Source organism: Camellia sinensis, chromosome 8, assembly GCF_055761805.1.
Source record: "Camellia sinensis isolate YWXY chromosome 8, ASM5576180v1, whole genome shotgun sequence".
Taxonomy (NCBI): domain Eukaryota; kingdom Viridiplantae; phylum Streptophyta; class Magnoliopsida; order Ericales; family Theaceae; genus Camellia; species Camellia sinensis.
Window position 1 is genome coordinate 69,901,257 of NC_138968.1, and position 72,089 is coordinate 69,973,345.

General features: G+C 38.5%; 1 pseudogene; it reads right to left on the reverse strand.

Annotated features, from left to right (window-relative positions):
* Nucleotides 1-15,935: 15,935 nt before the first annotated feature.
* Nucleotides 15,936-52,560, reverse strand: LOC114269782 (uncharacterized; annotated as a pseudogene).
* Between the last annotated feature and the right edge of the window lie 19,529 nt (nt 52,561-72,089).

Sequence of the window (72,089 nt, forward strand, 5' to 3'; positions counted from 1 at the left end):
TGTATTATCACTCACATCTTGAATTTTCAAAAGTTTATATGTATTGGAGATTTCATATCTGTTTAGAAATATCTGTTCTAGGCTATCGGTGAAGGATATCAACGATAGTTGTAGAAATTACATGAGGATTAGATGAATTGAAACTAATTTTTCATCCATATGTATTGAACATTGTTGCTCACTTAATACATTGCAAATGTATATGATTTTGAAAAAAAAATGGTGAAAGTGGAAAAGATGTGCGTATCACAAAAATAAGTTGGCCTATGTGTCCAGGGTGAAAGTCTCAAAAAACATGCATATACATGGGTGCCAATTTTGGCGGATGAAATATCCGTACATTGGCAATAGTAGCGCTTATATAGGATACAATTTGATGGGTGCCGTTTAACGGTTTCCCGCGGACGAAATATCCATGAAAGGTTGTGCCGGCTAAGATTTCCCCCTTGTTTCTATTGTAAGGCACATGATTTGAGAACCGTGATATAAACTAAGTATGGCATGATCTTTAGGAAGGAAATGTAAACCGTTTTGAGATAAGCATTGCATATGCATTTCACCCTTACATCTTTGTTAAGATTCATATATATTGTGTTGGATTGTTTCTATTGGGTTGTGACTCACCCTATATGGGAAAACCATTTTCAGGTGTTGGTGAGATGTCTCCAGCAAGGTAGTAGCTTGGGAGGATTGGAGCAAGTGCTTCATTTCGTTTATTTGTTGTTATTATTTTGTACAAGTCTAGGGCTTTATCATGTATTGGATTAATTCTATTTTGATGTAACCCAGTATGGTCTTGGAAAGTTGTAGCCTTTAGGGCATTTCAATTATCTGTTTAACTTCTATTTCGTATCTTTGTTATTGACACATGCTATAGATTCAGGGTTTGGACTTATAAATGTATATCCGCATGTGTCATCCGTTTGTACAACTGAGTCTTATGTAATGGAATGATATTATACTCTAATTTAGATTGTTATTCATTTATCGTCGTGGATTGTTTGTTATAATTATTTCGAGGCGTTAAAACTTGGTATTAGAGCGCACCGAGTTTGAATACGTTGGGTATGTGGGAAGTAGTTATTACCATAATGGATTTGTCTCGCTTGACAGAGATGTTTGTATGTATGGTATACTAATGTGATAACATGCTTATGTGGTTATATGGGCATGTGATTTAATTTCTAAGATATTAATTGGGTCTACGGGTTTCTAGAAGTCCTATTAGAAGAGGACTTGATCACTTCTGTTTCTAATTGGAACTTAGGCAACGCCGCGAGATGGTCATTATCTAGGAAGGAAATTCGTATGTGTTTATGTGACTACGTGCTTGTGTAGAGTGAATTACAGTTGTCCACCATGTTAGAATGCGAGTGAGTTAGCTTCGGCACATTTGTAAATGTGCTAATCTCTTTTGCTACCTTTATTAGGATGTTAGGACATGGTCGTGGTGGTAGGCATAGTAGGCCTAGACAGCAAGAGGTGCTGATACCAGATGATATTCCAACATAAGAAGAGGGAGTTGGTCAGGCCAATGTGGCCAAACTAGTTAGTTAGCAAGCCATGGGTGCCTTAGCTTGAGAAATGAATAGAGCATTGCAAGAAGCCATGGACATTTTCAGGGCTGAGAATCAAGTCCAAGCCCAAGTAGCTGAAGCAGGGCCATCATTCTTGAAGAGAGAGTTCTTCTCGTCCAACCTGGACGAGTTTTTGGGCGATCCTAAAGAGCCTTTGAAAGTTGATGAATGGATCGAACAAATAGTGAAGACGTTTAAGCTGCTTGGTATCGAAGACGGTGGTTTGAGAGTGACCTTAGCGTCCTTCCAGTTGAAAGGAGATGTTGGTCAATGGTGGAAGTATGTGCCTGGGCACATTGGGATAACTTGGGAGGCTTTCATCGACGCCTTTCAAGATAAGTTTTTGCCTTCCACCATTAGAGAGAAGTTAATGGACCAATTTTCTCAGCTCAAGTAGTTGAGCACACCGGTAGCCAAGTTTGAGGTCGCATTTACTAATCCGTCAAGGTTTGTATCGCAACTCGTGGTGAGTGAGGAATGCCATTGTTTATAGTTCGAGAAGAGGTTGAGGACCAGGCTCATGTTTAAAGTGGCTAGGTCAATGATTAGAGATTATGGACGCCTTGTGGAGGCAGCGGCTTATCTTGAGACCGTGATGCAGATGGAGCAGGAGTGGATAAGGGGCTCCAAGAGGAGTCAAGATGTTCGGGAGGATAGTAAGAAGTAAAGGGATTTTACCCCACAGCAGTTTTAAGGAGCACAGTCGAGGTCCATTTTTTCAGTAACGAGTTCAGGTTCTGGAAAATGTGGTCATGGAGATTTCACCTACTTTAAGTGTGGCTAAATGGACCATAAGTCTCCAGCTTGCTAGCAAAGAGGAGGAGGGCAACGGTCTATTTCATTTGTGGTTCGTTCTCAGAGCCAGAGTCAGGGGAGAGGGCAGCTACTCACTTGTTATCAATGTGGACAGGCAAAGCACATGAAGAGATTTTGCCCTCAGTTGGGTGGCACACCTAGTGCATCTGGTTCGAGGCAGGCATAAAGCCACCAACATACACAATCAGCTCAAGCCTCAAGGGCCAATCAAAGAGCCTCTTCGGCTCAGTCAATGCGTCAAACCTATGCTCCGAGGGGTGAGGAGGTAGAGTAGAGACCTACAGGGCGCGTGTATGCTATTACCGCGTACAACCTAGTACCAGCGCCTTCGATAGTGAGAGGTACTTTCTTGTTATGCAATTCTATTGCTAGTTTGTTGATCGATATGGGTGCATCACATTCTTTTATCTTGTTTTCATTTGCATCGGCTTTGGGGTTAGAATTGGCTCAATTAAAATCTCCGCTTAGTTTAGAGTCACTTATTGGTGTTGAGATTGTTTTGGAACAGGGAGTCGGGATTTCGGATAGAGGTTGCCGATCACCGGCTTTCTTTTGCATTTGTGTTGATTGACATGTCGAGTTTTGATGCTATATTGGGTATAGCCTGGTTGTCATCATATCAGGTTGTCATAGATTGTTACTGTTAGAGGGTAATGTATGTACCTTGAGCGGTGATTTTTTTATTTCTTGGGGGACCGGGTTGATAGAGTTTTATCACCGGTGTATGATCCGCATGGGTGGAGTGAACTTAGTTGCCTTCTTGCCAACTTCTTGGGTAGTGAGAGGTATGAAGTCCTAGTTAAATTGCCAATGATAGTTTATGAATACCCGGACGTTTTCCTTGAGGATCTCCCTAGTTTGCCACCTCACCATGAGATTGAGTTCTTTATTGACCTAGTGCCTGGAATGGCACTGATTTCTATGGCACCATATAGATTTGCACCCACCGAGTTGAGTGAGTGGAAGATTCAACTCCAAGGACTGCTCAATAAGGGTTTTATCTTCCCTAGTACTTTGCCTTGGGGAGCCCCGACTCTTTTTGCCAAAAAGAAGGATGGCACTTTGCGATTGTGTATTGATTACCAGAAGTTGAACTGGGTAACTGTTAAGAACAAGTACCTAATGCCTCGTATAGATGATTTGGTTGATCAATTAAAGGGGTCTTGTTGTTTTTTTAAGATAGACTTGAGATCGGGTTATCACCAGCTGAGGGTAAGGGAGAAAGATATCCAGAAGACTGTATTCCGTACTCGGTATGGCTATTATGAGTTTGTTGTAATGGCTTTTGGGCTAACCAATGCACCAGCTATGTTTATGGACTTGATGAATCGAATCTTCCGTGAATTCCTAGACCGCTTTGCGGTCATCTTTGTGGATGACATCTTGAGTTACTTACCCTCCAAGGAGGAACATGAGGAACACCTGTGAGTCGTACTTGAGTTGCTTACAGCCCGCAAACTGTATGCTAAGTTTGAGAAATGTGAATTCTGATTAAAAGAAGTTAAGTTCTTAGGTCATGTGGTATCCAGGAAAGGGGTGACTGTAGATTCATCCAAGATAAAAGTCATACAAGTTTGGGAGCAACCCAAGAATGCCTTCAAGATCCGTAGTGTCTTGTGGTTGGCCAGGAATTACCGTCAGTTTGTGAAAGATTTCTCTAGATTAGCTTCACCATTAACTAGACTGACAATGAGAGAAATTAAGTTTGTATGGAGTGAGACTTGTGAAAGGCCCTTTCAAGAGCATAAGGTTAGACTTACCACTGCTCCAGTATTGATTATTCTGGAGAGGGGTTTGGGCTATTCGGTGTATTATGATGCTTCACGAAAAGGTTTAGGTTGTGTTTTGATGCAATAGTGGAGGGCAATAGCTTATAGCTCATGGAAATTGAAAACACATGAGAGGAACTACTCTAATCACAACCTAGAGTTAGCGGCAGTGATCTTTGCCTTGAAGATCTTGAGGCATTATCTGTATGGTGAGAAGTTTGAAGTGTTTTCTGATCACAAGAGTTTGAAATATCTTTTTACACAGAAATACTTGAATTTGAGGTAGAGGAGGTGGATGGAGTTTATAAAAGAGTATGACTTTGAGTTGCGTTATCATCTGGGGAAGGCCAATGTTGTGGCCGATGCTTTAACTAGAAAATCCATTGGCAATGTGGCTAGTATTGCTATTTGGGAATGGGAGATGTTGGGTGCTATTGGTGAATTTGACTTGCATCTTAGCGAGTCCATTTTTTCTGTAGCCTTATTTTCAATGGTTGCACAACCTACACTTGTGAACTAAGTGATAGAAGCTCAAAAGAGTGATCTTGAGGTAGAAACCCTCAAGGAAAAGATTTCTAGTGGAAAGGTAGAGAAAGGCTTGAACGTATATTCTGACTCGAGTGTTAGATACCTTGATCGTCTTTTCATGCTAAAGTCTTGTCGAGAGGAAGTACTCCAAGAGTTTCACCATTCATGCCTTGCGGTGCATCCAAAAGGCACATAGATGTATCACGACCTTAGTCGCCAGTTTTGGCGGAGGAGAATGAAGAAGGATGTGGCCGTGTTTATATCGAGGTGCCTTATTTACCAACAAGTGAAAGCCGAACATCAAAGACCAACGGGTTTGTTACAACCCTTACCTATAGCCGAATGGAAGTGGGAGCACGTCACGATGGATTTCGTTGTGGGTCTCTAAAGGACTCAACAAGGTAGTGATACAATTTGGATGGTAGTTGACAAGTTAACCAAGTCAGCGCACTCTATACCTATGCGTGTGAGTGACTCAGCAGATTATCTTACCGATCTCTATATTAGAGACATAGTGAGGTTGCACGAGGTTCCTATAACGATTGTTTCGAATAGAGATCCATGTTTCACGGCTCGGTTGTGGCAGAGCCTACAGAATGCCTTGGGTACGAGATTAAGTTTTAGCACTGCGTATCATCCTCAGACTGACAGGCAATCAGAGCACACCATTTAAATTCTAGAGGATATGCTTGGAGGTTATGTTCTTGACTTGAAGGGGTCGTGGGAGATGCACTTTTCCTTAGTGGAGTTTGCCTATAATAATAGCTTCCAGTAGAGTATTGGCATGGCACTGTTTGAGGCCTTATATGGCAGACCGTGTAGATCCCCTGTGTGTTCGGCCGAGGTGGGTGATGCACCAATGTTGGGTCCAGAGTTAGTCCGGGAAACGACAGAGAAAGTTGCACTTATCCGTAAGAGGTTGGTTACGACTTAGAGTTGTCAAAAAAGTTATGCCGATCGTAGGAGGAGACCATTATCCTTTGAGATAGGAGACAATGTCTTCTTGAAAATATCACCTAAACAGGGTTAGATAAGGTTTGAAAAGAGTGGGAAGTTGTCCCGTAGATTTATTGGGCCTTTTGAGATCATTGAACAGATTGGAGAGGTAACTTATAATCTTTTGGCCTTGCCGCCACAGCTTTCTAAGATTCATGATGTGTTTCATATTTGTATGCTTTAGAAGTATGAGCCAAATCCGTCGCATATGTTGGATTGGATCGACTTAGAGGTAGATGAGGATGCCTCGTATGAGGAGAGACCAGTAAGAATATTAGATACTCGAGACCAACTCTTACGAGGCAAGATAATTTCCTTAGTTAAGGTATTGTGGCGACATCACAGAGTTAAGGAAGCAACTTGGGAACGTGAGTTGGAAGTCCGTGAGAAGTACCCAGACCTATTTGTTAATGTTTGAGCATGTATTGAAACTTTTGTTATGTTGATTTAATATAAACATTGTATATGTTTTGAAAATGTGAGTTGTATATTCAGTATTGAGAACTTGTTTATCATGTTGATGAGAATAATTGAGTGGATGGGTCATGGTATTGGAATTGATTGATTATCAGTGTTGTAAGTGGTTTAAACATGGTTTTAAAGTCTGATCTTTTAAAGTGGGAGGTTATAGCGACTCTGGTTTAAGACTCGACCTATTTGATATTTTGGATTCAGGTTTCATGGTCTTCTATTGTTGTTCTTGTCTTATTCCTCTTTTCTCTCCTTGAGTTTGGCTATTGGGTTGTATTGATTGTGTTTGGAACAGGTTGGTAGCTTGGTTTTCAAACTTTTATTGCCCAGAATTTTGCTCATTCGCTCGAGTGTCACTTGTTGCGCTTGAGCGGGTTTTGTGAACTCTCAGTACTTTTGCAGGTCTGCAAAAGTACTAGGAAGTGGTATTCTATGCTCGAGAAGAACTTCTTGCACTCTAGCGGTCTTGGCTTGAGCGGTCTTTATTGCGCTCGAGCATTGGCCTTCTGTCTGTAAAACTATTGGCAAGCTCGAGCCTCATTTCCTTCACTCAAGCGGTTATGCCTTTTTCATCATGTCTTGATGCTCGAGCATCACTTCTTGTGCTCAAGCAGTAATGATTTTGAGCGTCACTTCCAACATCACTTCTTGTACTCAAGCAGACTGCGCATATATTAGTTCGTAAAAATCACTTTTTTACATCACTTTTTCATATATCTCTCTAAACTTTCTAAAAACCCTAAGTTGAGACCATCTCTCTCTGAAACTCACATTCTCTCTTCTAAAACACTTGGATTCATTGATTTCTCTATCCTACTTCTTTTGAGAAAAATATAGAGCTCACTTAGAACTTCGTTTTCATATGAGCAAAGTTAGATTTCGGCTTATTTCAGGTTTTACTTGGTCTTCTAGCTTCGAGGTAGGGATTTTCTACACTCTTTTTATGATTTTTAACCTAGCTATTTGTTTTTGTAAAATAATCTTGTGATTTTGGGAGATTTTGAGTAAACCTAGGGTTTTGGTTTAAAATCAAAAAAGGGGTTTTCCAATGGAGGTATTGAAAATGGTTGTGGGAGTAGAAATGAGGTTGAGTTGTGGTAAAAGTATTGATTTTGATACTTAGAATGAATTTTGAATGAAAGAAGGGCTTTGCCATAAATGTCTCAAATATTTATTTTGTATAAATAAATAGAATTAATGTTAGAAATGAGAAATTGGATGCATATTGGTATGGATGGTGGAGTTTGATATGTATTATAGGTCACATCTTGAATTTCGGAAAGTTAATCTGTATTGGAGATTTTAGTTGAGAAATATTTGTTTTGGGCTTTCGGTGGAGGATAGCTACGACTGTTGTAGAAATTGCATGAAGATTAAGTGAATTGAAACTAATTTCTCATCCATGTGCATTGAACATTGTTACTCATTTAATATATTGCAAATGTATATGATTTTGAGAAAAAATAGGTGAAAGTGGAAAAGATGTGTGTATCACAAAATTAGGTTGGCCTGTGTGTTCAAGGTGAAAGTCTTGAAAAACGTTCGTATACATGAGTGCCGATTCCTGTGGATGTAATATCTGTAAAATGACAATAGTAGCGCTTGTATAGGCTACGTTTCGATGGGTGCCGCGAACGAAATATCCGTGAAAGGTTGTACTGGTTGAGATTTCCCTATTGTTTTATATTGTAAAGGACATGATTGGAGAACTATTTTATGAAAGGGGTACTTAGCTGTAGGTCCTAATAAGTGGACTTATTGTTTAATAAGTCCTATGGGAAAAATTTGTCATAAAAAAATTACTAATTGTAAGTTTTAGCGACAATTTATAAAAATCATGACAAAAAGTCACTAATTGTCAATTTTTAGCGACGTATGTAAAAAATTGTCACAAAAAAAATTATTTTTAGAAACAATTTTACCATGACTTATTTTCAACAGGACTTGATGAGAATTAAATCCAATTATTAGGACCTATTGGTAGTTTGGCATGATCTTTGGGAAAGAAATGTAAAACGCTTTGAGATGGGCATTGGATCTGCATTTCACCCTTATATCTTTGTTAAGATTCATATCTATTGTGTTGGATTATTTTTATTGGGTTTTGGCTCACCTTATATGGGAAAACTATTTTCAGGCATTGGTGAGATGCATTCACCAAGGCAGTAGGTTGGGAGGATTAGAGCAAGAGCTTAATTTTGTTTACTTGTTGTTATTATTTTGTAGAAGCCTAGGGCTTTATCTGTGTTGGATTTAAATCCATTTTGATGTAACTAAGTATAGTCTTAGAAAGTTATAGCCTTCAGGGCATTTTAATTATTTGTTTAACTCCTATTTCATATCTTTATTATTGACACATACTATAGATTTAGGATTAGGACTTATGAATGTATATTTGCATGTGTTATTCGTTTGTATAACTGAGTCTTATGTAAGGGAGGGATATTATACTCTGATTTAGATTGTTATTTATTTATCGTCGTGGATGGTTTGTTATAATTATTTCGGTGCGTCATATAAACTATCTTTGCATTCTCTATCTAAAAAAAAAAAAAAAAAAAATTAACTTTACTTTTGGCTTGCCCTATTTTGTGTCACTTAGCAAAACACACTTTTCTTTTTTTCTTCTTGCAAGTGCTTCATATTTGTCATGTTGTGGTTAGACTATTCAATATCATTAATTTTGTGTTCTCTACTATAATGTCAAATAATTTACTTTACCACGTGTTCATCAAATAATTGAAGGGTATGTTACTAATTATATATTTAAAAAAAATTATTTAAATATCACTACAAGAAATTAATTATTTAGAGACTAAATTTTAGAGACCAATTCAATTTGGTCCCTAAAAACAATCTTTTATAGACAAAAACATAACTTGTGATATTCTTGCGGAAATGCATCATTGTTTGTGGTAAAATTCTTTGGGAATATTTAGAGACAAATTAATCTAGTAAAAACTAAAGATTTAGAGACCAAATGTTTTGATTTTTAAAAAATAGACGGTTAAAAAGCCACCATCTTTATTGTTGAAACTATTCCAATCCACGAGACCAAAAACTCATTTGCCCAAATTTTGTAGTTCTCACTCTTTCTGTCTCTTGTTTGATGCTCGATGTGAGAAAATGGATCATGAAAATCGATTTATCATTACTCGTTAACGGTAGATCTATTGACCATATGAGATGTTATGCTTCAATCATGTAGATCTATCATTTTTCACACACACACACACACACACATAGAGATCATGAAGTCTTTGGGTTTGATTCTTCATCTTCTTCATTTTTTTTTTATTTTTTTTTATTTTTATTTTTATTTTTTTTTAATTTGAGATCTGAAGCTTCATTCACAATGGATTTATCATTTCCTTCATTTTTTTTTTATTATTATTTTTTTGATTTGGTGCATCTCTCCCTCTCTCTGTCTCATATGTATGTGTGTCTATAGATCTATGAAGAAAACGGTGATTAGTTCTCGGTTTTGTTCGAATTATCAATTTTCTTTGGAAGGCAGGGTTGGTTTTCTGTTTTTGGTTGTTTTGTTTCTAGATCTGAACAAGACTTCATTACTTTTCTGAGGTTTTTTTTTTGTATTCTTACTCTTGTTTTTTTACATCGATTACCAATTCGAATTTAGACTCAACAAAGTTCTACTTCTCTCGAAGATCACTGCTTGATCTTTTAACAAATTTTAAGTCGCTCACGTTTCAAATTGATCTTATCATTTCATTGTTTTGTCTGATTCAGATGGCTTCGACGATGCTCTCCCTTGCCTCTGCATCTGCCTTAACTTTAGCAAGATAATCGCGAGGTACCATTAACATCAATCCACTGGTTAATTTTACAAATTTTCCAATTTTGTGTGATTTTCTTTTCATTTTTCCTATGTTGGATGCTAAAAAGGAAGTATAAAAAAAACAATCTATTAATTTACTTTTGTATTAGCTATACTTCAGTTGAGTCCTTCTGTTCTATTAGATCACAATTGTAAAGCTTATCTAAAATTTTTAAGCATCACTTTTTTTTCTTTTCTCGGTATCTGAACTAGAACATTAAGGCTATGTTTGGGAACAAGCTAAATTAGCCAAAAAGGTAATCTACTCTCTCTAATTTTTTGCGCACATCTTTACATAAAAAATCAGAAGAAAACAGAACGTCAATTTCCAAACGAATCCTAGGATGTATAGTAAATCATGACATTCTATTTGAACAAACAAAATTAAAGCTGGAAGGCTCTGATCATGCTACTCTGTTGAAGGAGAAAAGCAATCTTTTCACCAAGACTAAGGTAATTATGGACTCTTTCAGTTGATGTCAGTGTAATTTAGTGTAAATTTAGTAACTTTAGCCTTTCATTACATCTTAGCATAGCGAAAATTGCGTAATAAATCCAATTAAATTCATGTGTGTGTGTTTCAAAAGCAAGGACCGTTGATCTCCATTGTGTTTGCCAATTTAGCACCACTTTACCTCAATCACCAACTAAACAGATTATTGTTTCATAGTAATTTCTTTGTTTCTTTTTTGTCACAAATTGAAAAAAGTCTTTGAAGTTGCATGGCTCCTAATTTTTTATTATCCTTGTAATAATTTTGAGAGATAAGTTCTTCTTTGTCAAATATGTATTTTGATTATGATCAAGTTTCATTTCTTATGGATTGCAGATTGAGGTGGAGGTACTTGTGAAGTGTAGAGGAGACCCCCGCTGAAGAAAATAAAGTTTCATAAAATGCTTATTGTTGGACTCTTGCCCGTAAAATTACACCATCAACCTCTGCTCCACAAGCGCTTGCACGGCTGGTACAATCAAACCTCTGCTCCTTCACATCTTACATATACATATATTCATATATCTATATGACTTTCTATGCTTGCTTTTTAACCATTACTATTGATATTCAATTTAATCATTGAATAATCTACACGTTGTGTTCTGCTTGAATGTTTAGTGTTTGCTTATAATTTCTAGCTTTATATAGCACCCAATCTATATATATATATATATGTTTGTCTGATTTAATGCCTAGTAGTAGTGGTTCCTTGTGCGATATTTCTTTGTCCAATATTTTATCAACTTCAAGTTTGAATTCTTCTCATTTCATTGCCATCAAGGTCTTCACAGTGGTCTTATTTGATGTACTGCCTTCTCCCTATCATTCAACTGAATGAATTTTCAATTCTTTTATTGACAACCATGATCAGATTGTGGTATCCTTTTATTCTTTCATATTCTTTACGTTCAATTAGGACTTTTTTTTTTTTTGGGGCAGTTGACTAGTAAGATCCAGTAAAGGATGAATGCAGATGAGTGTAATAAGGTAGAGAATGAAGTTAACGCCCCCTTCTTTTTTTTCTTTTTCTTTTTTTATTTTTATCACATGCATTGTTTGTCATCTTGGTACTTTGATTTAGAAACACAATTTGTATTAATCGTAGTTGTTTCGTAAATAGTCATCAATCGAAGCTGTATGAATAAAAATTAGGAACAAACTCCTCAACGTCATCTTCACAAAGGTATTATTTAATTGTAGTTATTTATAATATTAATGCTTTACATAGTCTTTGGAGGTAATTTTTTGTGATAGATTAAATTATGTTTATGCGGCTATTATGTTTGACAAAAGGTAATTAAAAAAAATATATATATATATATTTCTTTTGTGATTGATGGATACTTGTACTAAAGTATTTTTTTTTTTTTAATGGTTTCACAGGGTAGTTATGGTGCTGAACAATCTCCTGAACAATTCTTCTCAGCGCCATCTTTGGTTTTTGTGGCTTTTTCTAACTTTTGCTTTGATCACATTAGATGTTATTTATCTTATTTGCCATCTTTGAGTTTTATTTATTTATTTCTTTTTGTAAAAGTTTGCTTTCTATACTCATTATGGTTTGGGAATCGTTTCATGAGTGGATGTCAATTTTTTTTTTTCCAAATTCACTTTTAGTGACGAAAATATATAGTAGAGAAAGTAATATGACTTTTAGCGAGCAAATACAATTGTTGTTGAAAATGTTATTATTTTGTTTTTTGTGACCAAATTGAGACATTTTGTAACAAAGTATCAGCGACCAAATGTTTAATTAGTTCTGCAAAATCAAACATTTTGTGACCATACATATTTCGTTCCAAATTGCTATTTTTAGTGACACTTTTGAAAATTTGTCGCTAAAAGTCAATTTTGACTTTTCTGGACGCACTTTTAATGACTTTTTTGGTGACGAATTTATTTTCGTCACAAAAAGCATTTAGAGACCAAAATAATGGTTTTAGAGACTAAAATAATTGGTTGTGAATAGTCTTATATTTTGTAGTGTGTGTAATTAGGCATATAATCACATTTATATTTCTCACTTATTTTATAATTTTTAATCATGGATCCTAATCATAGTTTTAAATACAGTCAATAAGCACTGTAAAAGTTCAACAAATTTACACATTTCAATATATATTTTTTACACGCTATTTTAAAATTATTAACAGTCCTAAGAGTTGTTTTAAGCTTTTTCTTTTTTTATAATTATTATCCCACAATAATCAAGAGGCAGTGAATGGGTAGCTTGTTGGCAAGTAACATGGCATCTAGCTCCTGATCGAATTCATTGTTTCGAAATCTACCGAGTGAGTTAGGTGAATTGATGGATGGATGCAGATCAGATTAGTGAATTAAACAAATCTTAATTTTACAATAAAAATGATAATTTTTACAAAACAAAAACTATTTTACAAAAAGAGAAAAAAAAAAAGAAAAAAAAGAAGAAGAGGGTTATGATTTTTCTAAAAATGAAAAACGTCATTTTCAAGTGTCAATACTTTATTTATTGAATAAATAAATGGTATAATATATAAACAATGGGTACATATATCAAAATATATGAAGAATTAATAATTTTATGTGGTCAGGTTTTGTGTCATGAATTGAAGTACGTATATACATCACCTGATTGAAATTCTACTTTTTCAAATTACTTGACTTGCAACTATTAACTCATTGCATTGAAATCGCCCATTTAAGGTCTAGTTGACTTGGGTTAGGTTGAACCAGTTGATTGGATGTTTGTCCAACCCTAGTAGTAAAGCATTTAAATTACTTTAAAAGGAAATTGTTAAGGACATCCTATATGATTGTTGTGCTAAAAAGTGTATCAAAAAAATGTATTGAAGTATATAAAAATAGGATAATGCTACGTCGCTCGAAAATGGCCCCCCCGAATCTCCCTAAAGGCAAAAACGACGTCGGTTTTGCCTTTTTTTTTTTTTTTTTTTTTCAGAAGCAAAAATCAGAAGAAAGAGGAAGAAGAAGAAGAGGAGGAGGAGGGGAAGGAGGAAGGAGGAGGAAGAGGAGGACTGAAGGGGGCCCTAACCACAGGGGGAGGAGGAGGCGGAGGCAGGGCCGGAGGCAGAGACGGCGGTCGGAGCTAGAGCTGCTGCTGCTGCTGCGACGAGCTGGCGGCGAGGCGACAACGGTGGGCGGTGAGGCTCGCAGCCCTCTTCTTCCCCTCTCTCTCTCTCTCTCTCTCTCTCGCTCGCTCGCCTCTGTGATTTCGGGGGATTCGGGGGGAAAAAATTAGGGGGACAAATCATTATCCATAAAAATATATGAATATTTTGGAATATGTTAAAAAGATATTTGATTAAAAATATTTTGACATTATGTGGTTGTCATTAACATGACCCTTCCTAGAAATAATATGACATAATTCTGTTAGCCTCTCATCAGATTAGAGCATGTCGCGTGTGTCACCTTCATTCTAGGTTATGAGACATTTCATTCTATTAGCTGGAAACAATTGCAAGTTGGAGAAACCACCCTGCATCCACCATGTGCTTGTTATTGTAAGCATAGACACTACTAAAAATTGGAGCTTTTGATACCTCGTAAACATCGAAAAAGGTTGACATGCCATCGTAAAAGACTTTTTACGACAGAGTAGCAACGAGAAATGGGGGGGTGGCGGAAGGGGACATGACAAAAGGTATTTGCGATGGTGTCGCTTTCTTGTAGCAACTGTAAATCAATGGTTTTTGTGACGGTTTAACCTGACACAAAAAAACATAAAAAGCATCTCTATTAGCGACGGTTTAGGATGTCGTCACCAAAAACTTTTTTAGAGACGATAGTTGACATCGCAAAAAGTATTATTAGTGACAGTCTTAAACATCTCAAAAAAATAGAATTAAATCAATAATATACTCGCGACAGTTTAAACTGTCGCTAAAGATGGCACTAATATATATATGCGACAAGTTAACCTGTCGCTAATAAGATGTAAGGAAACAATGATTCCATTAGCGACAGTTTATTACTGTCACAATTTTTTTTTCATAAAATAAATATATATTTTATTAATTCATTCCCTGTACAAATTATTAATACACATTTTTTTTATAAAATAAATAAATATATATTTTATTAATTCATTCCTTGTATAAATTATTAATACACATCCACATTCACATTCACAAAATCATACATATGAATAATTATATATATGTACCGAGTAACGATATAGTGTCAACCAAACATTCTTGACAAAAATATATAAAACATCGTCCAATAATACTAATATTTTTTGATAATTCATAAACTCAAATTTGCATCTAAAACAAAACCAAAGTATCGATAATACAAATAAAAAAACATATATATTAATAGCTTGATTTAGTATCAACAGTAAGTTGCAATATCAATATGCGAAGAATATAATCACGTACTGAAAATGGTAGCATCTGCAAAAAGAAACCAAATATATATATATATATATATATCTATAATATAATTAATTTCAAGCCTGCAAAATATGTAAAACATTTGATATTTATTTCATAAAATAAATAAATAAAAAAGATTGTAACATATACATAAATCAAATGCCACACAATATATCTACCAAGAGTTTCTCCAATTGTTCTTCGAAAAAGAATTTCTAAAGGATAAGTTTTCACAAATGAAAATTACGCTCTAGATTCAAAATCGAGAATTGATTTTGAGTCCTGTTTTTTCTTACAAGTCATTTGTGCCTAGTTAGTTCTATGTGTTAAGTTTTGTTGACATCCGACACTGTTTGACCAATTTAGTATGTCAACCGGTTCGAGAAAAAAAGTTTCTAAAAGATAAGTTTTTCACAAATAGAAATTAGGCTCTAGATTCAAAACCGGAAATCGGTTTTGAGACTTGTCTTTTCCTACAAGTCATTTGTTTCTAGTTAGTTGTGTGTGTCAAGTTTCGTTGACATTCGATGCTGTTTAACCATTCTAGTGTGTTAACCGGTTCAGAAAACAAAAATTAAAAGTACTTCAGTTATTTTTGCCTCAAAAGCTGTATCAACACTCTAGAAAACTTTCAAAAAAAATAAAAAAAAATAAAATAAACTATTAAGTAGCTCCGTAAGCTAAACCAAACAACCCCTAAATCAACGAACCTTATAACCTTTTGGAGCAGAAGTAAGGACATAGACAGTGAGGTAACCGTTAGTTAGCCCCAAGAAGGATGAGAGCAATATCATCCAGCCCTGGCTGCCATTTTTGGATGTGAAATAGAATGTTGGAATAAGTTTTAAGAAAATACAAATGGCAATTGGTCAGCCAACTTAGGTTAATAGATTTTCAATCTATTCTTGAAAAACATTGTCATCTAAAACAATTACCATAGTATTCCTAATTCAAGTGTAAAAATTGTGACTCAGTGCACCCATAAGGAATCCAAGTAAAATTAGAAAGGTAGTGAAACATAGAAAATGAAAAATGGCACGTGCGGATTTGAAGTCTTGGGGTAATAACCTTAAGGTTATGGCTTCAAATCTTGGGGCCACTATTTTGTACATTATGCCAAAGGTTAGGTGTGTACTCAATCTTTCCCCTCCCAAACATACATTAATGTGTACTAATTGGGCGTTGTTTTTATATATAGTTCTTTCATTGATATGTAGAAGAAAAAATAAGAAATATTTCTTAAAATGATTGATGTTACCAAAACACCAGAAGCCATATCCCATGGTTTTAGATGATATTCCCAATATGCTTCTACAATTCCCAAAGCAACATGGCACATATCCACTGCAGCAGCACCAAGCCTTCTCACGCCCTACACATATAAATGTCAAAATAGAGAGAGAGATTACAAAGACTTGAAACACAAAATCTTCCACCTCTATCTATGATGTAAGAAGTAAAACAAGTTATCAGTAAAGGAAGTGAAAGAAAATGGTTATTACCCGACTGACATTAGTAAATTCTTTGAATAACTCTATATTGGTACTCTATGCATCGTCATGTTCATACCCAAATCCAGTAACTAGAAGTGATTGCTCCACCTAAGAAAACCAGTGAAAAAAGGTGAGTGTAGACACCCTAATTTTGACCGACCTTAAGACTCAGACGTCACCAACTGAGTGCTCGGTGATGTTGCATATTGTGCTCGTTCTGAGGTTGCGGAGTCTCGGCTGCGAGCCTCGCCCCCGGACTTCGGGGCTCTTTTGTGCTTTGCCCCGGTTTGCGAATCAGGTCCTATTTTCTCTGTTTTCTCTTCCCGAAGGGAGGGAGAGGTCTCGTAAACCATCTCTCAGTGGCTGTAGGCTACGTTTCGTGGTCGTAGGCCATTTTTCCCGTTTGGAGCCCAGTTTTCGATTTTCAGAGCCGTCGGCCATGTGCCTTGGTTCGGGACCGCTTAATTACTTCCGTTTGCTCCGGCTTTTGGTACACACTTTATTTCCTCCCTTTAGAGGGACACTGTAGCCCGGGAGACCACCTTCATGGTCATACGCCACTTGCGGTGCCTAACAGCCTGTTTTCGGGGCCTCAGACTGCGCGTTTTGGCCCCCGAACCCTCGTTTTGCATCCGTCTTGGTCCATTTTAGGTAGGGATGCTATTTTCATTGTTAGGGAGGTGGCAGTATGATGGGAGACCACCTTTTCTCCTTGGAAACCAATTTTCTCTTTTTCTCTCTCCTAAAGCCGGTTTTTCGCACGGAAAGCTGGTTTTTCTCACTTTTGAGCCACAATTTATCGCTTTTCATACCACCATTAGGTTGCGCTCATCTGGGAGGCCACCAATATGGGTAGGCCGACCAGTAATTCTTCTTAACCCTTTTGAACCTTACTAAAAAGCTGGTTTTTCTGTCTCCTAGGTCACATTTTCTGATTTTCCACCATACGGCTATGTTGCACTCATCTGGGAGGCCACCAATCTGGGGTGGCCGACTAGCATTTCACCTTGAACCTTTTGACCCCTGGTCGGCCGACCAGGGGGAGTGGCCGGCCGGCCACCTTAGCTGGTCGGCCAGCTTTTTGCTTTTTGCTCTTCTCAAGTGCAACACAGCTGTGCCAGCTGTGAAGCATTTGACCCACTGTCCTAGACTTTGACCATCTTTTTGATCCTTTTTAGTTGGTTTTGACCCCCTTGCTTAGCTTCTTGGAGAAGCTTGACCCTTTTGGTTAAGCTTCTTTGAGAAGCTTTGAACCCCTCTTAAGGCTTCTCCAAGAAGCCTTGGCTCTTCTCCTCTATAAAACCAACACTCCCCCTTCATTTGCAAGGGTTAGAAAATTTAGCCAAGGCATATACACTCCACCCTCCATAGCCTTCTTCTTCAAAGCTCCAAACCCTAATATTCTTGCACCATTTGCACTACACCTCATAGCCTACCACCTCCACCATCCATCCAAGCATCTTGGAGCTGATTTTCAAAAGTTGAAGAACTCCTTCCTTGGTCTAGAAGCTGCTGGAGTCATTGTCTACAAGGGTGAGTCTCTATTTTCCCTATTTTTGCATTATTTTGCTCCATTGATTAGCCTTATTTGCAAGCATTTATGGACTTTGTCATAAATTGAAAAGTATCTTATTTTGAGCTTCTCTTGGAGTTTAATTAAGAACACTTTTCTGTTTGAGGCCATCTACCTCCTTGTATGCTCTATCCCTCTTCGTAGGCTTATTTTGCATCATATCTTAGCCCTACTTGTGAGCATTTTCGAGATTTTCCATAAACTAGAAAAAGTCTTGTTTTGATCTTCTAAACATGTTTTTTTTAGGACTCTTTTCTGTTTGGGGTCATCTTCCCCCTTTCATGCTTCATTTCCTCATGTTTTGAGCCTTGCATTTGAGCATTTGCATTGGCCTTGGTTTGGCCTTTTAGCCACTAAAATCCAGTGGATTTTCAGTGGCTTAGATGTGTTTTTGAGCTTCAAAATCAGAGAGGGGTGACCCTCTCACCCCTTGTTCTCTTTACTAGCATTGTTGGCCTTCCAAAGGGGCTCCATCTTGCATGTTTTGAAGTCACATTTCAGGCCCTATTTTGTGAGTTTTAAGGTCTGCCTTGACTCTGTCCAGAGCCCCTTTGGCCATATTTTATGTCTATGATGCATGTGTAGAACAATCCCATTCAAGGCCTTTCAAAGGGACCTTTCATTGCATGCTTCCTAGACCAATTTCAGGCTCTTTTTGGTGGGTTTTAGGGCTGTCATAACTCATTTCTAGAGGTGGTTTTTCCCTTTTGTTTGTCTATCATGTATGTGTAGAACAACCCCTTGCATGGCTTTCCAAAGGGGGTCATCATTCTTGCATGTGTTGACTGAGTTGCAGTGGTTATTTGGGCATATTTTAGCATGAAATACTTTTGTTTTTAGCTGGTTGGATGAGCCCTCATATGCTTCATATAGTTGTAGAACAACTCAGGGTTCACTAGCTTTCTTTGCATGCTCTATAGGCCATTGATTCTAGCATATTTTGGCTATGCCTTAAACTGATAATGTGCTTATTTTGGACTGCCCTAGCTCTGTTTTTGGGTCTTGTGGTCGAATGATGTTAGTTTTGCATGCTTGTAGTTCAAGGTCCATGCTTAGCTTTGAGTTTTGAGATCCATTCCATGCATATACTGAGGTATTTTCATGCCTTGGGATCATTTTTCATCAAATTTCAGAGCTTATACGAATGCCATGTTGCCATGTTTTCATCTCTTTAAATGCGTTTGAGAGTCGGGCTTGTATGCCTCATTTACCGACCATTGAATGAGCTCCATTTCGTTGCATTCTGAGCCATCATTTTAGGCCATCTCACCACTGTTTCAGACCTGCCTAGGGTCTGTTTGGGGTTGGTTTTTCCTTTGGTGCATTGCTTTGGGTACCTCTAGTGTAACGCACTTCACTAGTTTCGGTACCCGGGCGCCCTAGCTTGCATTGTGTGCCATATTTGCATGTTTCGGGACCATATTTCATGCTATTTTAGAGCTGTAATTTATGCTATTCCATGTCATGTTTCATCCTTGCCATGCTTTGGTAGACTGGCATTCCATGCCTTAGGTTCGGTCCTTGGTATTCGTGCATGCGTGCACACATTTCGGTTGTCTCATTTTCATCTAATGGCCACTGATGTGAGTGTGGCTGAGGTCCACTCATGTTGGTGTAAGTCCATCATGCATTGTGTATGCCATTTCGGTCCATAGCATTGTGTATGCTGAGTTGCATGTTAGAGCATTGTGTATGCTAGGTTGTATGTTAGTCGCATTGTGTATGCCATCTCATTTGCATCGTGTTTGAGACAGGAGTTAGCCCAAGCACGGGAAACGAGGAACGTTTCGTACTCTGAGTGACGGAACGTGTCTCAATTCCCGGTCGCCGACACTCCGGATTACCTATGATGGAATTTAGGTCTTGTTATGTTTATACGTGCATTCATTTCACATCGAGTCGTGAAATTTGCCCCCTCGGCCATCATGCACCGAGATGGGTGATTGGTGGCACGAGGATCGAGGACTACACTCCCTGAAGAGTAGTCATGCATACATATGTGAAAATACTTTGCCCTGCCCCTTTCTTGCTCTCTGTTGCAGCAAATCAGAAATCAACAGCCTTCTGGAGCTTCGCACAACATTCCGGAATTAAGTGTAAACAGAGGCGAATCGGGGCATCGCAATGGATTTCCGCGCCAAGCAACTCAAGCATGCATCTTTCATCATTCGGAACAGAGCCGAGGCGGTCCATAGTTTGCATGCTAATTTACTTGCTTTCCTAGTTAAACTGTTAATTAATTAGGGTTTTGTACTTATTCGGACTGTAATTATTATTCGGACTGTATTATTTATTCGGACCCTCCGAGTGAGGGCACAATTGTAATAAGTGTGCGTGCGTGTGATGTATGTCTTCCAACCCCATGTCTTTCTCCCTTTTATTTACCCGTTTATGATGGTTAGATTACGGCATGTTTCAATTAGCATACTTATGCTTGCATGTTCGCATCATTCATCTGTATTAGATGCACCGGGCTCGGTGCATCATACTAACTGCATTGTATTTCAATTCTGAGTTGAATAATTGTTAGTTGTAGCATTTCACATGCCATCCTTAGAATAGCCGAGCCTACTATAGTTGCATTTTGCATGTGTTGCATTAAGTATTTCTGTATATTTAGGATCTTGCATTGATTTCTAACTAGTTTTTGTTTTGGCTTGGAGTACTCGGTAAGTGTTTATGCTTTAGAATCCCCGCATGTGTGTGAGTGACTGCCATGATAGCATGCTTATCATGAGGCTAATTGCTTATGTGATATACCTGCCTGAATGCCTGTGGGTGAAGGTTGGGTTATTTGGATTGGAACAATTCATCAATTGTGAGTTTTAAGCCCACTTGAGAGTGGCAAATCATCATGTTTTCTAAGCCCACCTGAGAGTGGCAAATCCATATTTTAACCTACTTGCGAGTAGCAAACCGTTTTCAAAACAAACATGAGATGTTTCGTTCCAATTCAGGCAATCCAGTCTATACTTGTATGCTGTGCGCATCACATAGTAAATCTAGGCTAATAACCGGAATAAGAACGCATAATGTTTTCAAAACTAGATATCATGGTTAGTAGAGGCCGATCTTTGATTTGGCGAGCTGGGGTGCTCACGAAGTGACCTTTCCAATCGTACCCAAGTTCCCGAGCCGAGGCAACTTTGGTGATGACGGACACGTGGCCTTAGGCAAACTAGTCAAGATTTTCTAAATTTCCCAAAATAAAATATTTAGGTGGCGACTCTGTATCTGGTAAAGTAGTCCATGTTTGGCACTTCTTTCAAAGAATCTGTTTTCAAAAACGATTTACCGGATTTGGACTCTTTTATGATTTCGTTGGTCTTGCATTGCACTCTGTGAGATTAGATACAGGACCGTGACATTGAGTCCTGAACTGTAGTGAGCCCAATGAACAAAACGGGGGGGAGGGGGGGGAGGGGATTTCCCTCCCGGGACGTTCAGGGACGTCTACAGTTTCTGGTAACTCTGCTGGGGACTTAGAGAACTTGACTCGAACTCATGATATCTGGTTTTGACTACGCGTATGTGTTTCTTGCATTGCATTTGCATTGGTGCGCCTAGGACACCGTGTTTGCTGTATGTTATTCCTGAACGGTTTGTCGGAGGCTCGCTTTGCGAAGCGCGCCATAAGGTTGACCGGTTACAGGCTCTGCCACGACGGGAACACAAACCCCAGTTTTACCGAGGCACCCTTTCGACCATTCGACCTAGTGCATATTCGGAATCCATAGTGACCATTCTAAACTCGGACAGGTTGCTTACCCGATCATAGGTTGTTTGAAACCGCTGTGTGCATAGTGAAACCCTTGTTCCTGACAAAATAGGACAGGGAAACCCTACCCCAACATAGGGGTGTTTTGGCTCTCACTCGTTTGTTATGTGCTTTTAGAGTGCGTCTCTGTACGAATGCATGTATCAGTTTACAAGTTTGGGCATCAGGCATGCGGACGCCAGTTCAGTATCATGGGTATCAGGCCTGCGGGCACCAGTTCAGTATTTTGGGAATCAGTTATCTGCGGGTATCAGATTTAGCTTCAGGGACAGTGATTTGGGAATAATGATCAGTCTTTGAGAACAGTGTATCAATTGCATGATAATTATACCCGACTGTGTGTTGTGTTTATTTACGCTGTTATGCTGTCCGTTTGTCTGCTCGTTTATTTTCTTATTATTGCTTTATTTATCTTTTTGCTAGGGGTAGTTTAGCACAATTGCTTCAGACCAAGCAGATATTCCCCAAGCACTCTGGACAAGAGGTCGCCGACTCCATCGATTTGAGGATCTGGTCGATGGAAAACCAGTGTATCATTCCCTACCCCCGATTATTAGACGGAGGTCAAGAAGACGCAGTGTATCCGAGCAGAGGTTGCCAGAGCAGTGGATTACCCCATCAGTGGACAGTCGGACTGAGATCTCAATTGTTGCTATAGAGATAGACCTGCCAGTAGTTTAGACAAATCAGGGCAGTATGGCAGGACCGACAGGAGTTGAAAAAATGATGCGCCAGATGCAGAAGACCATGAGAGCCATGCAGCAGGACGCTGTTCGCCGGGATGAGTTTGCCAAACAACAAGCCGAGATCATGGCCCAGCAGGCAGAATTAATTGCCAGGTTACAACAACAAACCGGGGCATCTACTTCACACCCAGCCCCTCTCCCACCAGGAATTCCAGGACCCGGGGAGGCACCAAATGTCCTGGTAGATACGGACATCCCGATGAGGCCGGCTCCACCCCCGATTCTACCACAGTTATCCAAGGCACCTACGCCTGTCAATCAACCGGACTCTCCCTTTGAGTTCGAGGTAGACCATACAACATTGAAATTGAGCAAGCTCGAGAAGTTGTTCAAGAAATCCCAGGGGGTGAAGTCCATCCCAGACATCGAGGACGGATATACCGATGTGGCTGTGAAGCTGCCAGATAGATTCAAGATGCCACAAATTGACCGTTTTGATGGATCCGGGGATCCCATGGTCCATCTTCGGTTGTTCTCAGATATACTGCGACCGATGGGCCTCACCAGACCACAGAAGCTTTCACTATTCGGCTGGACCTTGTCAGGTGTGATCGCTATCTGGTATGCAAAATTAGAAGATGATGTTAAGCGGAACTGGGACGAGATGGCCAAGGCTTCCATTGCATAATACTCCTATAACACTCAAATTGAGATTTCAACCAGTGATCTTGAGACAATAAGGCAAGAGCCTAAGGAGAGCTTTTCGGATTTTGTGGCCCAATGGAGGGCGAATGCCTCAATGATGACCTTAAGGCCTATAGATAAAGATCAAATCCGGATGACTGTGCGCAATCTCTAGCCAAAACTGATGCAAAAAATGATTGTGCTCCCCTTCCTTACCTTTTCAGATTTGCATGAGATGGGTACAAATAGAGGATGCTATGAAACAAGGTCTGATTGACCAAGATAAAGAGCAACCCTGAAGAACCTTCAACCACAACAACAACACAGGCACCAGCAATGTCGCAAATGCTATAGCTTCAGAAGTAAGCATGGTCACCACCATTCCCCCTCCAAGACCCATGGCAGCTACACCTTTCTCCAGCGCGTCCGGAAGCAACACACAAACCACCAAATTCCAACCCAGAGGCCAAAGAACCTTTACGCCTTTATACATGCCCCTGTCCAAGGCTCTAGGGGTATTAATCAAGAAAGGGCACTTAAAGCCCCTGGAGCCGAGGCCATTGCCAAATCCACTCCCTCCCTCTCATAACCCAACAAAATACTGCGCATATCACCAACAACATGGTCACGACACTGACCAATGTTTTAGATTGCGTCATGAGATTCAAGATCTCGTTGACAAGCAAGTGATTGTGCCTCTAGAAAAACCCAATGTTACAACAAACCCTCTCCCACCGCACAACCAAGCTCCACCTCCCAAAAGAATCAACTTTATCCAGACTGGGGGTCGTGTCTTACGATTCCAGCATATATATTACCCCAACCCACCTACCCAAGCCAGAGGTGCTCCTTCCTGACTGCACTGGCTTGTGCATGTTGGACATCTCTAGAGCCCAACCCAAACCATTGGTGGTGACTATCGAAGACAGAACAGGGGAGATTCCAGGGGAGAATGGGATTGCTGAGCCAGGATCTGAGGAATCTGACAATTTTGCTGAGGAAGTATATAGTCCGAGTGACTACATTCTATCAGTGGGCCAGGTTGGACCGAACTTTGAACTACCGGCGGGGGTGGAGCTTTGTATGATTCAGGGGGATGAATCTGGTCAGAGGATAGATCACCTGGTAGCTGTGGAAGAGGACTTTGCTAACCTCCAATTTTTCAATGAACAAGAGCCAGAGGGCATGGTAGTCAACTAGTCAGATTTTGAGGAGTCAGCAGAGGTTACCGAGTGGCTTGATGACCTGCCAGACGTTGTCGACGAAGCTCACTTGGAATGGGGCCCCGCAGGGGCAAGAATATCAATTGTGGCCGGAAGGATCGGAAATCAGAATGAATAGCCGGAGAGCGCCGGTGCTAAGAATTTCGCTCAAGACTTGGGCATTGTGAATGCGGGAATTGTTGAACAGCCAGCTGTACTGACGCAGTTGGAACAAGAAAGGTTTGAGGATTCTGAGAGAATCAGGAAAGCTAAGGGCCCTAAGGGGACTGAAAGTGTTGTGTGCATAAGGATAGAGAATGCTGCGAGCATGTGGACGGAGAGTACTGCAGGTGCAATTGTGCCAGGGCCAGACAAGTGTCTGTTGGCTGCCGACGGAATGTGGTAGGAGGATGATGATTTATGTCTTGCCCACATGGATGAGGATTGGGGGAGCAATCAGCCAGATGATACCTGGTATATCGGCAAAGTCGATCATATGACCAGGAGCGGACGGTATTTCAAGCCCCCGCACCTAGACCAGCCAGAGGCATCTGGGAAAGATAAGGAGGCAGAGAAGCAGAAAGAGAAGCAACTCGAAGAAGTGGCTGTACTGAAGTAGTTGAAAAAGATACAGGCAGACATCTCCATCTGGGGACTGTTTATGGCATCGCGAGTGCATCGACAAGCTATCTTATCGGCCATGGACAAGGCCAAGCTCTCAATAGACACCACGCCCGAACAGCTGGTGGGCCTAGTTTTTTTGGGAGGAGCTACCCCGATGCTGACCTTTTCTGACAAAGAACTGCCACCTAAGCGTGCGAACCATAACAAGCCACTCTATATCTCCGTGGAGTGCAGAAACAAATGGATACACGTGGTGCTTGTTGACACAGGGTCCGCCATCAATGTGTGTCCAGCAAGGACTGCCTATGCAATCGGTTTGAAGACCGTGGACTTTGTGCCAACAGCCTAGGTGATTCGGGCATACGACAACACAAGCAGAGAAGTCATGGGGACAGTGAAAATTCAGACCAAGGTTGGGTCGGGGCAACATGAAATTGACTTTCACATCCTAGAGGTTCCCGCCACTTTTAATCTACTCTTGGGGCGGCCGTGGCTGCATCAAGTGAAGGCAGTTTCTTCTACCTTGCATCAGATGGTGAAATACCCCCATGGAAAGGGAGTAGCCATTGTTTTTGGGAATTCATCGATCCATCCACCGCCGGAAGTTTCTACGCCAGTTTTGGAAATTGAGCACGGTATGGAGGATGTGTTCTTATCCGGTTTTACCCTAGCTGAGGCCCGGGTCGTGCAGAACATCTTAGCTGTTAATGAGGGGGGGTGTATGTCAGTGCTCAATCGGTATACCTCATGAACAAGCTTCAACACATCCCCGGGATAGGATTGGGAAAGAGCGGCCGGAAGGTCGTCACAGCATTGGCCGAGGTGCCACACAACCCACATACCTTTGGCTTGGGTTATCTGCCCACCAAAGAGGATTGGATAAGGAAGGGTAAGGAGATGGCTGGGAGAGCCAGAGCGAAGAAGGCGGGGAAGCCTTTTGACTTAATGCACCGGCCCATTCAGGGTACCCTAAACGGACGCTTCGTCCGGGAGGGGGAGGATTTTCCGTTTTGTGGCTTTCCAGAGCCGTGGCTGAACGCGAAGAGGAAGCGCGTGCCAGGTTTTGAGATTTTCTTTGACCTACAGTTATCTGGGGATGACATTACCGAAGATCAGATAGACCCATTAGCTGAGGTTGAGCAGAGCAAGAAAGTGGAGTCTGAGGACGCCGAAAGTGAAATGGGGGTAGCGCTGGCGTGTCTACTTTCAGATCCTCCGATCAAACAAAAGTGCTTGGGGGATAACTTCTCGGTATGCGTGATCGGAAATGAAACGGCTGCAGGCCTACCAGCAAACATTTTGGATGCATCTATCGCACCCTCTCTCATCTGGCATTATGAAGAAGGATTTTTGTTAAGCAGCACCGGGTCAGGTAGTGAGCCGGAATCTGATTCCACCGAGTCTGTTGAGTCGGAATCAGGTTCCAGCTCGACTGAGTCTGAGGCTGGTATTCCTGGGGATGATAACCCGGATACCACAGTCCTGTCCAGGTCGTCTTTTTCTTTCTCTTTTGAGTCTATTGTAACCGAAGAATCAGACGATTTGGATATGCTTAATGAGAATGATGTGGCTTTGGTTTCTGAGTACTTTTCTGTGCCCTTGATTTATTGCATTAACTCAAACTTTCAAAATTTTGATGAATACGACGAGGAAGAAATTCCTCCGGTTTTGCAACGCTTAATTGAACAAGAGCAAGAAAGATTTGTTAAACTCTTAATGGATGAAATCACTACTGTGAACATTGGTACTGAGGAGGACCCGTGGCTGATCCAGATCGGGTCCACGTTGTCTTCGGAGGAACGCGAGTGCTTAGTCGCTTTATTAAAAGATTTCAAAGATATTTTCGCGTGGTCCTACGAAGACATGCTTGGAATTGATCCTAAGATTGTACAGCATCGGATCCCTCTTGACCCTGAGGCCCGACCCATTAAATAAAAACTCAGAAGGATCCGCCCGGACTGGGCTCTCAAGATTAAGGAAGAGGTTACCAAGCAAATTGACGTAAGTTTCCTGCTGGTATCTGAATACCCGACTTGGTTGGCCAACATTGTTCTAGTGACGAGGAAGGATGGTAGGATCCGGGTATGCGTGGATTTCAGGGACTTGAATAGAGCTAGTCCGAAGGACGACTTCCCCTTGCCGCATATCGATGAGTTAGTGGACTTCACAGTGAGGCATGCTTTGCTTTCGTTCATGGATGGCTTCTCAAGCTATAATCAGATAGTGATGGCACCTGAAGACCGGGAAAAGACTGCATTCACCACCCCGTGGGGGGATCTACTGCTACAGAGTGATGTCATTTGGGCTAAAGAACGCTGGAGCTACATATCAACGGGCCGCAACCACAATATTGCATGACATGATCCACAAAGAGGTTGAGGTATATGTGGACGACATGATTGCCAAGTCCAAAGAAAGAGGCGGCCACTACACCGCCTTGCAAAAGTTCTTTCAAAGGATCAGAGAATTTCGGTTGCAGCTGAATCCTCAGAATTGTACATTCGGTGTTACAGCGGGAAAAATGCTGGGGTTTCTGATTACACAGAGAGGTATCGAAGTCGACCCTTCCAAAATCAAGGCCATCTTAGAAATGCCACCACCAAGGACTGAAAAGGAGGTGCGAGGCTTTCTGGGTAAAGTGCAATTCATAAGACGGTTTATCTCAAAATTAACCTTGACTTGTGAACCACTTTTTGGTCTCTTGAAGAAAGGAAAGAAATTCCAGTGGGACGGCCGATGCCAAGCTGCTTTTGAACAGATCAAGGAATATTTACAGAACCCACCCGTGTTGTCACCGCCAGAGTCGGGGAGACCGTTGATATTGTACCTTTCAGTAACTGAGACCACAATGGCCTGCATGTTCGCGCAGGAATCAGAGGACAAAGTGGAGAGGGCCATCTACTATCTGAGCAAGAAGATGCTAGAGTATGAGACCCGCTACACACCATTGGAGAAGGCTTGCTTAGCCTTGGTATGGGCTACCAGGAAGCTGCGGCACTACCTGTTAGCTCACTCCGTAATGTTGGTTTCACGTCTAGATCCCATCAAATATCTCTTCGAGAAACCGGCACTTACGGGTAGGCTAGCTCGTTGGTTGCTGTTGCTTTCCGAATTCGGTCTGAAATATGTGACGCGCAAGTCAGTCAAGGGAAGAGCAGTAGCAGAATTCTTAGCCGATCATCCAGTGGAAGGAGATGAAGCAGTTGAGTACTTATTTCCAGATGAGGCCATTTTGCATGTCGACGACGAGTTTTGGACGATGTATTTTGACGGAGCGGCCAACCTGTACGGGTATGGGATAGGAGTGTTGCTGATAGCACCCAACAATTTCCGTATCCCTCTAGCCTTCAAACTCCAGTTCCAAGTGTCGAACAACGAAGCAGAATATGAGGCATGCATTGCCGGTCTAGAAGCAGCTCTGGAACTAGAGGCAAAACGGTTGGACGTCATCGGGGACTCAAATCTTGTTGTGTCTCAAGCAAAAGGAGACTGGAAAGTCAAAGAAGAAAAGATGATAATGTATCATCAAACCTTGGACCTGCTGATTCCTCGGTTTGAAAAGCTAAACTTCACTCATCTACTAAGAGAAAACAACAGGTTCGCAGATTCAATAGCAACTCTATCCTCCATGGTAGACATCTCGTTTGGAGTCCGAATGCGTCCAGTCATTATCGACCAGAAATTTGTGCCGGCTTACGAGTCAATTGCTGCTATAGATGAGGTTCAAGATGAGAACCCCTGGTATTACGATATTTGGAATTTCTTAGAGAAAGAGGCGTATCCACCAGGGGAAATGCCAAGGATAAAAGGGCAATCAGAAGAATGGCCGTTCAGTTCATCATCTGTGGAGGTAAATTGTATAAGAGAGGTCATCTGGGAATGCATAAGCTGTGCGTTGAAACTGAAGAATCAAAACGCCTAATGGGGCCATCCACGGAGGGGAATGCGGTGTGCATATGAACGGGGTAATGCTGGCACGGAAAATTCTCAGACAGGGTTACTACTGGTCCACCATGGAGGAGGATTGTATCGGTTTTGTTTGGCGTTGCCACAAATGTCAGATCCATGCAAATCGCATGAACATCCCGCCGTCGAAGCTGTACAATATGACTTCGCTATGGCCATTTTCAGTTTGGGGAATCGATGTGATTAGGGCTGTTACCCCAAAGGGGTCTAATGGATATGAGTTCATCCTGGTCGCGATAGATTATTTCACGAAGTGGGTTGAGGCCCAATCCTATGCGGTGTTGAAGGTGTCACATGTTGCAAAATTCATCAGAAACAACATCATCTATCGTTATGGGGTCCCAAACAAGGTCATTTTAGATAATGGTTCCCACTTCAAGAAGGAAGTGATTGACTTGTTGGAGAAATACAACGTGACTTTTCATAAGTCGTCTACATACCGGCCGCAAACCAATGGAGCGGTCGAGGCCGCCAACAAGAATATCAAACACATATTGCAGAAGATGGTAGAAACCTACCTGGATTGGCCAGACAAGCTGCCGTTTGCTCTGTGGGGCTACCAGACTTCAATTAGAGCTTCTACTGGGGTGACTCCGTATTCATTAGTTTATGGGATAGAGGCCGTTCTACCTATTGAAATTGAGGTTCTGTCTTTGCGAGTGCTGACTGGGTGTCAGATAGCCGAAGCAGATTGGCAACAGAGCAGATTTGAAGAACGCATGCTTTTTGACGAGCGCAGACTGAAAGCACTGTACCATGTTCAAGGCTATCAGCGCAGAATTGCAAGGGCTTTTAACAAGAAAGTTAAGTCCAAGAATCTAAAAGAAGGAGATTTGGTGCTCAAGGACAACCGAGCTCCTATCCACGATCCAAGGGGCAAGTTCAGACCCAATTGGACTGGTCCCTACATCATTAAGTCTATTTGGTCAGGTGGAGCTGTGGTTCTGATGGACCTAGATGGCCTAGAGTTCTCCCAAACGATCAATATGGACAAGTTGAAGAAATATTACCCCTGAGAGGCTCGCTAGGCCGAAAAACCGAGAGGGCGACCTAGGCAAAAGTTAGAGCGTGAAAAATTTGAAACTATAAAAACTGAGCTCGCAAGGTTGAAAACCCGCAAAGGGCGGCCTTGGAAAAAGTTAGAGCGTAAAAGGAGAGTGAAAATACTCGAGTGAACCCCAGCCTGAACTACGTAAGGCTTGATTCCCATCTTTGGGATACGTAGGCAACTTCATCCTGAAGTTCAGCCATAAACTTTTCCCTGATCAACTTTGTCCATTTGATCATCTCGGCCATCTTTGTCTATTCAGTATTCAAGAGTTCGGTTATGATCTCCGGTGCAGTGCTCTTCTGACTAGGGGCAACTTTCCGTTACTGCGCAGTGCTGCGGTACTATTCAGACTAGGGGCAACTTTCCAGTTGCTGGGATCCGGGGTTGTGCATCTCAGTGACAGATTTCAGGCATGTCTAGTTCTGATCCATATCGAAAATGGTTTTGAAAAGTTTTAATAAAAGTTGGCTTTGTTCAAAATTAATCTTTTTACAACTTAGACCATTTTTGGACCGAAGCGGAAAATTTTCAGTACCCACAACCTTCAATTTCATTGATTTCAATACAGAGTTCTCCTGCTCTTGCATACAAATTGAAGTTGCTTTCTTATTACAATCATAAAGAAAACTTGAAAGTACGAATAAAGCAATAAATCCAGGGCATAGCTAAGTCAGGTGTTCCTGCGCTCCCTCCCAGAGCTGGTCAAAGCCTCTGATACCAAAGTGGGCCCTTCCTGTGCCTCTTCATTGAGCCAATCCAAGCACTCATCAGACAAAGTGTAACTGAAAGTGGGAGCAGGGGCCAGGAGCTTTCTAGTCCTCCATGCTGTGGCATACCGGGCAAGCTGTGCGCCTCGAACCGGGAATGCAGCAGGATACTCTATCCCATCTGGCGGGCAAGTCTGATCATGTCCGAATTGGCACTGGAACCGGAACGAAAAATAGAAGACACGGTGTGTCATGCCAATCAATTGAATCCCAGGTTGACGGGTCATGTTGTAACTCATCGCCGGCAGATTGAGCCAAGGGCAGCGCCAAGTGATGCGGTTTGCAGACAAATTGCGCATCTAGTTGTACCATCACCCCTCATCAAGGGCATCGACCAGGCGTTGTCGAAAAAAGTAGCCGCGAGCTGAGTATGCGGGGCAAGACTCCACAATCTGTAACTTGTCCATCAACCATACCTGGGGAGGGATTGAAAAATGAGAGAATAAAGAATAGAGAGATGTACGATGAGAGAAAAGTAAGAAAAGGGCTTTGCGAGAAAAACCGAGCCTGAGGGCCGAGTGATGTGAGCAATACATATGTGAGATTGGGTGGGAAACATTACCTGCAATAGTAGTGGGCTCCCCGCAAACCTAGCCGTCTCCCGGCGATGAAAAGCGTCTAAGCCCATCAATGTCTCAGCCAATGTCATAGCAATGCAGCTCTTGCCCTCCTTCAAACCTTGGGCAACCTCGATCAACCGAACACTGGATCCTCCGGAACCTGAGGCAAGTGAGAAATGAGATAGCAAGCATAGGCAAAGCGCGTGTTGCCGATAGCCCTGCCAATGATTGTCGCCGCGGTCACCAACATCAGAAAACCAGCAAACCAAGCTTGGGATGTCTAGCTCCCTATCATGAATCAATGATCGAGCATCATGCAAAGTGAGGCCACACATTTGTCCTAAGGCTTGGACGTGGCCGAATCGGAGTTGAGGCAAGATTTCCTCATTGCGCTCGGACTCCATCAAAACTTGGAAATCCTCGAAAGTAGGACACATCTCCTGCTTGCTAAAGCTAAAGACGTGTGTTACCGGATTCCAAAACCTTGCCGCGGCATAGAGGAAAGGAAGATGCAGCGGAGTACGGCCCAGCATGAATAGTGCGTTCAAGCCGAAGCCCCAGAAGTTTAACTTTTCCGAGCCATCTAGAGAAGCAATCCAACCTGTGAGATTTTGGGTGAGGAACGCCTCCATTTTGATGCAAAACTAAGGTGAAATGAAAGAGCCACAAGGTTGGAGCTTTTAAAGAGGATAAGGCACTGTTAGGGCGACACGTGTCGAAAATTTGGTGGCTGCAAGCTAGGTGGTCGGCCGGCCACCTTTTCTGGCAGGCCGACCACCCCTCTCCCCTCCAATGCAAAAAGCTGGTCGGCCAGCTCCCTTAGGTGGTCGGCCATAGAGAGGAAGATGGCTTTGGTCTTGTTCTAGCTTCTAGAAGAAAGTTCCTAGCATTTCCATGTATTGGGGGTGTTCAAGGTGCGAGTTTTCCTCTGTTTCGGATGCGTTCCGTCACCCATATCGCCCGAAATGCATTTGTTTATCGAGTTGTTGTTAAATCCTACTTATCGAGTTGTTATTTTGCTTATTGAGTTGTTGTTTTGTTTATCGAGTTGTTTAGTTCATCGAGTTATTAAGTTTTGTTGAGCCGTTGAGTCTTGTATATTGAGGTGTTACTCTTTGTTTAATCAACATTGTTGTGTTTCGCTTATCAAGTTGTAAACTTGCTAAGGTTTTGTTCTTTCTTAGTAAGTTAAGTTGCTTTGTTTGTTGCGTCGGTCCACTACCTGACTTGGCAATTTTCAAATGCACAATTCCATTCAATCTCATTTTGTGCAAAATGACGCGATGCGATGCAAGAACATAAAATGCAACACTTTTTGAACAAAAGCTGTTTCATTCCATCATGCTTCCTTTGTTACAACATTTTACAACAAGGGTACAAGTTTTACAGAAAATAAAACTACCTAATAAATGTACAATGTGCTACAACTACTAGTAAAAAAGGTAAATAAAGAAGGGAACAGCTGCATCAATGCTATCAAGCACAGGAGTAAGAGGCCCTCTTCGTCCTCTTCTGAGGAACAGCCTCAGCACCATCATCGTCACCTGAGTCAGAGCTGTCATCCTTGGGATCCTCCTCGGCCTCATCTCCACTTCCGAAACCGGAACCGGAACCACCCTCTCTGTCAGCAGATGTCTCTGACTAGGGATACGCAGGCTCCTCCTCCTCGCTGGACCCCTTCTCTATGACATGCGCTCTGCGTCCGGCTCGTCTGCGAGACGACTCCCCTCTCCCAGCTCCTCGGGAAGGCCCAGATGGCCCAGCCTATGGTCCGGTATGTAGCGGAGGCATCTGAAAAGAAAGAATGCAATATATCAGCCAAAGTATGTATATCAAATGCAGATGCAAGAAAACTACATGAAGTGGGTGCAGGTAGATATAGTACATGAATGTGGTGTGTGTCAGATGTGCTCTACACATACAATTAATCAATGCAGTAAGATGTTCAAGTTCAACATGTCATCAGAAGTATGATAAATGCGATAAAATTAAAGAGTATCTGGAAACCGAGGATGGACAGCTGCGCCTCTCTCCGCAAGACCATGCCCTCGAGCGAGGCCACCAATCCAAGCATCCCGTCCATGTACTCTCTGGGTGGCTGCAAATACAAGCTCAGATCATCAGTGACTGAATGAATGCCTAAGTATCTGGGTGATAAATGAAAAACAGTGGAGCATACCGGTGGTGAGTCAGGGTCACTGACGTATCGGTGATCAGGCATAGGAGACTCTATCGGAATCGGGTAGGAAGTCCCGTATTGCCATCCTGTCAACTTGATCGGGATATCTGGCCATCCAGCGTGATGATAAGTCAGAGCAATCGGGGGGACCAGTCCAGCCCCACCTCTCAACGTACCGGCTCTGCTAGTAGAAGGAGCACCTGCAGCCCGAGCTCGACTCGAAGATGGTATGTCAGCGGACCTCCTCGTGGGAGTACGAACGCCTGCCAACGGGGGCATCAAGTATGTGTGACGGTAGGTCGCGTACTCCTCCTCCTCCTCCAAATGTAGCAATATGTCAGTACCCAGCATGGCACTAGTAACTTCCTAGGGAGTGAGCCTCCCGGTAGTCCGCATATCGACCGGAGGTGCTGAGGGGATATCCTAATGAGGGTAGCCCATCGTCTAGCGCATAAAGTGTTCCCCCAGGAACCAGGCCCTACCAACTGGCCCCTCAAACAGGATCCTATACCGAGAGGCGGCCCATCCTCCAGCAAGCTAAAATCGAAGGTCCCCACCCAAAGGCACCCAAGGCGGCCATGTGATCTGCAAATAACTAATGCATAAGCCGATTAGAAATCGTAGATGTGCAAAATAAATCAAAGGTGAAAGCATGGAGGACTGAGAGTTCTGAATTACCTCTGTCGGCCGCACTATGTCGAAAAACTGCCGTAGGTAGGGGAGAGTCTCCCGGGCCCGCGGCCGGTACTGGCCCTCGAAAACGAGCGAGTAGGGGGTCATGAGGGGCGCCTTTACCACGAGCTCTGGGGCTAGCGTCGGGAAGTACGCAAAAACCCATAACTGCGGAAAACAGGGAAAAAGCCATCAGAATATAGAATGCTGAGTGCAGAATCCGAATACAGAATGCTGAGTGCAGAATGTGAGTACAGAATGTAAAGTGTGCCATGCGTGCAATGTACAGATAATGAAAAGTAGAAATGTAAATCAAGAGGGCAGAAGGTACCTCCCAGGCTCTCCAATAGCCACCAACTATGTTCTCTCGTCCACGGGAGGTCGTGCTCATGTAGCAATAGGGGGTAGCCAAGTCGGCGCCACCCCAGTCATACTAACTGACCTGCAAGAGGTCTACCAGGGCACTCAGCAGATATAGCCCAACGGTGTTCCCCCTATCGGCGAACAGAGTGGTCCCGAAGAGGAACATCAAAAACCCTCGGGTGTACTGTGCTATCTCCTCGGGAGTCTCGGGCTCCCTCTGTCTGAAATATGAAGAAAACCAGGTGTACCGGACTCGGCCCGAGGATCGATCGACGGGTGGGCGAGCTTCTAATAGATAAATCCAGGCGGCCTCCCACTCGTCCATGCCCTCATCATAAGGGATCGCCCAGCCTCCCACGTCGAGGCCTGTCAACACAGCAAAGTCGAATGGGGTCATAGTCATGTCCCCGGTAGCTGAGAAATGAAAGGAATTGGTGGTGTCCCACCACCTCTCCACAAGGGTGCCCATTAACGTCCTGCTAGCGGGATAGCGAGATATCCCAGTACAGAAGGGCCTGAACCCTGCCTGATCAACCCAATCACGGACGGCCTCTGGGAGCTCTGCATACCACTCCCTCGCAGCAATGGAGCCATATCCCCGTGTAACACGGGAGGACACCTGCATTCACAATGAACACATGTATTCAGTTTCAGAATGAAATGAATAAGCTGCGTGCAAATGAAATGTATGAGCTGTGTGCAAATGAGATCAAATACAATGCTGTGAACTGCGTGTTCAGTATGAGCTGTGCGTTCAGAATCGAAGTATGTGCTGCGTGTTCACAATCAAGATACGGGCTGCGTGTTTAACTTTCAACAAATGTGTGCTGCGTGTTCACAAACAAAGTTTGGGCTGAGTGTTCAACTTTCAACAAATATGGGCTGCGTGTTCAGAAATTCAAAGTTCGGGCTGCGTGTTCAACTCTCAACAGGTGTGTGCTACGTGTTCACAATCAAGATATGGGCTGCGTGTTCAGAAATTCAAAGTTTGGGCTGTGTGCTCAACTTTCAACAAATGTGTGCTACGTGTTAACAAACAAAGTTTGGGCTGAGTGTTCAACTTTCAATCAAGATATGGGCTGCGTGTTCCGAAATTCAAAGTTTGGGCTGCGTGTTCAACTTTCAACAAATGTGTGTTGCGTGTTCACAAACAAAGTTTGGGCTGAGTGTTCAACTTTTAACAAATATGGGCTGCGTGTTCAGAAATTCAAAGTTTCGGCTGCGTGTTCAACTCTCAACAAGTGTGTGCTGCGTATTCACAATCAAGATATGGGCTGCGTGTTCAGAAATTCAAATTTTGGGCTGCGTGTTCAGCTTTCAACAAATGTGTGCTGCGTGTTCACAATCAAATATGGGCTGAGTGTTCAGGATTGAAATGTGTGCTGTGTGTTCACAAACAAATATGAGCTGTGTGTTCAGATTCAGAGATAGTGTGTACTGCGTGTTCACCATCAAATATGAACTGCGTGTTAAAAAATTCAAGTGATTGAGCTGTGTGTTCAAGATGCAAACAGAGTACTGTATTATAGACTAAGCATTCAGAACAAGCTGTGTGCTAGAATGAGCAGAAGTATGGCATGCGAATGTGTTCAGAGCGAGCAAATAAGCATGCACAGCATAAAATGCACGAAAAATGCAGAATTAAGGCAGGAAATGTAAAAAAAAAGTGAAGTACATACCTCCCGTGCATGATAAAAGAGATAGGACTCCGGCTCCCGCAATAGCAAATCCACGGGGGCTCGATCGTCAAAATCCATAAAATGATAGAAAACTGCCCGCGGGAGGATGTGCGTCGAGGGGTCGTACCTCTCGAGAATAAAGGGGCGAATCCTCGGCGGCAGAGACATGATATCCGGATCGCCTCCGGCACCTAGAGAACCTTCGTCATGGGGAAAATTACCCGCCATCTCAAGAAATCTGCAAAAATGAGCAAAATGAGCCAAAATTGAAAAAAGTCAACAAAAGTCAACTCTTGGGAAATGTAAAAGTCAACAAAAGTCAACTCCCGAGAAAATTTTCCAAATGTTGAGACAAACTTACCTCAAGTGGTGAAAATGAGAAAAGACGCTCCGAAATCAAAATTTAATCGGTTCAAAGTGAAGAGAACTAAAAGTTTTCGCGAAACAACTTTGCGTGGGGCGTTGGAAAACGCGTATAGAGTGCAAATCTGAGAGGGAAAATGCTCTAGGAAGGAGGAGAAGGTGATTTTGGATCTGAAGTTGTGAGGAATAAAGCTTTGGCCGAATGCATTTAAAGAAATGAGGGTGAAAGTACCAAACTGCCCCGGATTTGGGCTAGGTGGTCGGCCGGCCACCTTTTCTAGCAGGCCGACCACCCCCTGCACTCAAACCTGGTCGGTGGCCTCCAGTGAACTCCAAACCTGGTCGGTGGTGTTCCCAAGATGGTCTCCAAGGTCTCTGCAAATTTTGGTAGTGATCGGAGTCCCCGGCACCCGGGAAAGTACAAGAAAAGTGCACTTTTCATCGCGAAATCCCTCCGCAGGAACTTCAACTCCAACTTTCGATGCGTGTTTCATTGTCACTCATCAAGAGAAAAATGCATCCTTTTAGAGCACGTTGTGACCCTTCCAGGAGGTAAACCGAAGGTTGCGATTGAGTCGCACTCGTCAAAACTTGCATTTCTTTGCTCGTTGTTTCATGTCAAACATGCATTCGAGTTTGCACTTATCCTGCATTGTTATGCACGTCACTTGCATTCTCATGCACACCACTTGCATTGTTGTGTACGTTTCATGGGCATTGTCATACCCTCACGCTTAGCTTGCGTTGACAGGCGCGTGTCTCTCGCATTGCGATGCACTTTCCCATTGGCACCCTGTTTGTCTACGTTCGATATAGTGTTGAACATGTGTTGCTAACTATGTTGTGCTTGTTAAGTTTCTCTCTTTTGCAGGCACGATATTGTGTGTACGGTTCATTTGAAGCTGGTGTAACCAGACGAATCGCGCATGTATTGTATCTTCTCCATGTGAGACGTGGCGAGAGTAGAATAATTCTCCGCATTCTTAAAACTGCATGAAATGTAGTTGTTGCTTTGCATTCTTGCTTAAAACTGTTGTATGTGCGCTTCATTACAGTTTGCTACTTTGCATGATCATGAGCTACGTCCGACTTTGTGCATATCATTTTGCATCTTGCCCCCTGCCTGCGGGCATGCCTGCGGGCACATCCTTCTTACCTTGCCTGTTTGTCTAAGTCTTCGGCCTTGTCAAAAATGGGTCGTCTCTAGGCTTTGACATTCACTCCCGTCAATTACGACTTTCGAGTTCTGTCAAAGAGAGGCAACTGTAGACACCCTATTTTTGACCGACCATAAGACTCAGACATCACCAACTGAGCGCTTGGTGATGTTGCATCTGGCGCTCGTTCTGAGGTTGTGGAGTCTCGGCTGCGAGCCTCGCCCCCGGACTTCGGGGCTCTTTTGTGTTTTGCCTCAGTTTGCGAACCAGGTCCTGTTTTCTCTGTTTTCTCTTCCCGAAGGGAGGGAGAGGTCTCGTAGACCATCTCTCAGTGGCGTAGGCTACGTTTCGTGGTTTGCCTCGGTTTGGGACCGCTTAATTACTTCCGTTGGCTCCGGCTTTTGGCACACACCTTATTTCCTCCCTTTAGAGGGACACTGTGGCCCGGGAGACCACCTTCGTGGTCATACGCCACTTCCGGTGCCTAACAGCCTGTTTTCGGGGCCTCGGACTGCGTGTTTTGACCCCCGAACCCTCGTTTTGCATCCGTCTTGGTCCATTTTTGGTAGGGACCCTATTTTCATTGTTAGGGAGGTGGCAGTATGGTGGGAGGCCACCTTTTCCCCTTGGAAACCAGTTTTCTCTTTTTCTCTCTCCTAAAGCCGATTTTTCGAACAGAAAGCTGGTTTTTCTCAGTTTTGAGCCACAATTTCTGGCTTTTCATACCACCATTGTGTTGTGCTCATCTGGAAGGCTACCAATATGGGTAGGCCGACCAGTAATTCTTCTTGACCCTTTTGAACTTTACTAAAAAGCTGGTTTTTCTCTCTCTTGGGTCACATTTTCTGGTTTTCCACCATACAACTGTGTTGCACTCATCTGGGAGGCCACCAATCTGGGGTGGCCGACCAGTATTTCACCTTGAACCTTTTGACCCCTGGTCGGCCGACCAGCTAAGGTGGTCGGCCGGCCACTCCCCCTGGTCGGCCAGCTTTCTACTTTTTGCTCTTCTCAAGTACAACACAGCTGTGCCAGCTGTGAAGCATTTGACCCACTGTCCGAGACTTTGACCATCTTTTTGATCTTTTTTAGTTGGTTTTGACCCCTTTGCTTAGCTTCTTGGAAAAGCTTGACTCTTTTGTCAAGCTTCTTGAGGAAGCTTGACCCTTTTGGTCTAGCTTCCTCAAGAAGCTTGACCCTTTTGGTTAAGCTTCTTTGAGAAGCTTTGAACCCCTCTTAAGGCTTCTCCAAGAAGCCTTAGCTCTTCTCCTCTATAAAACCAACACTTCCCCTCCATTTGCAAGGGTTAGAAAGTTTAGCCAAGGCATATACACTCCACCCTCCATAGCCTTCTTCTTCAAAGCTCCAAACCCTAATATTCTTGCACCATTTGCACTACACCTCATAGCCTACCACCTCCACCATCCAAACAAGCATCTTGGAGCTGATTTTCAGAAGTTGAAGAACTCCTTCCTTGGTCCAAAAGCTGTTGGAGTCATTGTCTACAAGGGTGAGTCTATTTCCCCTATTTTTGCATTATTTTGCTCCATTGATTAGCCTTATTTGCAAGTATTTATGGACTTTGTCATAAACTGAAAAGTGTCTTATTTTGAGCTTCTCTTGGAGTTTGATTAAGGACACTTTTCTGTTTGAGGCCATCTGCCTCCTTGTATGCTCTATCCCTCTTCGTAGGCTTATTTTACATCATATCTTAGCCCTACTTGTGAGCGTTTTTGAGATTTTCCATAAACTATAAAAAGTATTATTTTGATCTTCTAAACATGTTTGTTTAAGGACTCTTTTCTGTTTGGGGTCATCTTCCCCCTTTAATGCTTCATTTCCTCATGTCTTCAGCCTTGCATTTGAGCATTTGCATTGGCCTTGGTTTGGCCTTTTAGCCACTGAAATCCAGTAGATTTGTAGTGGCTTAGATGTGTTTTTGAGCTTCAAAATCAAAGAGGGGTGACCCTCTCACCCCTTGTTCTGTTTACTAGCATTGTTGGCCTTCCAAAGGGGCTCCATCTTGCATGTTGTGAAGTCACATTTCAGGCTCTATTTTGTGAGTTTTAAGGTCTGCCTTGACTCTGTCCGGAGCCCTTTTGGCCATATTTTATGTCTATGATGCATGTGTAGAACAATCTCATTCAAGGCCTTTCAAAGGGACCTTTCATTGCATGCTTCCTAGACCAATTTCAGGCTCTTTTTGGTGGGTTTTAGGGCTGTCATAACTCATTTCCAGAGGTGGTTTTTCCCTTTTGTTTGTCTATCATGTATGTGTAGAACAACCACTTGCATGGCTTTCCAAAGGGGGTCATCATTCTTGCATGTGTTGACTGAGTTCCAGTGGTTATTTGGGCATATTTTAGCATAAAATACTTCTTTTTTAGGCTTGTTGGGTGAGCCATCATATGCTTCATATAGTTGTAGAACAACTCATGGTTCACTAGCTTTCTTTGCATGCTCTATAGGCCATTGATTCTAGCATATTTTGGCTATGCCTTAAACTGATAATGTGCTTATTTTGGACTGCCCTAGCTCTGTTTTTGGGTCTTGTGGTCGAATAATGTTAGTTTTGCATGCTTGTAGTTCAAGGTCCATGCTTAGCTTTGAGTTTTGAGATCCATTCCATGCACATACTGAGGTATTTTCATGCCTTGGGATCATTTTTCATCAAATTTCAGAGCTTATACGAATGCCATGTTGCCATGTTTTCATCTCTTTAAATGCGTTTGAGAGTCGAGCTTGTATGTCTCATTTACCGACCATTGAATAAGCTCCATTCCGTTGCATTCCGAGCCATCATTTTAGGCCATCTCCCCACTATTTCAGACCTGCCTAGGGTCTGTTTGGGGTTGGTTTTGCCTTTGGTACATTGCTTTGGGTACCTCTTGTGTAACGCACTTCGCTAGTTTTGGTACCCGGGCCCCCTAGCTTGCATTGTGTGCCATATTTGCATGTTTCGGGACCATATTTCATGTTATTTTAGAGCTGTAATTTATGCTATTCCATGCCATGTTTCATCCTTGCCATGCTTTGGTAGAGTGGCATTCCATGCCTTAGGTTCGGTCCTTGGCATTCGTGCATGTGTGCACACATTTCGGTTGTCTCATTTTCATCTAATGGCCACTGATGTGAGTGTGGCTGAGGTTCACTCATGTTGGTGTAAGTCCATCGTGCATTGCGTATGCCATTTCGGTCCATAGCATTGTGTATGCTGAGTTGCATATTAGAGCATTGTGTACGCCATGTTACATCGAGCATTGTGTATGCTAGGTTGTATGTTAGTCACATTGTGTATGCCATCTCATTTGCATCGTGTTTGGGATAGGAGTTAGCCCAAGCATGGGAAACGAGGGACGTTTCGTACTCCAAGTGACGGAACATGTCTCAATTCCCGGTCGCCGACACTCCGGATTACCTATGATGGAGTTTAGGTCTTGTTGTGTTTATACGTGCATTCATTTCACATCGAGTCGTGAAATTCGCCCCCTCGGCCATCATGCATCGAGATGCGTGATTGGTGGCACGAGGATCGAGGACTACACTCCTTGATGAGTAGTCATGCATACATATGTGAAAATACTTTGCCATGCCCCTTTCTTGCTCTCTGTTGCAGCAAATCAGAAATCAACAGCCTTCTGGAGCTTCACACAAAATTTCGAGATTAAGTGTAAACAGAGGTGAATCGGGGCATCGCAATGGATTTTCGCGCCAAGCAACACAAGCATGCAACTTTCATCATTCGAAACAGAGCCGAGGCGGTCCATAGCTTGCATGCTAATTTACTTGCTTTCCTAGTTAAACTGTTAATTAATTAGGGTTTTGTACTTATTCGGACTGTAATTATTATTCGGACTGTATTATTTATTCGGACCCTCCGAGCGAGGGCACAATTGTAATAAGTGTGCGTGCGTGTGATGTATGTCTTCCAACCCCACGTCTTTCTCCCTTTTATTTACCCGCTTATGATGGTTAGATTAGGGCATGTTTCAATTAGCATACTTATGCTTGCATGTTCGCATCATTCATCTGTATTACATGCACCGGGCTCGGCGCATCATACTAACTGCATTGTATTTCAATTCCGAGTTGAATACTTGTTAGTTGTAGCATTTCACATGCCATCCTTAGAATAACCGAGCCTACTATAGTTGCATTTTGCATGTGTTGCATTAACCATTTCTGTATATTTAGGATCATGCATTGATTTCTAACTAGTTTCTGTTTTGGCTTGGGGTACTCGGTAAGTGTTTATGCCTTAGCATCCCCGCATGTGTGTGAGTGACTACCATGATAGCATGCTTACCATGAGGCTAATTGCTTATGTGATATACCTGCCTGAATGCCTGTGGGTGAAGGTTGGGTTATTCGAATTGGAACAATTCATCAATTGTGAGTTTTAAGCCCACTTGAGAGTGGCAAATCATCATGTTTTCTAAGCCCACCTAAGGGTGGCAAATCCACATTTTAGCCTACTTGCGAGTAGCAAACCGTTTTCAAAACAAACATGAGATGTTTCGTTCCAATTCAGGCGATCCAGTCTATACTTGTATGCTGTGCGCATCACATAGTAAATCTAGGCTAATAACCGGAATAAGAACGCATAATGTTTTCAAAACTAGATATCATGGTTAGTAGAGGCCGATCTTTGATCGGGTGAGCGGGGGTGCTCACGAAGTGACCTTCCCCAATCGTACCCAAGTTCCCGAGCCGAGGTAACTTTGGTGATGATGGACACGTGGCCTTAGGCAAACGAGTCAGGGTTTCCTAAATTTCCCAAAATAAAATATTTAGGTGGCGACTCTGTATCTGGCAAAGCAGTCCATGTTTGGCACTTCTTTCAAAGAATCTGTTTTCAAAAATGATTTTTCGGATTTGGACTCTTTGATGATTTCATCGGTCTTGCATTGCACTCTGCGAGATTAGATACAGGACCGTGACATTGAGTCCTGAACTGTAGTGAGCCCAATGAACAAAACGCGGGGGGGGGGGGGGGGAGGGGGGGATTTCCCTCCGGGGACGTTCGGGGACGTCTATAGTGAGCTGAAATTTTATATTTTTTATTTTTTTTCCCTTCTAGCTTTCAGCTCTAAACCACCACACTTTTACATAATTTTTTTCAATGTGATCCTTTTTCAGAAGTAGAAGGAACATGATTAATTTTATAGATAGATAAGAAGTGAAATATACACAAGCATTTGATTTGTCTTATAATAAAGTCTAACATAAGTTTGTTGATGTCAATACCTTCTTCTTAGTTCCTTTTCCTTGGGAGCTTGGGGAAGGAACTGATAAGAGGGACTTCCTAAGAATGGGCTCAAAAATCCATAGTGGAGTCTGATCACAAGGTTTGAAAGTATGTAAAGTTCATGGAAAAATTCCTCGAGTCTAAACGCCATAAAACATAGTGTTGTTGGGCACATCCTTAACCAGTCTCTCTTCCACATCCAACACCAACAAAAAAACGGTCTTATTGAAGGTCAACTATTTAATAAAACATTGTCGATCAAAAAAAAAAAAACTATTTAATAAAACATTATCGTCTAGATATAACATTTTTTTTTTTGATCGGCAAAAAAAGAACTTTATTGATGGAACAAACAAGTGCCAAGTACAGAGCAAATTACATCAATAAAGAAAAAGGGAGGTGCAAAAGCATCACAATGAGCTATATCATCCCAACGAGGTCGGCACCATCTAGCTCATCCTATCATTTGCTAGCACCCCTGAGTTGGTGAGAGACCAACGAGAAAGAGGACCACCCAACACGACAACAGATAAGACAAAAGCATTGGCATACACTGAACTAAATACACTCTCAACTACACACCCTAGCATGCTTACACCTCCTCAGTCAAATCTTCAAAATCTGGCTACTCAATCCTGAGATCACAGACACCTGGCAGCGACCATGGATGTTTGATGCTGCCTTCCCACACAGACTTCAAAACAAGGGACACTATGTACTCTCTGGGAACTGGGGCTTGGCTTACTTTCTGCAGAGGCAAGAACATCCACAAAACACCAGTAACAGCAGAACCAGTGCCAAAGCAGCCCTAAACTGATCTGATATAGCAATATCATAGCAATACATCATCACTGAAAATACAGCAACACCCAGCCATACACCTTCATTCTGTAGAGCAGACTACAGCTAAGAGTATCTGTGCTCTAAACCAGCATAGTAGCCACAACATAGCATGCGAAATCTGCATCGCAGCAAAGCAGGCTTCCCATTTCTGCTCATAACAACATTTCAGCCTTCCCATTTCTGATCCATACCATCAATCAGCAAAGCTCCATCAACCAGCAAAGCTCAAGTTCAAGATGCTACAGTGGCCAAGCAGAGCACCCACCAACAGCAGCCTTATTGAAACTCCTAACACTGCCCAGCAAAATGCCACTGCTCATCAACACTACAATGGACTAGTTGCACCAGTGATCACAACAGCAAAATGCCACTGCTCATCAACACTACATTGGACTAGTTGCACCACAACAAAACACACCCTTCAGAGCATCACAGCAGCACCAGTGCAAAACACACCCTTCAGCATCACAGCAAATGGACAGATTCACACCCTTCCACCAATACATTTCCTAATCTGATAAATGTTGAACAGAAAATCAGTAACAGAGAAATTAAGGTCTTTGAATGAAGCCTTGAGCCAAATAGCAACTCTAAGGATGATTAATTCCTACAACTCTCCCATTTTTGGTTGAGCACCAGTGAATACACAATCATTTCTACACTTCCAAATTGACCAAAAAGCTACAAGTGGAATGGCCTTCCAGATTCTCCCCTCTGCTTTGTTAAACCAAATTCCAGCCCACCAGTGCAGTAGACATTCAACGGAGTTTGGCACCACCCAAAGCATGCCCCACCACTGTAACAGACCTGTCCACACCCTCCAAACCATGGGGCACAAGATAAGAACATGTTCTATTGTCTCAGGCTCATTTTTGCAAAACACACAATCAGTAGATACACTCCCATCCAATATCCCAATCCTCTATAGAAACACACAGGTCTTTACTTTATGTTTCCAAGCAAGCCACCCAAAAAATTGCACTTTGGGTGGAAGATAGTTCACCCATATTGACCTACTAAGAAACCCCAACTCCGCAGCCTCTATTGCTGTGTAATTGTACAATGATGATACAAAAGACTGACTAGATTTGGCTGCCAACCACACTGGTTTGTCCACACCATCCAGATTAAGAGATGGAGCCAATCTCAGTACCTCTCGGAGCCTAATAAGTTCCTCATCCTCCCAAACAAACAGCTGCATTCTGAAACTAAACACCCAATTTTTTGAATTTTCTTTCTTTTCAACAAGGAGTTGAACGGATCCCCTTTGCTCAGTAGATAACCTGAATAATCTAGGGAATTCCTCTTTAAGACATACATCACCACACCATTTATCATGCTAAAACTTCACTCTAAGGCCATTGCCCACTGCAATCTTGAAATGATTAACATAAAATTGAAGTAAGTTGGTTCTACACTCTGCCACAGCCAAGATATCCTTCCAGATTTTTGAGCTCCTATTATCTTGATTTAGACTAGGAAACCAGTCTGCCCCTTCTAGATTGTGCTTGCTGCATATTACCTTTTCCCATAAAGATTCCCCTTCATTTGCAAACCTCCACCACAACTTAAGCAAAAGGCATACATTAACATCCCTAATTCTCCGAATACCCAATCCTTCCTGACTTTTGCTCAAAGTTACCTCCTTTTATCTCACCATATGCACTTTCCTCTTCAAGTCTGTGCCTACCCTAAGAATGCCGCCCGAATGCTATCTATTTCCTTAGCAATTCCTTTAGGCATCTTAAACAATGATAGGTAATACACTGGCAGATTAGATAATACTGCCTTGATCAACGTCAACCTACCAACAAATGACAAAAATCTCCTTTTCCATCCAGAAAGCCTAGCCTTTATTTTATCCACAACTGGTTTCCATATGTTCTTTCTACTTGGGCTCACACCCAAAGGCAGCCCAAGATACTTCAATGGCAACCCCTGAGTTGTGTAGTTCAAAAGTGTTGCAAACTCCTTGCTCAAAGCTTCAAAAATACCACCCCACACACCATACTTTTATGATAATTAATCTAGATATAACATGATCACTCACCTTATTGGTATGACTCACTTGAATCTTTTGCCCATTTCAAAAAGCACCCCCACCTAGAATAAAGAGTAACAAATATTAAGTTAGAACTTTATATTTCAATTTTGGTATGTAAAAGAGCTTGTTATATAATTGCTTAGATAAACCTTCTTACCAGCAGCTACAGAAAACGTGCGTGTATTCCAATACATAGGGCCTCGAACAAATTCTACCTTAAACACAAACCAATTGTCATCCCTTCAAGTCAGAAGAAGAGAAACTCATTCGCTCTTCATATTTGAAGAAATAATTGGGCAAAAACTACTTCAAAAATTAGTTGAGTTGAGTTCAATGCCAAAAAAATAGAAGATGAAAAGGTTTATGCAACTATGTTTTATATTCTGATTAACACATCAACCATGGAAACCATCATTTAGTATAACAACTTCAATGACCATATTAATTTACATATCAAATTTCAATCCGATGGACCATTAACAAAATTATGCAAATTCTTTTTGGAAACTAGAAAGGTAAGTGATTATATACCATAGCACCAGCAGCCGGCTTTCCTTTATACAAAACTCCCACAGAGACTGCAAAGCTAGGGTAGCAATGTGCAAAATTTGTTGTCCTATCTATATAGATATCAAAGGCAAATGGCCTTACGTCAGAAAACTAGTTGCAAATATAAGAAGCAAATGCAGAAAAGTGAAGCAGCACATTCAAGAAGGCAGAAGATAACGGGTGAGTTTGGTTTGTGTTTTGAGATAAATTTTTTTAAAAAAAATTTGGGGGGAGATTTTAGAAATTTTTTTGGTTTGTTTGGTTGTATATTTTAAAAATAGTTTTGGAATTTGGGAGTTTGGGATGATTTGATATTTTGTTGTAGATGAGTAGATGTGTGTGAGAGAAATAATGATTGAGAATAAGAGAGGAGAGAGAAAAATTGATTGCTTGATGTGTAGGAGAGAGAAAGTAATTTTGAAATTTTTTTTCAAAAAATTTGAACCAAGCAAAATTAAAAAAAAATTTCAAAAATTGTATCTTGAGATACAAACTAAACAAACCAAACACGTTTCAATATGAAGGAATTATCTGCAATCATAATGAGGTAACATTTAACTCTCAGCATCCACTTTGAATTGAGAAAAGTTGTCATTATCAAAAAAGAAATGGGAAATAGAAACTAGAAATGTGGTCCATAATGTCATAGGAAATTAGAAATGCTAGGTGATAGATATAAGATCGAACAGAATATGTAAAAGACAAATTATTAGGAACTTTTAAAATAGGGTGTGGAAGAAATTATTGGATTGGGATTGGGAGGAGGAAAGGGTGTGATAGAAAAGAAAAGAAAAAAGAAAAAAGATTTTCTTACATATAAGTCTCATTTTCCAATTTTTTTTAGTCATTAAAATTTCCTCTCCAGAATTTTTATTCATATATAAGGATTATAGAATTAAATCTAAAAACTACAATTGAAGTGCATTCCTACACTCCGAAAAGGAGAGCAAGAAACAAAAAGTTACTGCTAATAAGTTAGTCTTGTGGCTTAGAATCTTAAGAAGCCTAATAAGTTTGAAAAGGAACAAAAAAAATAGGTTATGCAACTCATCTAATTTGACCACCCTTTTAGAAGAGTTTTTCGTAATCCCCACCACATATCCTTATACAAAAATGTATCTAAAAGAGGCATTTCGTCGAGCACCTAGAGGGTGGACAACGATTCCCCCAAAATCAACGACGGAGACCCCAAGGCAGCAACTTTGAAGATTACAACTCTCATTCTCTTTGCAATCATTATTATTGTAAAGGAAAGGTTTATTGAATTGGGTTATGGGAATAAATGTTGGTTTACTAGTTTTGGAGAAAGCATGTTGTAAGTGTATAGTCTATATTATTTGTGTAGATACAAATATCGAATACAAAATTCTTAAATCTAAGCTGAGAGAAAGAGAGAGAGAGAGAGAGTCATTACCTTCAAACTCTAGGGTTTTCCAATGAAGTAAAAGAGAGGTGAAAACAGATAAGTGCAAACTATAAATAAATATACAAAATTTGGATCTGCAATACCTTAAGAGGTACCGATTGAACGTTGAAGACTCCTAAAGCTCTAAGAGAGGTGATATCTATGTACTAACCGAGATCGATGGCGAGATCGAGAGAGAGTAAGTGGCGATGTCGGCTTGGTAAATGTGGATCAACAAACTGATGCTGGCGGGAGTGAACTCGTAGATGAAAGATGGAGAGAGAGAGAGAGAGGGAAACGAAACTATCAGAGGCGCCAAGCGTTTGACAATTTGGGAATTTTGGGTGTTTTATGGCTATGATCGACGACATAATGATGCCCATTGCAAAAATAAAAATAAAAATAAAAATAAAAATAAAAATAAATATATATTTTTGTCGGAAGGGAAGAATGGTCGCAAAAAATGAGTCATTCGCGACGGCTATAGGTTTGCTGTCGCAAAAACCATTAAACATATGTTTCTTCCTTTTTGAGATAGAAATTACCATTGCAATAAGTGACCATTGGCAATGGAATATAAACCATCACAAAAAGCAGCTTTTGCGACGACAACGTATGTCGTTGCAAAAAGTTCCGTGTCATATACCATTTTTTCTAGTAGTGAGACCGTGTGCTCCATCCCAGGTTGGGTTAACCTCAGTTAATCGACCATGATGGATTGGTTAGGTTGGGAAAGGGCTCTATTGATCACATCAGTGCTCTCTCCACCAATTGAGTTGCTCGACTGATCTTTTAAGAGCTTGTTTGGGAAGACAATTTGGGCTAAAATAGCCATATAAGGCAAAATAGATTATTTCAGCCAAATAGGACAAATTTCTCATCTAATCCATAATCATTTCATTTTTTCTCTCACAAAAGTCAAAAAACCTATTCCAAACGAGACTTTTTAGTGCCAGACTAAAATAGTTAAAAAGTCAAAAACTAACTCACATCCCAAACGAGCTCTAAGATGGGTTTAACTTTCCACTAGGTTGATCGCATCATGGCCGAAGCCCTCTTGAGTCTTTCCCAATATCTTTAGGCTTGGGCCATAGCGTATTTATAGACATAAAAAAGAATAACTTAAATATCAGTTTAATTCTTAAATTAAAATTAAATTAAATTAATAAATTTAAAAAATAATTGTGTGTGTGAAAAATTATAAGTATATAGATGACAAAAAAAAGAAAACAGAAAAAAGAAAGATGAATCTAGCAAAGCTGGCAACTTTTTTTTTGGGGGGTAAGTAATTAAAAAAACAAGCGGCAACTGTAAGGTCTCATTTGGAAAGTTGACTATTTTAGTAGGTTATTTTAATTATTTGTTATTTTATTAGACTAAAATATTTGTGTTTGGGAAGATATTATTATTATTATTTTTATTTTTTTTTGTAGTTGGATGCAATATTTGTGAAAGAAAAAGTGAAATGATTATGGATTTAATATGACATTTTATCTTATTGATTATTTTAACTTATTTTGTCCTTTCATAAATTTTAGTCCAAAAAAAAAAAAAAAAAAATTCTTTGCCAAACAAACCTTAGATTCGTTCTATAAAACACACATAAATCAACCTTAAATCTTGACTCTTTAGACAAATAAATGCTTTGCACCCTCACACAAATATCAAACTCTTTACACTCTCTATTTTTAATCATTGAGAAAACGATTTTGTAATAGCTTATAAACGAGTGAAATAGGACTTTGGATGGGTTCAACTAAGGCCCATTTTGGTAACTTTGACTTTTTCGACTTTTTGATTTTTTTTTTTTAAATTATATCACATTTTTACTTTTTTATACATTTAAATTTTTTTTTTTCAAAACTCAACTTTTAACCTGTTTCTCAAAACAATTTTAAATTTATTCTTATTCGAGTGGGTCCTCCTTCTATTGCGCATGCTTTGGTGTAAAGGAAAAAACTAAATTTATTTTCGTTATTATAATGATTATCTAAATCACCTATCTTATCTTATCATCTAATGTTCAGAATCTTTAAAAGTAGCTAAAATTTTGAAAAATTATTTTTCTGGAAAAAAAAAAAAATATCTTGATAAGTGTTTCAACTAATTCATTATTATAGGCACAGAGAAGGAAAAAAAAAGAAAAAAAAGTTAAAAGTTAAAAAAGGAAAGGTCACTTTGCACAACGACATTGACCAGAATCTTTAAAAGTAGCTAAAATTTTTAAAAATTATTTTTCTAGAAAAATAAATATGATAAGTGTTTCAACAAATTCATTATTATATGCGCAAAAAAGAAAAAAAAGTCACTTTGCACAACAACATTGATTCATTGGGGGTGTTTGGCAAAGGCATTTTTTAGTTTTTTGAGTTAAAATTTATAAAATGATAAAATAAGTTAAAATAATTAATAAGATAAAATGTCACATTAAATTTATAATCTTATTTTTTTTTCTCACAAATATCACATCTAATTACAAAAAAATTTAATTATCTTTTCAAATATAAAAATTTTAACCTACTAAAATAATCAAAAATTAAAATAGCTTACTAAAATAACAATTTATTAAAAACCCACATTGTTTGCAAAATGTAAAACACACGTGATATGAAAATATGATATGATAATACAAACAAACCAAAGCATATTGCAAGCACGTCCACTGATATATATAGGATAACAGGTTACTGGATTAAGCAACAACAGCTCACATTGATCCTTAGATGAAACCCAAAAAAAAAGAAAAAAATAGTAGAAGACAATTCCTAAACTTATTCTGACTTTAACTGAAACGAGAAATAAACTTCTTGTTGCAGGTCCCTCATTTTGTCCTTATAACTTAGTGATAGAGCTGAAGAGTCGGGATGCGGTTATGGCCTTCATATTCGGCAGAATATGAATTGCGAGTGGGAAAGTAACGAAGCTTCAGTGTTTCTCCTACCTCCAGTTGATTATGATTTGCAAATTCAAGCCATTTTTCGCGTTCCAACAGCCTTTTATTACCATCACCACCACCTATTGTTGTCTGAAACTCCCAATACTTTCCAGTTTGATCCCACACAACCATGATGGGCTGGTTGTTCACATCAAGTGAATAACTTGCAGTCAGTGGTATATCCAACGTGCCGGTAAAATCTTCTTCGGAGAGCTTCTTCTCAAAGCTTCCCGTCCTTGAAGTAATTCTCCAACCACTAAACAAGGTAAACGATGTGATGATGAGTCAAATGCATATGTTATGTTGTTAAAAAAATAAAAAATAAATAAAAAAGAAGAATGAAAAAAGAATTGAATATATTGTATATGTGCATAAAATAACATAAATTCATCCAAAAAAAAAAAAAGAAAGAAAAGAAAAGACAATAAGAGTTTAGAGCGAAAGAGATAGAGAGAGTATATAAACTAGTAGCCTCATTCACCCAGAGGAGGTAGATGAAAAGAGGAGAGAATAGGTAGAATAATTCATAGAGAGAGAGAGAGAGAGACAGAGAGAGAGGATTGTTTGGGATATTTTAAATAAGTATACTTTTTAGACTTTTTAGACTAAAAAGTAGGGACAAAAAATATGGTTGTTTGAGATAACTTTTTGACTTTTTACGAAAAAATGTGTATTAAAATGTTGTATAAAATGACAAAATTATCATTTTATCCCTACTATATGTAAATACCTACTGACTTGGATTGTACTGGAAGCCAGTCGGTTGGTAGCAAACATTATAGGAGCATATTGCCTACAGTCCAAGATCAGACTGAACAATGCTATTCGGCCATGGGGGCGTACCACGGGTCCCGTTTTAATAATCGAAACCGTTGAATATGTAGAACTCGTCAAGTACTATATATTTGCAAAATATCACATTGATTGAATAACGATAGCTATCTGATTAGATTAGTTTTTTTTGTCAACCATTAATTTCTTCAACGTCCATTTTGTTATATAAAACTGATTTGATCATATAACTATCGATATCCGATCAATAATATTTTTTACAGGCATATAGTATCCAACGAGTTTTATACATTGCACAATTCAGATTATCAAAACAAGACCCGTGATGGGCCCCCACGGGCTGAACAACACTGTCCTGTGTAACTTTTTTTAATACCGCCGGGTAAAATTTGTAGCATCAGTTGACAGTGTACCATCACTGCACACTGTCCTATGTAACAACACTGTCATGATTTTATATATATATATATATATATATATATATATATTGTTTTGTGAATAGTGATAACTTTTTGACTTTTTATCTCATTTAAGACATGACAAACCAGACCTTAATTTTATAATATTTTGTTTCTACCTACCTGAATCATTTATATTGTCGACTTATATATCCGGCCCCACTGGCACGAGTCCATTAACCCCTGACAAATTTACTCCTCTTTGAAGCTTATCTTTGTACTTTCAACTCAATTTTTTTTTCTTTATTAAATTTTTAAAATTTTAATTAAATATTTTTACTTGAAGTTCAAAAAAATTAAAAAAAAAAAAGAAAAAGAAAAAGAAAAAGAAATTCAAACCCGACCTGAGCAGTTGGCCTTCGAATTCCACGGAATATAAATTTTGAATGGGATTGAAATAAAACTTGACAATAACACCTTTCATGAGACCATGAGCCTTAGTAAAACCACTCCATTGGCCTTGCAACCTTTTTTGCTTCTCATCATTCTTTATCGCCACCTCAAACACCCATTTTCTTCCAGTTTGATCCCTTACAACCACCACTTCTTTGTTTTCTTCCGGTAAATTAGTTGCGTAACGCGGTACCTCCAAGATGGTTTTGGTAGCATCTGACATCGAGAGTGTCTTCTCAAAGCAAAAGTACATTCTTGAACTCATTCTCCAAGTCCTAATCAAATAAAAAGATGTTTTAATTAATTAAAAGTATGTATGTATGTATATGCGAAGAATAACAACATAAATTAATCCAAAAAAGGTACACGTGTGTTTTGAGTTCTCACGTTATAAAAACAAACAAAAGATCAATTGATAAAAAAAGGGCCGACAGTATACTAAAGCCAAAATATAAAGCTGACTGACTGGTAAGAGAGAGAGAGAGAGAGAGAGAGAGAGATTAGTTACATACTCTAACCTTTGATTTGCTTTGAAAGATTTGAGTGAGTGAGTGAGTGGTAAGCGAGGTTAGTATTAATAGGGAGAGTGGTGACCTTAATTTCATGCTGTTAATTAATTAGTTTATTGTTTTGTTGGGGTCATGTCGTAGTGACAATGTGAGTGAGTGAACTTAACCAGTTTTGATGGGGTCATTTTGATGTGATGTCTTAATTAGTTTTTTATTAGTTAAAATAATGTGATTCACTATTTTTTTTATTGCATATTGAAAAAAAAAAAAAAATATTAGAAAAGAAGTGATAGTGTCAAAAAATTAGATTCCCTTTTAAAATTTAATAATGTGACAGGTGTGGCTATTATTGGGCCAAATCTCAGGGTCTAACCTATCATCTCACTTACACACCATTAAATTAAAAAAAAAATTTATAAAATACTAAATTTATATATTATTTTCCTATAAATAATGTGGAGTATTATTTTAAAATCACTAAATAAACTGTCACGTGAGTGCTTATGTCAAAGCTAATTACTTGCATTTATTATTATAATAATAATAATTTAAAAACGACAATATTGGCTTTTTTTATGGGATCTGCATGGTCTTCAATACAAGAATAATATGAAACTTGTTAAGATAAGTTACATTAATTTTTCTTGAAGTTTAATGAATTGTAAAAAAATTTTGTAAAATGTTTAAACTAATTTAAAGCTTCCTTGAGGTTAATAAAATTGTTAAAATGATATAAATCTTTCTTAAAGTTTAGTTTTCAAAATTTCTAAAATGACAGGTTTGATTTTTTATTATAAAATCTCTCATCTATTATTTAGATGTTATCAATCATTGTGTTAGATTAGTCTATTCAGAATTTTAATCTAATTTTAATTGGATCCCTGCTAGTGGACGGTGAGATTAATCCTTCAAAAATTAGTCGATATATGCATAAATTGATTCGAACACTAAATATTAAATAATAATAATAATAATAATAATAATAATAATAATATATTGACTATCATTTAAAGTCATGCATGAATCGCACACCCTATTTGTCAATTGAAAATCTCAGTGAATGTATACCATGTGAGGTTTGGTCATTTACCCCACATCTAAATTTTACTGTGAAAAAGACATATTTATAATAAATATAAAATAAATTCCTTCCCTGTAAAACTAGAGTTTTAGTTGAGTTCTAGTGATATGAAAATAAATAAATAAATAAATAAATAAATAAATAAAAAATTGTCAAAATATCACATCAAATAAAGCCTATACATAAATTAAAACTATTAGAGCTATTAAAATTTTTCAAATAAAAGAATATAATAAACGTAATGAATTGAAATATGCTGTTGTTTAGTTTTGTTGTTGAGATTTGGCAAAGAAAGCAAATCACGATGTTGTCAAAAACACGATGTTGTCAAAAAGAACATTATTGGCTGCTTGACTTTTATTTTAGTTGAGGGTTTGTTTGGAAATTAAATTTTTTAGTGATTTTTTAAAATTTTATAAAAAGAAATTTAAAAGAATAGATAGAAAGAATTTAATTTTGGATAGATTACGTTGATAGTCCTTATACATTTCTTCTTATGTCATTTTGATCCTTATATTTTTAATTTGCACGAGTTTGACCTTCAATCTTGAGGGGCAAAAGAGACATTTCAATCTTATCCCTCCGGTCAAGCATCTCTGTAACATCCACCACCACGTGCTCCTCATCCACCGTCCATTGTCCACGCCATCACCACGCATCGCCGCCACCCGCCACCAAACAAAACCACCAATCAAAAATCAAAAATCAAAATCAAAAGAACAAAGCAGGGGGATTTTTTGTTCGTTAATTTCACCGCCCGTCGTTCGCTAATCCTCCCGCCTCATTCCTCCTTCCCCCACAATACTGGAGCCAATTTCACTTCAAGCATATGTCTAGAGAAGAACTATTGCGATTTCAGTAGGTAATTCTTGTTTCTTAATATAAATGCAGCCTGCTATCAGCAGAAACATCAATAGGTTGCATTGTTGTTCTTTAATTAGCCTTCTCAATTACAAGCACAAGACGATACTGCTCCTGTTCCTCTACCCTCAGCAACCCCTGTTTCTCTTCCCCTAATTTCTGTCTCTCTGGTCATATGGATGAGAAGATAGAGCCAAATTGGAGTGAAATTATCATTTCACCCTTGAAAATGAAGCATGCGCGGCTCTTATGCATTTATTCGGTTAAAAACTGTAATGGAAGTCATTAATTGGACCAAAATAAGACAAGATTAAAAATTGAAGGTCAAAATCGTATAAATTAAAAGTATATGGACCAAAATGACACAAGAAATAAAGTATAAGGACCATCGGTATAATTTATCCTTCAATTTTTGTATTAACTTTTTATTTTTATTTATTTATTTATTTATTCTGATTATTTTAACTTGTTTCCAAATATCCCTTAAGTCCAAGATAAACCACCCACAAGCCACCCCAATGGCCACTTCACTTCTTTCTGCAAAAAAGTATACTCATCTATGGCTATGTTTGTAGGGGATTAGATTGGTAATCCTGTGGACTTTACGTAACTTATGTTTGGTTGGTAAAAATGAAATGGTACTAATAATCATATGGGACTATAAATCCCTTCATATGGCAGGGTTAACATTTCTATGGAGATGACTTTGTTGTTTTTGTAAAGTGGAGATAAAATGGCCTTTTACATAATTTTATAAATTTAATTGCAACTAACTAATACTATTACGATAGTACATAATAAATACATTTTATCTTATATTTCTAACTTAAAATTCTGACACAGATCGGCCCTAATATGTAGAAGATCATAGATCTTTCGCTGAGTATATCTACTCAAATTTTGTTCTTCAATATATAGATATTTATACATGTATACAAGAAAGAAAATGAGATTGTACCTCAGAAATTTTCATTACTGCAATAATTGATAGTGATGGTGGAAGGGAGAGTGGTTTTTTTCTTGTGAGTGCAATCACTAATTGGTTCAAGGCACAAGGACAAATTAGTCTAAAAAATTATGAAAGTATAAAATATGGGAGAGCTTCTATTTATACACTATCATTTTTTTCAGTTCATACCATTTTCTATTCACATATTAACAATCAAACAAAAGTTAATTGTTTAGATACCTATTACCGAGCAAAAACTAATTTGTTTTGATGTTAAGTACTAAACTGAGTCTTGAGTTATAACTCAAGTGGTCATGAAGAGGGATTTAGGAGCTTGGGTGAGGTTTCGAGTTCAAGTATATAAAGAAACATTAGTCCGTGTTGTAATTTAACTTCTAACATATTAGTGCTATCTTTCTGGAAAAAAAAAAAAAAACACAACAAATGGTGTAAATTGAGAAGTTCTATGGTGTGCATATACAAGTTCACAAACTGTGGACTAAATCTTTGAAATTTTATAAATTATTGGACTTTATGCATTAAAATATGTTGGAGTGTCATATTCCTAACTGATGTCATTATATTGAGGGAGTTTTCAGTAAAATTTTCAACAAAAAAATAAAAAATAAAAATTTGATTGATTCGATAATCGTAATGTTTTATTTTATTATATTTATATATATATATATATGGACATTCTTACAAAATGAACAATTTAAATCATCGAATTCGAACCTATAATCTCAAGTTCTCTCAAATTCATAGTTAAACTTGAAACAACCAAACCATATTGATAAATGTTGCATTCGTCTTTTCATTGTTTGAAACAGCATGAATTTTATGCTATAGTTCTTTTGAGCCAATTTTTGTTTAGAATTTGTTTAATGTAATATTATTAATTTTTACAATTAAAAAAATTAAATTTTAAGTAAACTAAATTTTCAAGAAAAATTTAATTTACTTAAAGTTTATTATAAAAATATTTTTAATTATTTCAATTAAATAATTTTTCATAAAAAAAATATAGGTATCAGATCCTTCAATTAACTCATGTATTTATTTTTCATCTATTGATGGTTTTTTGTTTTTGACCTTTTTAGATAGTTTATCCATTTTTTTTTTTTTATAAAAAAAATCATAGTTTGAAACAATAGAAAGTGATGAATTTTATGGCAGTCTTTTTGCTCCAATTTTTGTTTTGGATTTTTTTAATACAATATTCTTAATTTTTATAATTTATAAATATAATTTTAATTAAACTAAATTATTTATAAAATTATTATTCGTATTAAAAGAGTAATATTGAAATAAAACATATCATTATAAAAAAAATAAATCATGTAAAAAATAATTTTTAATTCTAAAATTCAATTGCTCACAATAAAATTTGATAAGAAATAAAATAATTTTAAAAATAAAATAAAATTTATTGATAATTTTATTTAAGGCCACCTATTTTATGGTCACGGTCGCGGTCGCGATCCCCATCCGTTATAAAAGGGTGTCTTGTTCATGAATTCAATAGTTTATCTGCAAGTAAGGTTTTAAAAAGCAGCCGCAACTGTTACGTAACGTGTTACGTAACGTTTTGACGGTTACCGCTACCCGTTACGGCCGCTTTTGCAGTGTGATTGAGATTCACAGGTGTGTCGACCGTAGCGGCTGCCGTAGTGGTTGTAACGGCGCCGTAACAGTCATAACGGCCTATTACGCATCGTTACGTAACGGTTCCAAATTGTTTCTTTTGAAAAAACACACAAAAAAAAGCTAAAAATTGGAGAAGATGGAGAGAAGATGAAAGATAAAAAGAGAAAATGGAGGATCAAGAGATAGAGAGAGAGGAGGGAAGATGAAGAACATGTTATTGATTTGTTTAAGCTATATAACCTATGCTATTCTATTCAACTGCTATCACTAAACCATTTTGTTTGTGTGTGTCTATCTAGATATATTGTTTGAAAATAATAATAATAATAATAATAATAATAATAAGAGTGGTCATTATCTATTTGGTTTGGTTAAAATGTGTATATATATATATATATATTTAGGCTCTTATTTATTCTCTTACTTTTGTTATTATTTATCTTATATATAATAGTTAGTGATTAATTTTTTGTATAATATAAAGTCATTAATTATTAAAATAAAATATAAAAAACTCAGTTTATAGTGATTTAAAAATATAAAATATATTGGATCATACTTAAAAATTTATAAAAATTGATCAATATTTATTTTTAACCCAATAAATATGATTATGGAAAAAAAATATGCGTATCGGTAAGTTTTTTTCAAATTGTGCGAAAAATAAAAAAATTCACGGTTCCGGTTACCGCAACCGTTACACTACAGCCTTTACACCCCGCAATCACGTCACCGTCACCGTTACAGCGGCCACAACCGTTTTTCAGAACCTTGTTTGCAAGTAAATAAAAATAAGGAGCTCACACAATCTTCTTACCCAAAAAAAACTCAGACAATCTTGACTTTTGTCCTTACCAGTACATATGAAATTATTTTTGTATAGGATTGCTAATGATAATCATGTGGCACTATTTGGTATTTTTTTTTTATTTTTGTATTCTTTTTTCTTTTTATCATTTTTTATTATATTATCTCCATTTTTTTGTATAGTTTTTCTTAAAAAATCAAAATATATATTTATTTTTATCATCTCAAACACCTTCATAGTCTCGAATATGTATGAAAAATATTTTAAAATGTTAAAATTTAAGAATATTCAAAGTTGCACCGAATTCTGTAAAAATAAAAAATAAAAAAGCTTTGGCATTATTAGTATTTTGTCATTTTCTATTCTTTATTGATGATTTTTAAAAAGCAGTGACTTTGGTCCAATTCAAGATCGGACTGGACCGTGCTGTTGCGCCCATGGGGGTCCACCACGAGTGCCGTTTTGATAATCCGAACCGTTCAATATGTAAAACTCGTCGAGTACTATATGTCTGTAAAAAATCACGTTGATCGGATATCGATAGCTATGTGAACAAAACAGTTTTTTATCAACAGTTAATTGTTTCACCGTCCAATTTTCTTTTATACAAAACTGATTTGATCACATAGTTATTGATATCCGATCAACGTGAGTTTTTCTATACATGTAGTACTCGACGAGTTCTACACATTGAACGGTTCAGATTATCAAAACGGGCCCAAAAATGGGCCCCATGGGCCGAACTGGACAGGTCCAGTCTTGATCTCAACTTGAGACAAGCTGGACCCTTTTTAAAATTATTATTAACAACACTTAATTATAAACCATTATAAAAACAAGGAAAGTACAATTCATTTCCCTATTTCTTTTTATCCTTTTATGTAGTAGTTGAATCAAGGACTTTAGGGAAAATTTCAAAGAAAAAAAATAATTAGGAAAGAGTAATATGAAATAATAAAAATGAAAAAATTATTGGAACAATCTTCTGGGTAAATTAAATAAATTGAAACAAATCAAATAAATAAAAATAAATTACTTACAGAATTTATTTACCGAAGTGTATAAGTACAAAAAATGATCAAGTCGAGTGTGCGACACTCTGTCCTTAAAGACAGATTCATCTCACTTCGGTGCTTACGGATAAATAGCGTCTATCTCCTAAGATACAATGATCTACACAGATTATAGTAGTACTCCAAATAATCTGTACGACAAACCAAAACCTGTGTTATATCCTCTTAGATTTTTTTCCTAAGAACTAGTATGAAGAACAATGCAAACAAAGAGCAAAAACGGGAAGAGAAATATATATCTGGATGTTCAAATCTGCCGGAAGAGGATTTGCTTTTATAGGAAATTGGGTGCCTTTTCAGAAAGGCTGAACAGTACATTATTGACCCAAACAGGTGCAACAAGAAATTCAAATCTGTTTGATACAGTTTGAATTTGTTTGGAAGAAACTAAATCTGTTTGGTGCAAACTGTCAAACTGTTTGAACCTACTGGATCGGAGGAGGCACTGTTTTGGATAGAAAATTGAATTCGAATTTGGCGCAAAATTTGAATTAATTTTGTTCAGAAAAAATAATTTTCCCGTAAGAAATTTTGAAAAAAATTTAAATAAATTTTGTCTAAAAAATTAATATGAGGACCAACCTAACCCATACCTGTGTTCGGCATGACTCAGTCGATCGGCTTGATGGCGGCGCGTGCGCCTGTGTGGTGGTTTGAGCCAATGGCCACTTTGTCCATAACCTCTCCATTTACAAACTCAGGGTGCCCCTTAGGGCCCAACCCAAGTTTGTCCACCTAGAGCTTATATACATGCAAAAGCTCTCTTCAAGTTTCAATGTGGGACAATCCATTTTAAGGAAACCCACATCTTGCTTTTTGAATTGTTCATTCCATGAGCTCAAAAACGACGTCAACTTCCTATTCACTCATAAATGGTTTTGACGAACCGTCTTCACTGTGTGACTTGACATGCAGCAAGAAACACATCACCTCTTTGGACCCACCCCAAACAGCGTGTAGGACCCACTCAAATTTGGGTTCAAAGTTGGCCCAAAATAAGCCTATAAAAAACCATAATTCCAACAATCCCCCACATGAATGGAATTTGATGGAAAGAAAATGCAACAACACGATCTAATTACAGAGAGTGTAGAAATTGGAGATATTCTGCAAAGAATAGGTCACTTTTGGCTTTAAACTTTTCCTTGTGAGACACTATCAGATTTACTAGCTAATTAGTAAACATGATGTATTGAACTGTTCAGCCATTTGTGTAAACCAAGACAATATAACTCACACAGTATACCACCAGATACATTTTAGTTCTCACTATTGTAATTATTTTGGCCCTGAACAACTTGGTCTTTCATGAGTACTCTAGAGAATGTAGCCCTTCACAAATCTCATAGAACTGGCCCAGTTCACACTCATATAGGTGATTCTTATGCAGAGTATCCTACCATATTCAACTAGGTATTCCTAGATATAAGAATCATTAAAAGTATTACTTAACCTAAAATGCTATAGACATCGCTATTTCATCATAGAAATTGGTAGGAACTTGACTCTCAAGTGATCCTTATGAGTCGTACACAATTCGGTTGTTCATTTGAACATAGATCTTGGGATCTCTAGTCAACTAGGTTGGGTTGCCATTGTGGTAACTCTTATTTAATAGGCTTAAGTCCCATTCTCCTCGATGAATTCTCAACTAACTCTCTTGCTAACCCTTTGGTTAGTGGATCCACTATGTTGTCTTTAGACTTCACATATTCAATAGAAATAATTCCATTAGAGAATAGTTGTCTCGCGGTGTTATGTTGACGACGAATGTGTCGTGACTTATCGTTATACATATGATTATGTGCTTTACCTATTGCTAATTGACTATTACAATGTATGTATATAGCAAGCACCGATTTTGGCCACATTAGAATATCTTCAAGGAAGTGATGAAGCCATTATGCTTCTTTCCCAGCTTTATCTAAGCTATAAACTCTAATTCCATAGTAGACCTAGCAATGCAAGTCTGTTTGGAAAATTTCCAAGATACAGCCGCCCCACCAAGAGTAAAGACATACCCACTAGTAGATTTTGAGTCTCTAGTAACTGATATTCAGTTTCATCACAGTATCTTTCAAGTACTACTGGATATCTAGTATAATTGAGCCCAATGTTAAAAGTAAATCGGAGATATCTTAGAACCCTTATAATTGCTTTCCAGTGTTCTACTCCTGGATTACTCGTATATCTACTTAATTTACTTACTGCATAAGCTATATCTGGGCGAGTGCAGTTCATCAAGTACATTAAGCTTCTAATAATTTGGGCATACTCTAATTGAGAAATACTTTTCTCCACATTTTTAGAAAGAAACAAATTAACATCCACATGTGTTCATCTTTGTTGAATTTATCAAGTATTTTCTCAATATAATGTGATTGTGACAAAGCAAATTAACATCCACAGGTGTTCATCTTTGTTGAATTTATCAAGTATTTTATCAATGTAATGTGATTGTGACAAAGCATATCCTTTGGATGTTTTGGTAAATTTCATATCAAGAATTACATAAGCAGTCCCTATGTCTTTCATGTCAAAATGTTTATTCAACATTTTCTTGGTAGTTTTAATCATGTTATTATTACTACCTATGATGAGCATTTCATCCACATAAAGACATACTATTACATAACCTTTGTCTGTGTTTTTAATATAAACACATTTGTCACATTAATTAATTTTAAATCCATTTGACATCATTGCCTTGTTAAATTTCTCATGCCGTTGCTTTGGCTCTTGTTTTGAACCATATAATGATTTAACCAATTTACATACTTTCTTTTCTTTTCCTGGAGCAGAAAATCCTTCTGGTTGTTCCATGTAAATTTCTTCATTTTACTCACCATTTAAGAAAGCTGTTTTCACATCTATTTGATGAATTTCTAGATTGTACAAAGATGCAATGGTAATAAGCATTCTAATGGATGTTATTCTACTAATTGGTGAGTATGTGTCAAAGTAATCAAAACCTTCTTTTTGTCTATATCTTTTTACCACAAGTCTTGCCTTATATTTGTCAATTGATCCATCCTTTTTCATTTTTCTCTTAAAAATCCACTTGTATCCAAGAGGTTTACAACCTGGTGAAAAATCCACTAATTCCCAAGTGTGATTTTGCAATATGGATTCAATTTCACTATTTACAGCCTCTTTTCATAAAGGAGTCTCAAGACTGGACATTGCTTCTTAAAAGGTTAGAGGCTCATTTTCTATCAAAAAAGTTAGAAAATCTGAACCAAAAGATTTTGAGATTCTAGCACGTTTACTATGCCTAGGTTCTTCTTCCTCATTTTGATCTTGTTCGACCATGATTAGTAATAACATCATAAGATCTTTTATTAGTAATAGTCTTTTGTCCAGTCTTATTAAGAAACACATGTTCAAAAAAAGATGCTCCGAGATTCAATAATAGTATTTACATACATTTCAGAATGTTCTGACTTATGAATCAAAAACCGATATGCACTATTATTCATGGCATAACCAATGAAAATGCAATTAATAGTTTTAGGACCTATTTTATTCTTTTTAGGACTAGGAATAACCACTTTAGCCAAACACCCCCACACTTTAAAGTATTTGTAGGATGGTACTTTCCCATGCCACATTTCATAAGGTGTTTGATTTACTTTCATTCAGGGTACTTTATTAAGAATATAATTAGCAGAAAATATTGTTTCCCCCCAACAAGTTTTGAGGTAATCTAGAACTTATTAACATGATATTCATCTTTTCTTTTAAAGTCCTATTTTTCCTTTCAGGAATTCCATTTTGCTGAGGTGAGTAAGGAGTGGTGGTTTGATGAATTATTCCATGTTCATTACAAATTTCACCAAAATGTGATTCATATTCACCACCTCTATCACTTCTTAATTTTTTAATTTTCTTACTAAGTTGATTTTCAACTTCATTCTTATATTGAATAAAAGTTTTCAAAGCTTCATCATTGGTTTGAATTAAATAAACATAACTATAACTAGTATAGTCATCTATGAAGTGATTAAATATTTTTTTCCACCTCTAACTTGAATTGATTTAAAATCACAAATGTCACTATGAATTAATTCAAGTGGCTCCGTACTTCATTCAATTGAATGAAAATGAGTTTTAGTTAATTTCGCCTCCACACAAGTTTCACATTTATAATTTAAATCAATGTCAAATTTAGATAAACATTCCATATTAATTAATCTATGTAAAAATTCATAATTAACATGTCCTAGTCTACCATGCCACAAATATGAAGACTTAAGCAAGTAAGAAGAAGATATATTTTAATTAATAACTGAGGGTACAATGGTCATTACATTCATTTTGAAAAGTCCGCTAGACATGTAATCTTTTCCTACATACATCCCTTTTTTGGTAAGTATAAATTTGTCACTTTCAAAAATTGGCCTAAACCCATTTTTACTCAACAGAGATCCATAGACTAGATTCTTGGGAATGTCCATTACATGTAGCCCATTGTTGAAAATGAGTTCCTTTCTAGATGTCATCTTCAGAATAATCTTCCTTTGTCCTTCAACTTTAGAAGTTAAGGAGTTGCTCATAAAAAGTTGTTTGCTGCTGTCCACCATAGAATAAGATGTGAACTTCATTTTGTCGGCACAGATGTGGCGAGTAGCACTAGTGTCCACCCACTATTCTTTAGGATTTCCAACAACGTTTGCCTCTGAAACAACTACAGAAAGATTTATGTCATCTACACCATTAGAAATTTTGCCCACTTCGGTCATATTAGCTTGAGTAGGCTTCTTGCTTGATCATCTTTTGCCTTTGCGCTTGCTATGGTAATCTTTGGTTTGATGTCCCTCTGTGTCACAAATGTAACATTTGCCATTGAACTTGTACTTCTTAGTTTCCCCTCTTTTAGTGCCTTCTGCGGAACTTTCTCCAGAATACTTCCATTTTTTTCCTTTGGATCATGTTCCACCACATTTGTTTTAGACTCCAGTGGATGCTTACCGGCTTGCTTCTCAGAATTGCGGTTGTCCTCCTCAATCCTCAAACGCACAATCAATTCTTCCAAAGTCATTTCTTTGTGCTTGTGTTTGAGGTAGTTCTTGAATTCCTTCCAGCGTTGTGGAAATTTTTCAATTAAGGGAGCAACTTGGAAGGATTCACCAAGAGACATGCCTTCTGCATGAATGTCATGCAGAATAACTTGGAGTGTAGCTTGACTTTTCGTGCCCTATCTCGGAAGACCAATAAGCCTTACAGTATCGGACTCCTGCAGTTCTGAAGCTGATTCCACAAGTGCAATGTGAAATAGATAAACACCAAAGAGTCCAAAATCTGGCAAATCTTTTGGAAAATCGATTTTGAATAAAAAATGCCAAAAATGGACTGCTTTGCCAGATATAGAGTCGCCACCTAAATATATTTGAGAAATTTAGGAAACCCATGACTCGTGCGAAAGGCCACGTGTCCGTCATCACCAAGAATGTCTCGGCTCAGGAACTTAGGTACGAAAGGGAAAGGTTATGAATGAATTGAGCACCCCCGCTCGCCTGATCAAAGATCGACCTCTACTAATCAGGATTTGATTTTTATTTACATTATATACCCTTGTTCCGATTTATTAGGCTAGCATTACTATGTGATGCACACACACACAAGTATAGACTAACTTTGCAAGAATTAGAACATTTCGCGTCATGTTTTGTATGAAAAATTGTTTCGAAATATGTACCACTTGAAAAAGTGATTGCATATAAACATTACTCAAATTATTTTAATTCGAGCAATAAGCCTTCATCCATAGGCATTCAAGTAGTTTATCAATTAAGCAATTAGCCTCATGGCAAGCATGCTAAACATGGCAACAATCACACTCATGCAATATGCTAAAGCAAGTAAAGACTCACCTAGTACTTCAAGCTAAAAAGAAATGAGTTAGAAAAATGCATGGTTCCTATCTATGTGATAAGACTAATGCAACACATGCGATATGCAATTATAAGGCTTGGCTACAAATATGGCATATGAATCAATGAAATAGTATGAGGTCTAAGCACGTATTCAAAGAACTATTTAACTAACAATGCAGTTAGAAAGATGAACCGAGCCTCGGTGCATGCAATACAAATGGATGCAAATATGAAGTATGCTAAACAAAACATGATGTCCCTAAACTAACCATCGTAAGCTAGTAAATAAAAGGGAGAAAGACGTGGGGTTGGAAGACATACACATTATTACATTGCGCTCTCACGAAAGAGAGTCTGAATGAACTAAGCTAATTAACTAACTAATTAAAGCTAAGGTAATTATTACAAAATAAATGAAATTAGCTAGACTACTTAACTAATTATTACAACAAATGAATTAACTATTCTAGCTAACTAATGGATCAAAACAACTAGTTAACTAACTAATTAATTACAACACTTTTTAAGATTAACTAGCTACAACTAATTAATTACAACAAATACTTAAGCTTAAATATTTAATCTAAGTAGGCTCAATATGTGAGGAATGCTCATGCATGTGCTCGGTTTTTGCCCAAAAAGCCATTGTTTTGCTTCCAGAAGGTCTCTGTTGCACAGTAGAATGCTTACACCTTTGTCCACTTCTAGAATAGCTTTGCTTTGCTCAAAGAACACATTGCTGAATTTTGCATCAGTGGCCGGTTGACTAGGAGTGAGGGCCTGCCGGCCACCAGTGATAGCCGGTCAGCCATCAAAGGTGGCCTACCGGCCACTGCTGTCCAGTTCACCCTGCTGCAACAGAGAACAAACAGAGCATACATAGGGTATTCTCAAGGGTTTGTTTTCATAACTCACCCCTCATTTTCATGAATAAATCAAAGGGGTAGTAAACTTGGTTCACAAACCTCCAACTCAAGCAATTTCATTGCGTGATGGCTTATGAACCAAAGTGTACAATTTCAATAAATGCAACAAAATAAGTCTCAAACCTCCCACCTGTCATGAATTGATCAAGGGAAGTGGTGACCTTGGAAACTTGAATCATTTCATCACTAATGAGTATGAAATGCTTCAAACTTCCATGTATTCAACTAATGTCCGATTGAACACAACACTTTTTTATTATCTTGCACCATTTTAGCCTCAATTTTATTGCTTCGTTTTAGATTACCATCCAGTCTTTAATTTATTGAGTCCAATGGTGAGTTTAAGTCCTCTAAATGGAAAGAAGGCTCAAACCAAGTGTTGTCTTAGGCATGAAAGAGACATCATACCGTTGGTAATGAACCCCTTAAGGGGTTAAACCATTAAGCATGACATCTCAATCTCATGCTTAAACAAACAAGTTGTTTGAAACCACTTTCAAAACAAAACAAAAGCCAAGAAAGGAGGGATGTTGCAGAGGTGATTAAGGGTGATCACAAGTATGGAAAGCCATAAATAAATGCAATCAACTCAAAGAAGATGGTGTCTAAGGCCTAGAACACCAAACTCATGAGGACGATTACACTACAAACATGTAAAACAAAGCTCAAATGTAACTATCAACCAAAAACAGTGCTAAAACAGTCTAAAATAAGTCCTAAAACATGATGGATTTAAGGCAACAACAGCTAGATTGATATGCTAAAACATAGCACAAACTAGGTAGTAAGCAAGACACAAGAAGGGAAGGCTAACCCCTCAAATTTGGACTTCAAAACATGATTTTGGCCACTGAAATAACTCTGAAAAATAGTGTTTAAAAGCTCAAAAACAAAAGTTTTTATAGGCCAAAAATAGTTGGAAAATTGTAAGAATAATAGCAAATAAAACAAAGAAACAAGTAAAGCCTTATACCTCTTGAAGAGAAAGACCAATTCTAAGCGACAAATCAAGACAACACACCCTTCAAGAGCTCAAACCAAGCTCAAAAGTACCTCAGCTCAAAGATGAGAAGGTTTGGTTAAGGGTGTATAAGCAAAGGTTAAGGATATGTAGGCTAAACTGTAGAAATTTGGAAGAGAGAGAGAATTGTAGAGAGAGAGGAAAAATTTTTGCTGTAAAATTTTTCTAACCTCAAAACATGAGAGGGAGGCCCTCTATATATAGAAAACATGAATTCCCCTCAAGAACATCCAGCCCCACACATGAGAGCAGATGCAAGCATTTGTGCAAACAGCTAGCACAGTTATCACAAAATATCTGCAAAAGAAATTGGTGGCTGATAGGCCACATCAGTGGCCGGCAACCAAGAGTGATGGCCGACAGTCCAAAAAGGTGGCCGGCAGGCCACCAAGGGTTGCAGGCTTGAAGAACCACGGCTTGATCCAAGAATGAGGCAACAAGAGTGTAAGGTTTGACGGGCTCAAGGTTATGGTATTCCGCCGAGGAGCACTTGACGAGCATATAGACTTACCATTGAGTGTGCATGCAATGACGTCCAGGTCGTAAGGACCGTCAAAAATGGGATGTCTACATGGAGATCTTAAACTTGACTGATCATAGTCTTAGAATAAACGATCACAAAATCTAAGAATTTGCCAATCACAAATTTCTTTGAGCCAGCATCTTCTGTTTTGTACTTTTTCTCCAAACACTCCTAAAGTTCCTTTGCCGTCTTGATAGGGCTGTAAACGCTGTTCAATGTGTTATCAAGCCCGTTCAAAATGTAGTTCCGGCAAAGGAAATTAGCATGTTTCCAGGCATTGACCGTAACAACCACTTGCCGATCAGTTTCATCCACTTTCAGAATAAGAGCATTCTCACGGAAGAAACGCGCCAGATTGAGAGTAGTAAGATAGAATAGCATTTTCGGCTACCATCTTTCAAAATTAGTTCCTAAGGACTTTTCTGGTTTTTCACCGTAATTCCCTGGCACAGTCAGAATAGGAGAAGGGGTTGGAGTAATTGTAGTCACCATACCAGTACTTATTTGAGCATTAGTTTAAGTAGCCATGAATTCCAAATTATAAAATGAAATTATAACTAGAATTTTATACTACACAGAAAATTAAACCATAGACATAGAATTTAAATTTTGTAAAAATAAAAGAAATAAGAATTGTAACTTTATTTCCAATTAATTTGAAAAAAAAAATTATTTCAACAAATTAATTCCACATAGAAAAAATATTTCTGTAACACTTCAAAAATTAAAATACCAAAAACATAATTTTAATTAATGAAAACTCAGAAATTATTTTTGAAAACCAAAATTAATTTCTGACAAACTTTACAAATAAATATTTTGAAATTGTTAATGACTACCAATATATTATTACTAACTGTCAAAGAAAATAAATAGTATATTACTACTATTTATATTTTCCAACCAGAATATTACTTTGTATAATCATAGAAAATCATTTCTATAAGTAGAAGAAAGTGTTAGACTTATTTATTTTGATGATTTATTTAATTATGTTTTAATTTATTTGAAAGAGAAAAATATAATCCAAAATTCATTTTGATGATTTATTTAATTATATTTTAATTTATTTGAAAAAGAAAAATAGAATCAAAATTTATTTTGATAATTTATTTGAAAGAGAAAAATAGAATCAAAATTTATTTTGTCCCATTATTTCTTACCTAAACGTTTATCCTAAATGTTGTTAGAATGTATTTAATAATTGATTAACTCAGGAGTTCAAACAGCCCAAAACAAAGGTTCAAACAGCCCAGCACAACAGCAGGCCAAAAGGTTCAAAAGGTTCATGTGGAAGATATTTAAATTTGTAATGATGGAGTGGAAGATATTCAAATTAGTAATGATGGAAGTACAACGGCTATAAACAGCTATAAATTCAAATGAATATAACGGCTATAAACGGCTATAAATTCAAATGAATACAACGGCTATAAACGGTTATAAATTCAAATGAATACAACGGCTATAAACGGCTATAAGTTTCATTATATATACCAAAGCCTCTAATGTAAACAAGTTACAAAAAATTAGAAAATATTTTTTGATCTATAATCACTTACATCTATTTTCTGAAAAATTCTCCGAGAAGTGTTCTTTAGTTTTTGTTTACATCCTCTCTTAGAAATTATACACTGAGCCTTATAGCATTAAGTTCATCTTTCCTGTGTGAGGTTTATAGAAAATCCAAAGCTTCATTTTTATATCTATCTTTGAGAGATAATTCTTGTAGCTTTCTGTGAAAGCAAAAATACATTCTTTTCAACCTTATAAGAGTGTAGTACACTCAGTGTTCTTGACTTAGAAAGTCTGTGTAAAATCCGTAGAGGATTGCTCCATTTGTAAAGAAGTTGCTAGCACCCCTGTGAAGCTATACAATAGTGGAAAATCTCAAATGAAGCTTGATGAGTGGACGTAGGTCGAGTTGAAGCCGAACCACTATAAATTTGTTTGCCTCTCTCTCTCTCTTATCTCTTTATTTTATTTAAATTGCTGCAGTTATATTTCACATCTTCACTGTGCTAAAATCATTAACAAACATAGTTGTTAGAACACTTGTTTTAATTATTTTTATTTCATTAACTATATTTATCTATTGTGCTAGTCATAATTTTTATTAGGATATTATTAATTTTTAATTGTAAAAACCTAATTCACCCCCCATCTTAGGTTGTCTTTTGGGTAACAATTGGTATCAGAGCCTAAACTCTTGTTTTAGATTTAACCATCTAGGAGTTTCGATTCATGGCAACCTTAGCTGAAGGACAAGCCACAAATAGGCCACAATTGTTTGACGGAAACAACTATAGTCATTGGAAGGATAAGATGACCCTATACCTACAAGCCACTGATTATGCCATGTGGATTATTGTCACCAAAGGTCCAAAAATTCCTACCAAATTAGTAGACAATATTAGTGTACCTAAAACTGAAAATAAATGTGATGAGAGAGATCATAAATTATTGCAAGCCAATGCTAAAGCCAAACTCACCCTTGTTTGTGGATTAGACTCTAAGGAGTATAATAGAATTTCAAGTTGTGATTCAGCAAAAGAAATTTGGGACAAACTTGAGGTAACGTATGAAGGTACAAACCAAGTGAAGGAATCTCGTATTGATATGCTTGTTCATTGTTATGAATTGTTTAAAATGAACTCTGATGAATCTGTTTCAAGTATGTTTATTAGATTTACTAAAATTGTAAACTCTTTGAAATCTCTTGGCAAAACTTATACTAACAATGAGTTGGTAAGAAAAATTCCTAAGTGTTTACCAAAGAGTTGGGAAGCAAAGGTCACGGCTATTATAGAAGCCAAAAATCTCTCCACACTTGGATTGGATGAGCTTATGGGTTCCCTTATGACTCATGAGATCACCATGAAAGGACATGAGGATGTTGAAAACAAAAAGAAAAGTGGAATTGCATTCAAAGCCTCATCAAATGAAGAAGAACATGAAAACTCCAGTGAGGATGAAAGCTATGCCATGTTTAGCAGAAATCTGAAAAAGCACTTTAAGAAAAACAATTATGGAGGAAGAAGACCTTTCGAGAGAGAATACAACAAAGATAACAAGAAAGAGCCTATAATTTGCTATGAGTACAAAAATCCTAGACATATGAAGATGGATTGTCCAAAATTGAAGAATCATGGAAAAGACTATAAAAGAAACAAAAAGGCCGTGGTAGCAGCTTGGGGAGAAAGTGAAGATGAAAGCTCAAGTGATGAAATTGAAAATGAAGTAGCCAACTTATATCTCATGCCTCTTGAAGATGAAGACTCTACTCAAGATGAGGTAACTACTCTTTATGAAGAACTTGAAAGTGCATTCCATGAACTACAAGATGAATTTAGAAAAGTTTGTGCCAAAAATAATATGTTGAAGAAATCTATTGCATCTTTATCTATTAATGTAGAAGAATTAAAGAAAGAAAAAATTATTTTGAAAAATTATTTTGACACCATCTCTAATGAGAAAACTGCTTTACAAAATAATGTTGATGATTTAACAAAAACACTTGAAAATTTTGTAAAACGTAGAGATAATCTTAACATGCTTCCTGGAAATCAAAGATGTGTTTTTGATAAGGCGAGCATTGGATATGACCCTATTAAAAAACAAAAGAATCTCAATACAATTTTTGAAAAGGCACCTCTCATGACTCACTCTCATATTACTTTTCATTATTATAGAAAGAAAGGCCATTACATATCTTCTTGTCCATTCAAAAATAATATAAACATGGGAATTAAAAAGATTTGGATTGTTAAGGGATCTAACAAAACTAACCAAGAAGGACCCAAGAAACTATGGGTACCAAAAACCAACACTTGATTATCATCTAGTAGGTTTGTTTTAAGTCCAAAACTAAAGAAGGGAAGTGGTACCTTGATAGTGGATGTTCCAGACACATGATCGAAGATAAATCATTCTTTACTAAACTATCATCGAAAGATAGAGGATTTGTTACTTTTAGAGACAACAAGAAAGGAAAAATCATCGGTATTGGTAGCATCGGCATTTCTCCTAACCCTTCTATTGAAAATGTTTTACTTGTTGATGGACTTAAGCATAACCTACTTAGTATTAGTCAATTATGTGATAAAGGTAATCGAGTTATTTTTGATAAATCACATTGCACAATTGAAAGCACAAATGATCACAAAGCTTTATTCGTTGGTAATCGCCATGATAATGTTTATGTTTTTCATCATAATGATCTCTATGCTAGTGACGTTAAATGTTTATATGTTAATAATGAAAATAGTTGGTTATGGCATAGAAGGCTTGGTCATGCTCATATGGATTTAATTGCTAAACTTTTGAAAAAGGATTTGGTCATTGGACTTCCAAAAATTAAATTTGAAAAAGATCATCTTTGTAGTGCTTGTCAACAAGGAAAACAAACTAAAATATCATTTAAATCAAAATCTCATATTTCCACAACTAGAACTTTACAACTATTGCATATGGATTTA